This window comes from Athene noctua, chromosome 13 (assembly GCF_965140245.1).
Source record: "Athene noctua chromosome 13, bAthNoc1.hap1.1, whole genome shotgun sequence".
In the NCBI taxonomy this organism is placed as follows: Eukaryota; Metazoa; Chordata; class Aves; order Strigiformes; family Strigidae; genus Athene; species Athene noctua.
Genome location: NC_134049.1, coordinates 7625113 through 7693902, shown reverse-complemented (window position 1 = coordinate 7693902; position 68790 = coordinate 7625113). Strand labels below are relative to the sequence as shown.

At 51.9% G+C, this 68790-nt stretch overlaps 4 protein-coding genes across 7 annotated transcripts; 2 read left to right on the top strand and 2 right to left on the bottom strand.

Annotated features, from left to right (window-relative positions):
* Positions 1–13274: 13274 nt before the first annotated feature.
* Positions 13275–15705, bottom strand: MRPL46 (mitochondrial ribosomal protein L46). The gene is made up of 4 exons (XM_074917430.1): positions 15471–15705; positions 14844–15036; positions 14105–14278; positions 13275–13721 (listed from the first exon to the last, which is right to left on the bottom strand). The coding sequence occupies exons 1-4, from the start codon at positions 15678–15680 to the stop codon at positions 13471–13473; spliced, it is 828 nt and encodes a 275-aa protein (XP_074773531.1). The 5' UTR covers positions 15681–15705; the 3' UTR covers positions 13275–13470.
* MRPS11 (mitochondrial ribosomal protein S11) lies at positions 15694–19656 on the top strand. Its single transcript, XM_074917431.1, has 6 exons — positions 15694–15795; positions 16026–16139; positions 16365–16454; positions 17224–17353; positions 18779–18844; positions 19297–19656. Exons 1-6 carry the CDS (start codon positions 15743–15745, stop codon positions 19402–19404), a joined length of 561 nt encoding a protein of 186 aa, XP_074773532.1. The 5' UTR covers positions 15694–15742; the 3' UTR covers positions 19405–19656.
* An 8882-nt stretch (positions 19657–28538) lies between these two features.
* DET1 (DET1 partner of COP1 E3 ubiquitin ligase) lies at positions 28539–42212 on the bottom strand. 2 transcript variants are annotated; one of them, XM_074917536.1, is made up of 5 exons: positions 42110–42212; positions 40233–41368; positions 37031–37221; positions 35181–35372; positions 28539–31407 (listed from the first exon to the last, which is right to left on the bottom strand). In XM_074917536.1, the coding sequence occupies exons 2-5, from the start codon at positions 41313–41315 to the stop codon at positions 31218–31220; spliced, it is 1656 nt and encodes a 551-aa protein (XP_074773637.1). In that variant the 5' UTR covers positions 41316–41368; positions 42110–42212; the 3' UTR covers positions 28539–31217. The 2 variants fall into 2 exon arrangements, with proteins under 2 accessions (XP_074773637.1, XP_074773638.1); XM_074917537.1 differs by having other exon boundaries at positions 40233–41341; positions 42110–42210.
* A 20833-nt stretch (positions 42213–63045) lies between these two features.
* Positions 63046–65913, top strand: AEN (apoptosis enhancing nuclease). 3 transcript variants are annotated; one of them, XM_074917029.1, is made up of 4 exons: positions 63046–63059; positions 63534–64210; positions 64495–64695; positions 65062–65913. In XM_074917029.1, the coding sequence occupies exons 2-4, from the start codon at positions 63536–63538 to the stop codon at positions 65263–65265; spliced, it is 1080 nt and encodes a 359-aa protein (XP_074773130.1). In that variant the 5' UTR covers positions 63046–63059; positions 63534–63535; the 3' UTR covers positions 65266–65913. The 3 variants fall into 3 exon arrangements, with proteins under 3 accessions (XP_074773130.1, XP_074773128.1, XP_074773129.1); XM_074917027.1 differs by having other exon boundaries at positions 63049–63128; XM_074917028.1 differs by lacking the exon at positions 63046–63059 and adding an exon at positions 63073–63128 and having other exon boundaries at positions 63531–64210.
* The last annotated feature ends 2877 nt before the right edge of the window (positions 65914–68790 follow it).

The window sequence follows — 68790 nt, the reverse complement described above, 5'->3', positions numbered from 1 at the left end:
TCTTACTCTCATTTCTTCAGAAAATGTCCGTTTCTAAGCATCTTCACTAAAAAGAGCCATTAATCATCGCAACTGGGTTCATAGCATCTTAAGTCTGCTTTTACCAGCCTTCTCATCTGCTTTCTTGGCGTAAGGACTGCTTGTGGCTTGTGGAGGGTTTTTTGTACCAGCAGACACAATATTCATGACAAACCCGGGTGGACAGAGGTGCCAGCCCACAAGAATCAGTCCCCCAAAAGCCTGTGCAGAGACAAACAGGGAAGATGCTCTCAGGCTATCAGCAGAGGAAAAGTTGGAGCCTGTCGGAGAGCATGTCAAGAGTTGATGTTTTTCATATCTGTAAATGACAGTAACAGCCCACGCCTGAAGGCCTGTGGAGCTGGGTCTCCCTGCAGCACGTGTCTGGTAAGGCATGGGGACCCAGGCTCAGAGGGAGCTTTACTTTCCATATCACTTGCCCTCTCTCCCTCAAATTCAGGTTGGGTTGTCGTTCTCATTTCCTTCTTCACCCCTGCTATTGCTGACGCAGATTAGAAACCTGATGGACCATCGAAGTACTGACACCACTTGCGTCTGTATGGTTCATGAATCATTCTCCTTGTTTCACAGCTAAAAGGACTGCTGACGCTGATGCCCTCGGAAAGGACACACCAGCAGGAGCATTGATACATTTGAAACCATGTCAGTGCTCCTCAGCAGCAGGTTACGTGCACATTGGTTTGTTACTGTAGGGTCTCTTGCGTGTACTGGGTTCTACGCACCAGGTTTGTGGTTGTAGGGTCATTTTTTACTTCAGGGGAAGGAACAGGAGAGGAAGATTGCTTGACCTGCCTCGTTCATTCATGCAGAACTGCTTTGCAGCATAGGGTCAAGTTTGTCAGAACACTTACATCATAAAAAGAAATTATGGCCAAAAGAAATTTTAAACATCAATAAGAAAAAAATAACAAAAGCCCCACAGATATACACTCCAAAGGAGAGGGAAAAAAAAAAAAAAAAAAAAACCAACAAAAAAACAGACACCATTTTTCAAATACTCCAAGTGATTTTGGAATCCCACACTTAAAAGTGATCTAAGCCCTAAAAGCACGAGGACCCTGACAGGATAAATAAGGAACTGGTCCCAGTTCAAGTCCAAAGTGCCCAGTGTCAGGATGCAAGTAGTGTTGCAGGAAATCAGTAAACAGGAGGGGAGGGAACCTGCAGCAAGAAGGAGTCAAAATCGAAGTGGCTGCCCAAGGGACCAGCACACCAGCAGGTTGCCCGTTCTGCCTGCCGTGGAGGGATGCTCTCTATCCTGGTGTGGCGGTGGGATGCACTAGGTGGATGCATCTAGCCTTTGTGGACCACAGAGGCAGGAAAAGCCAAATTTCCTTGCTGAAATGACCCCCAAAGTAAAACAGAGAGGCAGGAGGCACAAGAGCAGCAGTGCTAAGGGAAGCCCATGGATGGAGCAGGCTGCCCCCAGGGCTGGGATCATTCCTGGGATGCTGTCCTGTACAGTGACTGGAAGGAAAAGGAGCCAAGTCTGAGCAGCACGGGGACCTCCTGCTGTCACGCAGAGCTGCCTGCAGACCCGCATGCTCCGGGGGCTCTCACTCCCTTTGGCTCCGGCAGCAAACAACTCTGGGCAGCTCCAGGAACAAGTTGCCTTAGCTCGATTGTTATTTGATTTCCAGAAACATCAGCGCAGGGATCCGATCCAAACTGGACCCCAGATTGTTTACTAAGCACAGGCTGCCATTTAGTTAGAAACACATGGGCTCTTAATATTACATTTGTCTGGGGAAAAAAAAAATGTTTCAATTAAAGGGGAAAATATTTAGTAAAAATCAAAAACTTGCACTCACACACATAGAGGCTCTGACGTTTCATAACAATTCAATTCCCTGCTTCGCCATCCTGGTTTCCTGCTCAGCACATCTCTATTATACTTACAAAGTCCATCTCTAGGGAAGCCTACAGCCAAGGGCTTCAGTTTGCTTACGTTACCCATGTTGACCATTTGGCCAGCTACACGGGGTCAAAACTTGCAGACTGTGAAGTACAGGCAGGTTCTTGAAGACACCTACATTTGCACTTATTTCTTAACATTTCCAGGTAGCATACACACTTCCAGCACTCCAAAACCTGAGACCTCACAACTTACTGCCCTTGAGGGCACGCAGTACTTGAAGCCAACAGATACAACACCTTTATGAGGATATTTTTGTGCTTTAGCTAAAACCAGAAATGCAGTTTCAGCCACACTGAAAGATTCTTGCATCTACGAGTGACCTGAGCTCCTCCGAGCAGTCCAAGACCTCTCTCCACTGCTGTAACTGAGTGCACAGACACCTGAGGATCCTCATGCATCCACTTTCCTTCTGCTGCTTTAAAACTCCCAGGATAGGGCAGGTGAAACATTTAAAGCATCAATTTGGTCGTTTCAACGGGGCCCCAGAAGGCAGGGCCAATGCTCACAAGTTGTCTGTCCTACTGGTGAAAATCAAGGTGGTTTCACAGACAAACCATGAGAGAATCAGCAGGCCAGTGGGAAAGCCCTGTTTTCCTTAGTACAGCTGCTAAATCTCATAATCAAGAGTGATACACTGATGTCATGCTAGTAATGGTATAACTCTGTATCAGGCTAATGGCACAACAGGTTTACAAAAGGAGCAGTATATACAGAAATACGCATTCATGCTTGCTAATCCCTCATAAGCCTGTAATCCTGATTCTTTCTTTTCTAAATAATAAGTGCAGATCTATTAAGACCCTATCACTAGCTGCATGCTAAATTCCCCTCTTCCTGTCTGGAATCTGCTGCGTACCCTACACATTGTGGGGCAGGGGGCAGACATGCCAGCCTTCAGCCCCCTGTAATGATGACTGTGATGGTGCACACTTAATCCTACCCCAGGGTTTCCCACCTGTACCAGGGGGAGTACGTGAAAGCAGCTGCAGCCTCGCTACCGCTTCTTTTCTGGAGGATCTGAGGATGCCTTCTAGAGAGCATTTCTGCATCAAAATGAAACATGTTTCCTCACAGGCATGCAAGTAAGCAAGCAGATACCCGCCAGTGCTTGAGAGCGCCTCCTCCTGCCAGCCCTGACATAGTTTTTCACCCCCTTCTTCCTGGCTATGTCCCAGTGCTGCCAAATCCCCACCTCCACCAGCACCTCCAGCCACAGACAGCTACTTCCAAGGAGTCTTGGTACCAAACAACATTTCATAACCATTCCCCAGCCACTGCCTACATACAATCTGGAAAAAGCCCTTCCAGGAGTGACAAAGTAATAGTTGCTAATTACACAATTAATTTATTCTTTGGCACTAATAAAAAAAATGAATTTGTGTTACAAAGGAAGAGAAAAAAATTCTAAGGATTTGTTTAATTAAAACTACAATGTATTGAAAAACCAAGCAATTTTAATGATACAGACAATGCTGTGATTGTATAATTAGTAATTAATTACCTACAGAAATGACACTTTATTTTCTTTAAAGCTATTAATTTTTCTTCTTCTTGTTTGTGGTTTTCTTTTTCTTGCATGCCACTGTCTTCAGGGCACACAAATAACAGGAGCAAATTGCTGTGTAGTGCATCAGCAACCAACCCAGCTCTGTGTGTGATTCCTTACCCGCAGGCAGAGGTGCCGCATCCTCACCTCTCGCATCCCCATCCCCACCGAGGAGCAACCACAGACCTCCCTCCCCAGCCTCCCTCTGCCCATAACCACTGCTCTCCCTTCCGAGAGCCCAGCAAAAGTGGGCAGAGCAGCGCAAATTGTGACTCCAGCCACGAAGAACCGCTGGGACAGAGCTGACAGGCAGAACAGCCACAGCCGAGTCAAGGAACAGACTGTTAAACCCAGTACTATATATATATTATGCTTATAAGTCCTGATGTTAACCAGTGTTATATATATATTTTAAGTATTCATGTATTCATAGCTATAAAGGCCTTTTCTCTACTTGAGCTAAATTGTATAACCGTGACCTATTGTCCCAGAAGGCTTTTTATTCATGTTAAATGGGTACTGAGATTATAGCACTCCTTGGTAGTAGGTGCAGAAGCATTCTGGAGGAGACAGGAGAAGATGGATGGTCCTATTGAGGCTCAACAAAGAAACCAAAAACACAAGAACCAAGCAGCTCTGCAGCACAGCTGGCTTCACATCTGAAAAATCAGCTGGGGGATTGGCTTAGTCCTGGGAGAAGGAGGGGATGTCACCTTGTCCCCTCCCCAGGGAGGTGCTAACTGCACAGCACGAGTGGGGACAAGTGCTCAGCACACACCCCTCACACACTCACGTCCCCAGTTATGGTGGCTCCAGCTTCCCATGGTGGTCCCTGACTGCTCACTGGTCCCGTCTCTTCCCTGACCTGTAAGCCAGGGAGAGTGAGCCAGGTTGGCTTCCACAGTGCTGCTGATGGTGGTGCTTCAGGAGTGCTCCATGCTGCATCTCCGAGTGCTCTTCCGCCCTGCTCTGCTCCTTGGGGACAGCGTGCCCACTCGCTGGAAACAGCACAACTTGTTGCTGGCTCCCTGGTACCCACAGGAGCCTCCAGCCCCATCACAGAGCCCAGATGCACCCTGGCAGCTCCCAATTAACGTTCAAGGGGAAACACAACCTCCTTGGAAAAAGCTCTGCATCAGCATCCTGCAAGGAGCTCCTGCACCCTCGTCCCTCCCTGCCCAGCCAGGAAATCCCTGCAAATCACATTACTGAGACTGGCAGGTTCCCTGCTCGGATTTTAACCTTTATCTGAGGCCTGGGGACCCCTCTGGCTGGTGTTTGGAGTCTCATGGTCACACAGGCACAAGCAGTGAGATGTTCCCAGCCCATCTGTTCATTCCCAGTGCACACCAAAAGAGCCCTCTGATCCTCAGAGATGTGTCACCTCCTCGCTCTCTGGGGAAGAAACTGGGACAAGGCTGACCTGGATGCTGGTGCCAGAACACACGGTGGTGGCCAGGGATGCTGGTGTCCCCTCGCCAGCTCGGATACTCCAGTTGCTTCAGTGCAGTCAGGGTGGAAGCGGCAGTGAGCTGGCTGCTGGCTGCTACACTGGTGCCAGATGGTGGATGAGATTAAAAGAATTTGATTTTCAAATAATCCATAAACCTGGCTGAGCTAATGTCGTTTCATATGCATTATCTTGTAATCCCAGGGACGAGAACGTTTCAGAGCAAAGAGCCTTATTCTCCCTCCCTGCAAGGACTCTAACAAGCTATAGATAATCCCCTTTTTGTTGGAAGGTGCTTACAGGGGACCTACAACACCCAGAGCGTGGCACAGGGGCTGCAGCTCTGCGCCAGCGCCTGGGAAGCGGACAGCCAGGCACCTGGCACCACAGGGGCTGTCTGGCCCTGAGCTTCATAGGGGTGGGAGCAGCACACAGCAGGGCCCAGGGACACCTCAGACTCAGACTCCTGGCCGATAAGGGAGGATAAAGGAGCGATGCTGCCACTCTTGCCTCCTAACAGTGCAAGGGAGCCCATGTTGCATCACTGGGGTAGGGGGGGAGACACATCCCCTCTTCTAGGTAAACCCACTTTTATGCCCACTCTGGGGATAAATCCCCAAAACCCAACCCAAGTAAATCAAAGGTATGCTGTGCCACCCTCGGGAGAGGACCAGGCCCTCCCTGGTGACTGAGCCACATAGCCAGGGTCTGGTGACCATACTCCCTCTCGCAAGGTGACGGACAGCATGCAGCTGAAACCTGGACACCACTAGAAACACCTTCACTGCCCTCTCCAAAGCAACCGCTGCACAGCCAGGCCATACAAAATTCATCCTCAGGGATTTCCTGACTTCTCCTTGCCTGTGTCAAACACCTACAATCATTTTTTTGCCCCTATGCCTACCACATACCCCTTCTGCGCCCCATCCCTCCCTAACCCCTGCACAGTGCCCTGGGCTGCCCTCAGCACCCACCCGCCATCCTCAGATCCTGCCTGCCTGCTCCTTGCCTCTTTTCTCTGCCCTAGAGACTCCTCTGAGCCTCCAATTACTTGTCAAGCCTCCACGGAGCAAAGACAACCCTCCAACAGTCGCTGGGATCCTTCAAAATGTAAGGCATAAGCTTGGGCACAGTGGTTAAAAGATGGTGATCCTTACTCCAGGCTCCCACACTGGAGCTTGCAAGAGCTAGAGCAGGAGGCAATTTTAAGGGAAAAGGGAAGGAAAGCTCCATGGATGGGATTTCCCAGTCACTGCCTGCCATCTAGTGCCTAACACCGAGCTGTTTCACAGGCAGCAAGTAACATCCATCTCCATCCTCAAGTGAAGTTAGCTCTTAATTAGTCAGCCACGTTTGCACACCAGGCTCCCAGCGCTGGGGAGTTTCCCACCGTGTTCCTCACTCTGGGTCAGGGCCTGGGAGAGGGTTTTGGAGTCAAATAGTCCAAATCTGGGTGGGGCCTGTCAGAGAAAACAGCCTGGGTGCGAGGGGAGGTGATGCTGCAAGCCCGCCTGGGTTGCGAACATGACGCCCAGCTACAGCAATCTAACTAAACACAACACATCTTGCCTGGCTGCACACTGTTACCTTCAAGGTCGTGTCGTTGTCAGCAGCTCTGATCAAAGTGGTGCACACAGGCATTGTGTGAAGAATGCCACAGACGGGCTAAAAATAGGGAGACAAACGACGCGCGAGGGAAAGGGGTGAAGGGTGAGGCTTGTCAGCTGTGCAGGAGACTGAAAACCTACAGAAAATCAGGAAACAAACAAAAACGATCAGGAAACACTGATGTTGTGACTCAGATATTCTGGTGCTTGGAGACACTACTGGAGTTTCCCACCCAGTTCAATTCGTGGGCAACCACTGCAGGAGGAACACAGTCCCAACAAGTCACTTGTAGCCTTTGGGTTAGCACCAACAGCAGGTGAAGTGTTTTACAGGTCTTCATGAAATTTGGCGGGCTGATGCTCTCCCTCCCCTCCCTTCAGTAGAGGTAAATCTATGCCCACCCTAGGGGCTGGTCATCTGGCAGCTTCTTGTCCCTCAGAAAGGGCTCTGATACCCACCTACCCATCAGGGGAGAGCAGGCAAGACAGCTACAGCTCACCACAGTCCTGCTTCCAGGGTGAGAGAATTACAGGATATGAAATCCAGGAGGGTCTGGGACAGGCAACACCCATCCTGCTCACTGCCTCCAGCCCCTGCTAGATCAGGAGCCTCTAGCATGCTGCTGGATGGGCATCCTCTGCTGTGCCACATCCCCTACTTCTGCGCAGGGGGCAAGACTGGCTGTTGAGCTGTGAGCACTGGTGGAGTAGGAGTGGAAAAGTGTGTCCCATGGGTGCCTCCTCCAGCAGTCACCCATCCTGCACCATGAAATGGGGAACTCCCTGCCCCTCCACACAGGGCACTGGTGGGATCAGACACCCCAAATGCCCTGACTCTCTCCTCCCCAAGCCCCTTATCACTTGGCTGCTCACTCCCCATCACCCTCCGCTGCCTTCCCCAACCTCATCCAACATTTGAAGCCCGTGTCATTTGCTAGTAACATGACTTGGGAAACAATTGCTGTTTTGCAGAGGGGTGCGTTGGGTCTGACACAAATGGGCTGCACTTGTCATTTGGAAAAAGTGAGCAGGGCAGGGCAGGGGCTTACAAACATGCAGAACCAGATTTACTGATTAGCACATAGCTCTGATTTCCTCCATCGCTTCCAGAAAAGCAATAGGCAACATTAACAAAAGGATTACTCAGAATTCAAAAGCAAATGGGATTTGTGACCCATTATATTAACTGGGGACTGGGGAAAGCTCTACAGAGAGAGAACACTGCCGGCAGGTCACCAAACCAATTATTAAGAGCTCACAGATCACGAAGCTATATATGTACACACATCAAGATAAATTTCTATTTGCCTGCAGAAGCAGGATGCTGGCTGAGCCACCCTCCCAACCCAATGTGCTTTTTCTATGTGCCCATTAAACTTGGATTATATCTAGTTACTTTCCCCAATAATTCACTTCCCCCACGGGTTTAATGCTGTGGAATAACATTTGGGAGGGTAAAACCTGAAAGGAGAAATGTAATGGGCATCATTACTTTGATAGATGAGAGAGAGCAGAAAGCAGGCAGGCAGCACGTGGTGGGAGCAGGCCAGCAGCACACACACTCACCCTTGACATTGCTCGCCGTCCTCCCGGCAGCAGCGCTGGCCCGTGCCTCGTGCCCCAGCGTCCCCAGCCTCCCTCTGCCCAGGTGCTTGAGATGAAGAGCAGACCTTGAACACAAGACAATCTGCCTCTGACATCAACTCTCACCTCAATCTCCAGCAGAGAGCTGCTTAACCAGCAAACTGTAGTAAAATCTTTTCCTAAAGTTTTCCTCAGTTAGTTATGAGGTTGGATGTTCACAGTAGTCAGGTAAAGGGCCAGCTCCTTCTAGCACACTGTCCTGCTTCTGCAGTAGGCTGTGATGGCCAGTCCTAAAGCTTTGCACAGGCTGCATAAAGGCTTTACTGCCTTGACTAGGTTTTGAAGAATCTTCATTTTAATGTTGCTGAATAACAGTTCATATTTCAAATGAGAAATGCTCCCGTGTCTCCAAGTATTGCCTATGAAGTGCTGCCAAAGGATTTTATACCTCTCCAAGATCTGTTAGGGAAGAGCAGCCTTGACAGCAAAGCTGTAGGTAGAACTGTCTGAAGGGGCTTCCCGCTGTCAGCATTTTGTACTCACCTCAAATTCCTGGCTTTACTTTCTAGGGCTTGGTGTTAAGGGTTGGGTATTATCAGCAAAGCTTCAGGAGCAATTTTACCCTAGTCCAAGTTTCCTAGTATCCCCCCTTCTTTTATATCTGTTCTTACCTTTGCAGAGATTCACTCAAGTGTTGTCTTCTGCCTGCCCCATTCCGTGTTCTTCCAATGTGCTGGTTAAGTCAAAACACAGTGGTGATTTCACAAGGAAGGAAAAAAGTGTCCTCAAAACAAAAGGACGAGACCTAATCCACTCATACCACTAGTGACCTCAACAGGATTTTCCAAGCCATTTTATCCCAGGTCTCTGGGCTGCTGCGAGCGGAACGCCCCACACTGCATCCCCTTGTGAGCAGCTGAGCACAGCAGGAATAGGCAGAGCTTGCAGAAACCCCAGGTACTGCCAGAAAAATTCCACCCAAAGAGACAGATCCCTTCCAACACAAGCACAGGAGCTTGAACAGAACAAAAACAAAGCGACTGATGCTGCTGGAGATGCCTTACCCTCCAGGACAGGCAGCGAGCCTACAGCCTGCCCCAGCGGGGACAGCCTAACTCCCACCCTCGCTGAGCCAGCCCAGCCCTTGCCTCGGCAGGGAGGGACGCTGCAGGGTGCTCCCTGCGCCCAAGCAGCTCTCCCTGCTCTAATGAGCTCACGGTTGTGTTTGGGAGCAATAGCATCTCTCCTCCTACAGGTTTTCAGAGAGCAGGAAGCGGTGTAGCCCCTGGCTCCAATGGCCTCTCCTGGCTCTGCATGTATTTATCTTTCAAATGTTGAAGCCTTTGGTTGCTTGGAGCCACTCAGGAGGAGCAACATAAAGCAGCTTCCTATTATGCGAGAAAGCGTGCGGTTCTGAACAGTTCACGGTCTATCACAAAACATGTAAGCAGAGCTCGACTTAGAGAGCACCGATCCCCTAAACTCCCACAGACAGGGAGGACTATCAGCTACGGAAGGTATTTTGTTGGGGAAGTAGAGGAAAGCTGTATCCGTGAAGCTGAAAAGTGTTTTTATTAGGGCTTGTTATCTCTCCTTCGCTGGAGGGGAGTGCTAGCATCAATTCGTCACAAAGAAAACCTTCATCTCTCTCTTCTAACACGGTGGCTTAAGCAACAGCTTAGATGCTGGTGTTTTAGGCTTCAGCTGATGCTTCCATTTGTTTCTGCTCCTAGAGGCTGTTAGCAACAGCTGCTGGACTGCATCACACCAGCGAAAGGTCATCTTGATATGCCTCCTTCCACCCTGGAGTGGGGAAAGATCTGTCTTTTGTGTATCACCCTCATGAATGGAAGTGTCCTGTGCTGAAAATGGCTTTGAGGAGCAGTCTCTGCAGTCTGACTGCTCTCCAGCTTCTTCCCCGACATGTGCAGTCAGGGGAAGATAATGCTCAGACGCTGGCCCCAGCAGCCGCAGCACTGATCTTATGTTGGACTTCTTAGTTGAGCCCCACATTGCTGCTCTCAAAGCGAGGAGTCCCAGGTCCTTTCCAAAACACCTCTCCGGTGCACACTTCACAGGAGAGCTCTTCGATTGATCTGACTGCCTTGCACTCAAGAGCCACAGCAAACTCAGTGACTTCCCAGGTACTTGCTGCAGCTTCAGGTTCTAGTAGAGAAATCTTGTGTGAGGAGGCCTTTGCCAAGGTAAGAGAAACCCTCCAGGCTTTGGGTGCAAACAAGCTCCAGAATCCCTCAACACCCAGGCAAAGCTGCATGCAGTTCTCCGACACATTTGCAAGGGGAGTTTTGTGCTTCATAGAATCACAGAATGGTTTGGGTTGGAAAGGACCTTAAAGATCTCCTAGTTCTAGCCCCCTTCCATGGTCAGGGACATCTTCCACTAGCCCAGGTTGCCCAAAGCCCTGTTCAACCTGGCCTTGAACCCTGCCAGGGAGGGGGCAGCCACAGCTTCTCTGGGCAACCTGTGCCAGTGTCTCACCACCCTCGCAGTAAAGAATTTCTTCCTTCTATCTGATCTAAATCTAACCTCTCTCAGTTTAAAACTGTCCTATCCCTACACCCCCTGATAGAGTCCCTCCCCATCTTTCCTGTAGACCCCTTTAAGTACTAGGAGGCCGCTATAAGGTCTCCCTGGAGCCTTCTCTTCTCCAGGCTGAACAACCCCAACTCTCTCAGCCTGTTCTCAACAGGGGAGCTGCTTCACACAAGTGAAATGCTCCCCTTGCTCTTTCTGCTGGACCACAGGATGCACACTGCAGCAGCTCTCTCCCAGCCACAAATCAACAGGTCTCTTCTGTTCTAGGAGAGAAAAAAGCTCCCTCAGAAAAGGTTTTAAGGCTTTGTGCTATCTTTTTAGTAGTTACCGGAAAAATACATCCAATCAGCCTGTCTGATCAGACTTCTGCAATGAGTATGGGTATAGCTTTGCACTGAGTGGAAAGACAGCCTGCAGCCACCAAGTTCTCAAAGAAAAATAACAGCCTCAGTGATCTACAGTGGGACCTCTGGGACTAGAGAGGAAATAAGAAGATACAAACAATGCTCTCCACTAGGAAACCTGCATATCCTTCTGCCTTCCCTCTCACTGAGGCCAGAGAGGAGGGAACAGGCCACACAGAAGAACTAAGCAAAAGCACAAAAGTTGCATGATCTGGGATTGTTTGCAGTAACTGGCTGTTTTAATTAAAATTAACTGCAGGAAAAATCAAAAAAGGCACTGTTCCTATGCAGGCTGCAAGCAGGAATTTGTGGTTTAGGTGACGAGAAAACACTTTCAGCTTCCAGAAAAAAACAAAGCTTCTCACACACCTGCTACCTGTAAGACCAAAGGCCTGAGCCCAAGGACAAAAATTTTTTAAAAAACTACGGTAGCTGCTAGCTGCTGATTCTGACCTTTCCACTGCTGAAGGGAGCTACACCTCTCCTGGCACAGACAACATCCAGACTTGTGGCTTGAGTAGGCCAGAGTAAGAACTCCTGGGTTTGAGGATCAGCAGTCTTTCAGTACAGCTTTTTCTCTTTTTTGTGCTCCTGGTTTTGAGAACAAATAAGCACTGATTAAACACCATTTTACATACACTGAAAGTTTTATTCCACCAACACAAAACTTGCCTTTGGCGTGAGAAACAGGGCAGAGACCTTGGCAAATGGCACACCCTAAGCCTGTGCCCACAAAGCTCTGCTCAGGGGCTGCGTGCTATGGAGCCAGCAACAGCCTGAAACAGTGGCAGAGAAAAGCCTAATCCTGAGCTGACGGCACCCATGGCCCCCCAGGCTGGTGTAGCACAGCTTGAGGGACTCACCTCTCCCATCTGCAGGAGCTTTCAGTCCTGGAGAACACAAGAGTCTCCCTTTCAGCAGTGCTGATGTCAGACAGCAGCCAAAAAATCTGCCATTTTTCAGGCACGTATTCAGCTCTGCATTTATCTCCTCTTTGCAAGTGCTCTCTGCTGCAGACCCAGACTCCTTACCAGGCCTGCCAGAGTGCTTCAAGAGATCAAGTTTTGTTTCGTTGGTAATTTATGGCAAGCCTGCAGCTCCCAAACTGCCCAGCATTAGGAAATAGAAGGCTGTTGTTCTACCCCCCTACCCAGTGGCTTATGGAGTGATTAAGGATAGCTTTAATTTGAGGCCTGCAGCTCAACAGCTCCCAAAGGATTGATAAAATACATATAGCAATCTCCAGTTCCACCTCTGGAGGCCAAACTCTCTCCCAGTGATTAACAACAGCTATTTCCTCCCTCTCTCCCTGCCACTGAAGAAGGCTGATAAACTGCAAGGTCCAGACAGCACTGGGCCCACACTTACTAAACAGCAACATTTACAACCAGAAAAAACCCTCCTAGAACCAGCCCCAGAGAGGTGAGACAGCACCATATAAGCCCAGGATAGATCTAATAAATTGGGTTAATAGGGTCAAGCTACCTGAAGCAGACATGGTTGGGTTAGCAGTGACAGCCTAATGCACCAGGAATGGGAGCTGAGAACTCCCCAGAGCCACCTTTGAAGCCGCTCCCAGGAGGCACCGACACAAGCGCAGCCTTCCCCCGCCAACAAAAATCAGCCTAATAGCTCCGACAGAGAGCAGCTGCTCAAGTGTTATCCTCCTTCACTGTCTCCTTGCTATAGCTTGAGGCTCAAGAGGAGGGCAGTGTGGGTGGGGAAACAGCACTCATCTAAAGAAAGAGCTGTTGCCTGTTCCTCACTCACCCATGTCCTCCATGGCCACCATGTATCACTGACTCTAGGCCAGAGGCAGCTCCAATGCAGATTAAACGTTAATAAACTGTGAACATCCCATATTCCATCTCCCCAGAAACCCACCCTGCCCATCTGTGTGTCCAGGAGGGTCTGCTCCCACCTGGACACAGGGATAACTCTCCCGTGCTGCTCTTATTACAAAGCAGGTACCAGAGACAAGCATTAGCCATTGCATCGAAGAAACCATTTGAACTTGAGACTATGCCAGGAGTCTAGTGAGGAAAGTGAGCCTCTGGGGTACCACAGCCCCAGGGAATCGCACACTTGGGAGAGGGAAAGATCACAACATGCTTCCAAAAGAGGTGGAGGAGGAGAATTCAATGAGAGCAAAGAACTCCCTCAGGAGAGCTTCACTTCCGAGTATAAGTTTTAATATTTATTCAGTACAGGCCTGATGAAGAGAACTGGGAAATAAGGCAAAGGCAAATTATCCTCCAGAGCCCAAGTTAACATCTCATATGCACAGACCATGCAAAGCAGCAGCTGTGCTCCTCCCTGGAGTCGTGTCCCACATTTTCCCCATCTGCTGGAGCACAGCCTATCGCTTACAAGTCCAGAAGGAATCGATTGACTTTCTTCAGGTATTCCGACTTCAAGTAATCTCCCAGCTCATCCTTTGTGACCCACAAATAATCTTCCTTCAGCTCTGCCTGGGACAAATCACTGCTTTGGAGGAAGGCTTTGAAGAAGAATACTTTGGCTCCCACGTTATCCTCAGTCCTGATGGCCCTGGGGAATTTATACTTGTAAATCCCATACGGTGCATTCCCCAGGATTTTGGCTTGAATGCGATCTCCTGCAAGACCCCAGCAATGCAAGAGAAAGAAAACAAGACATAAGAACACAGAGCAACAGTAACTGCTCTCCTGTAGTAACAAAAAGGCAGTATAAGCCACTGCTCGTCAGCGAGAGATGCCAATTCACTGTCTGCCAGCACCATCAGCCCTTCAAGCTGCAGTCGCTCTGCAATGGTAGTTACAGAGCTGATTACCCAGGAACACAGCTCTGGCCAGAAAGCCCACCCCAATGAGCTCCACCCCTCTGGCATGAAATGCCTTTTCCCAGCAGATGGGAGGTGATTTTACTACAGGAGATGGCAAACAGTCCTCTGATAAGACACAGCGAGAAAACCACTGGAACAAAAAGAAGGGAGGGCCAGGCACCAGGCAAACTACACACCCAAAAACGTAGCCATGGCTCGCTCAGCTGTGCTTCGCAGCGTCTCTCCAGGCTGCCATTCCACTTGAGGCAGGAGCCACAGCTCCTGGTTACCAATTTTCTGTTTCACCAGAAGCATCAGGTTACTGTCCAGCCTCCTGTTCAACGACGTTCGATTGTTGTTTTTATCAGCATCTGCCAAAAACCAACACATGCTGGAAACAGTCTCTTGGCAGCACTGCTCTGATCCCCTTGTTTCATCAACCCTCTGTGTCTCACACCCTTCCAGCAATAATACACAAACATGGATACACAGAACAAGACAAAAAACTAGACAGAAATGCTCTCAGTACCTCTGGAAGCCAATGCAGGATTTGGCTGGAACCCACTCCTAGACTATAATGTTTCATTTCCAGAAAGAATTTATAGCAAACAGCCTGGATCTCTATCTTCACAAAAAACAAGAGCACTAGGTAGATCTTGGGAAGCAAATGACCAAACATTTCTCTTGTCTGGAAGCAACATCCATTTTCACTATTTTGCTCTGTTAAGGTTGAACATACACATCTTTGCAGCATGGGAACACGGAGTCCTTTATCAGCCAGTTAATTGCTCATGTGCTAACAGTGCTGACATAGAGTCAAGACTCTCTCTAAAACAAAAAAAGACCCAGCAAATCCCTTCCCTCTACTGAACTGCACTCAGCTGTGTTTGGCAAACAATCTGGGTGTTCTCACCCACCACAAACTTCAGCCCGTACCTGTTATCCGCGGAGCAGCTTCGAATCGCAGTAGCTTCTGTTCCCACTTCTCCTCCAGGTCTCGAGCCATGATGACTGTTTGGCTAGGTGCTCCATCATCATCAAATGTACTTTCCCTCCTCTTCCTGAGCTGCTCCTCCTCCTCCAGCTTGCGGATTTCATGATCCGAATAGTGGCTCTTCTCCAGCTCTATCTTGAAGGGCAATGCAGAGAATTCTTAAGCCATCAGCACTATGGCCCAGACTTGACAAGCAGAATTAAATTATTTCTACCTTAGCAAATGCAAGATTATGCAAATTTCCCTGGGATCAAGCAGGACTTTCCTGCTCACAGCGGGAGCCTCTATCAGGGACACCAACCGGAGCACTACCAAGACCCACGATACCTGGTGCACGCAGCAAATCGCACACAGACACTCGGGATCACCCAAGGTGCCCCCAGACGGGCTACGCAGGGTCATCAGTTCCTCCCCACCCCTTGGTCTGTCACCCCCCGGGGCTAGCAGCGGCGATCAGCCCCCAGTATCGGGAGGGGCTAGCAGCCGCGGCCAGCCCCGCAGGGTGTCTCTCCCCTTCAGGCCTGAGGCCGCCATTTTCCTATCAGCAGACCCCAAGCACCCCCCTCTACCTGCCCCATGAGGGCCGCCATCTCTTCCTCCTCCTTCTCCAGAGGCTGTGTGATGCGGGGCAGCCGCAGCAGACACATCGCCCCGAAGAGCCGCCACGGCCGAGGCGCGGCAGCGGTACAAAGCCACCGACCCCAACCGGCCGCTCGCTGCGTGGGCGCCGCCATTACGCTGCCGCTCAGCCCACAATGCACCGCTGTGCGCGCCGCCATCTTTCCGCCCCGCTCCCGTCGTGCCTCGCGGTGACCGCTCGGGGCGCGCTGCGGGGGCCGCCATGAGCGCGGCACTGGCGGTCGCCTGGCAACGGCTGCTCGGGGCGGCCTGGGGGTGAGCGGCGGCGGCGGGAGCGGGCCGCGGTGGGAAGGGGGAGACCGGGCCGGGCCCCCCTCGCGCTGGGCTGGCCGCTGAGGCCCTCCCGCCCCGCGATGGCGGCCAGCACGGGAGGCCCAGCTGGGTCCGCTCCCACTCCCGGGCCTGCGGCTCGCCCCCACCACCACAGCCAGCGCCGGGGACAGGCCCCGGTATCCTCACCGCCGGCTGCCGTTTCTTTCCCGCAGGGGCCGTACCGCCGCCCTGTGCCGCGGCCTACACACCGGTGCCCAGAGGCTGCAGGACCCTGCGGAGGCGGCGGTCGCGAAGGAGGCGGAGAACCAGAGCGCGACCGATCTGAGGTGAGACGAGCGGGCCGCGCCGGGAGGGCTCTGCCATTTGCCTCTTGCTGGGAGGTTTTATTGCCTTCGGTGGTTTTTCAGCCGAGGAAGGAAAGGAGGTGACCTGACTCAATCACAAACGCAGCTTGTGTCTTTTGGAGACTTGATCCCTTCTTTCCTTCCCAATATGAAATAAAACTTTTCAAACTTTAAAGAGTGCCTGATAACTCTTGTTTTGCTCCTCAGCCCTTTAATCCTGCAGAGAAACTCCATGAGATGGGATGGAAAGACCTATGAAGAGATCCCAATAGCTCACATCAAAGCTACGTACAACAAGTAAGCAAATGAGCTGCACCGTTCCTGCTCTCATGCAAAATGAAAACTTTTAACGTACCCAGGCTTTGGCCAATCATCGTTTTGATCTAAAGGCTCAAAGAAAAAAAGCCGGGGACTGGTGTTCATGACTGGGAAGATAATACTACTGAATTCAAACCTTAGTGCTGTTCTGGAAGCATAACTGTCCTTATAGTGTCTTTAACAGCAATGATTGTTATTACACATTTTGATTGCTTTCTGATATGAATAATTAGATGCTGACAGCTTTAATGGTGGGTTACTTCCAGCTGTATGCTCTAGCACTATTGCTGTACAGCTGTTGAAAAAGTTGTCATATTCTCCATGAGAGACAGAATGTGTTTCATTAGTGATTCCTAGTGTGATATTTGACTGTTTCTTAAAAGTCTTTCCAGTTCTAGAAATGTTTTGTGCATTTCCTTAATAAACAGAAGAGGTAAAATGCTTGGAGTGAGAGGTGGGTCTGAAAGGGCTAAGCAGTATCTGAGGTGAGGTGTACCTGGATAGAGTATACACTATCCAGAAAGGTTTTGCCACCTTGCTTAGTTTCTCTAGGGTGACCAGAAGAAGATCACTGCTGGGAGGTGTCTGCGGCAGGTTCCTGTAAGTGGGATACGTGCTGAGTTAGGGTGGTGTGGAGAAGGGAGACAGGAGTCTTTGGCGAGCCGTGCCAGTGAGATGAGTGAGGAGATACTGGAAAATAAAGCTTTGTTCTAGCTTGTTTCTTTCTTTTGCCCCTCTCTTTCCATAGCACCCACATCCAAGTGGTCAGCTTTGACAACAGGCCGTTTGCCCATACATCCTGTGGTACAGAGGGCTTCCACAATGCCAAGAAGGGAACTGCCATCGCGGCACAGACCGCAGCCATAGCAGCAGCAGTGGTGAGTCTGCAGTGATGATTCTCACCCTCCCAGAGGGCAGCACTGGCTGCCTCCCCCCACCACCTGGGTATATGCCTCACTCCCAGGCAGCAGCCCAGAGGTCTTAAGTTTCTCAGCGCTCAGGCAGCACACTGCTATTTCCTGACAACTTCCCTGTCTTCGTCTGACACCCTCCACATCTTTACAGAGACAAAGCATGTTTGAAACAGCAGTTAGAAATGCCCAGAGGGTGAACTTAGCTGTGCAGGTTGCAATTGGGAAATGTAACTTGGAGTCTATCCTTTTCTAGCTCCAGTTTGCATAGCTCCTTTTTTTCTAAGTGAACATCTCTCAACCATTTTGGAAATACAGCCCCTGAATCAGCAGCAGTTCAATTTTTGCACTGTAGGGGACTGAGAAGTGGCTGTAATTACTGGCTGGATGTTTTTATATTTGCTCTTTGCCACAGGAGAACTGAGCTGTTTCCAGCATTTCCAGTCAGGGAAGGTGATGTCCTTGCACATGTACATTCCAGCTGCATACAGTTTACTGTAATTGTTTCTAAAAAAACCATGTGGGTGTCCAGGTGGCAGGAGAAGATGAGGCTGGCTGTGTCATGGTCCTCATTACAGCAGAATGAGGCAAGGTTAAACTGAAAATCCTCATCCTAAATGAGGTGGAACTCGCTCCAGCCTTTCATGTCAGAGGTGTTTGGTGCTACTGCTGGCCAACAGCTTATTGTGGTTGACTCAAGAGGAATCAAAGAACTTTTTCACTATTAATCTGTGCTTATCAGAGCTTCATAATAGCTGCATAGCTGTGCTTGGCCGGACTTATTCTGTCACTGTTAAAGTTGTTAGTACATTAACTGCACCAGAACACAGAAGGTGGGAGACCAGAGGAACTCCCTCCACATGGTGGCAGCACGGCTGTGCTTTACAGTAGGTGTTTTTCATTTTCAATTTGCAAGCCCCTAGAATTTTTGCACTGAAGGTGTGGACTCCTGCACAGCAAATACAAAGCTTGCCTGCTTTTTTCATTTATCCTCTAGAAGGAATCCACTGATCACAGGAAAGAAGTCGCTGCATTAGAAAAGGGAAAACAGCTTTGAGTTAGTCCTTGTTAATCCCTTGCTAGTTCAGTCATATATCCATGGATATGTCATTTTCTACCCTGGCTTTAGGTCACAGATAGTTTGATCTTAAGGGTTTCTCTATGCAGAGCTGACAGCCTAGCCCAGAAGTTCTCTTAAAACTGCCATGGCTTTACCCAGGCCTCCTCTTCTCCTAGTGTCTTTGTGCAATATTACCCATGTATCCATTACTACCTACCCTATTTTTACTTAAAGAATACTATGATAGTGGGTCAAAAGGGAAGGAAAGGCTCCAGGGGAGCCAGAGCAGCAGTAGTTATATCAAAGAGAACCCTAACCAGTTCTTTCCACAGAAAGCACGTGGGAAGGGTGTACTGCACGTACGAGTCATGGTGAAAGGACTGGGACCAGGACGCAAAGTAAGTGTCAAGAGTTTCTTTTCATATTTTTCTTTCTCAGACATGGTCCAGGTTTTTTAAATTCAGGCCGGTCTCATGACTATACCTATTACTTGGTTTTCTGAAGATTATGTAAAGAATTCATCACTGAAATGCCTAGTAATCAAATTTTAGAATCATTTGAATTTTAGAGTAATACTACTTTAGAGGCAGAATAAAAGCTGTATTTGGGACCTTCCAACTAAAGTAGGAGAATTGATGGGAACACTGATGAAGGGACTGGAGTAGATAAATAGGTTTAAACTGGGTTTTCTGATACAAGTTACTTGTTTTTAAGATAATCACAAAGCTGGACCACTGAAACAAAGTTGACTTTCAGATAGGGGACCAAACTATTTTCCCCTGAGCTTTTCCCCTTCTCTGCTGTTCCATGTGTTGATAACTGCACGTCATCTGCTGTCCTGTTCTTCCAGGCTGCCATCAAGGGTTTGACGATGGGAGGTTTGGAGGTAATCTCCATCAGCGACAACACCCCGGTGCCACACAACGGCTGCCGCCCACGGAAGGCCAGGAGAATGTGAGAGGGGAGTGGAAGAGACACATGGCTTTCCACATCGGTTCACTCGCTGGGACTGGGTTGAATGTTGCTCCTGTGACAGACTCTGGAAAGCCACCTTCCCTGGAAATACTTGTTGAGGGAAGCTTGAAGACACCATCCTGGGCCTTAAAAGCCCAGGTGGTAGAAGCTGGTGGTAAAAGCAGGAATACATGTACTCCCTTAGTGGGAAGCCTCTTGTGTGCAAAGTCTGTTGATTAAAATGTTGGTCTTCTGACAGCTGTTCCTGCTGTGTTCCCAAAAGTATTTTGGATTATTATTGCCTCTTGACTGCTCTCTTCCTCTTACCACCGTATGTGGCTCTTGTCGAGCCCTCTGTGCTATTATTGCCCTTGTTAGGTGAAAGGAGAGCTTGTGGCTTAGATCTCCCTCTAGTCATCTGTAGTAAAAAACGGCATGGGGTCACATCATCTTCCTTCCCTCTTTTTCTCACTGCACACATTTGGAAACAAAGCATGGGGTAACTCTTCCCCTTCCCCTGGCTTGCAGAGCTCAGTGTGCCGTGCGAGAGGCAGCTCTTCCTGTTTGTACAGCACGGAGCACCGGAGTCTGGTTCCGTTGTTGGCAAAGATGTGTTGCAGTGCTTTGTTTTGCCCAATTTTGCTATTGGCAGGTAGAAAACACCAGTCCTTCTAAAGGGGCTGCGATCTTGCTGGTTTTGATGCTTGTGGTCTCTTTGGTCCTGCCTTGTGCACCGCAAACTGGATTTTCTGGGGTCCTGGGGAAAGTGAGCAGTGGGTTAGCAGGCCTGAGGAACAACGAAATGATGTCAAGGAGATTACAATACTTAAGTCCTGAACTGTACCTCTGTATATCTACAGGCAGCGTGAGCTTGTCAAGGGTCTGTGATGTATTGCTGTCCCAGCTCCATCCAGAGAGAGTTTCTGTCAGGGAAATATGTCTGAGGCCTTTGGAGCATTAACTGGAGAAGGTAATGGCAGTAACTGGCTACAGGATTGATTTCCTGGGTGGCAGAGGCACGCTGCCTCGCAAAGGGCACCTCCCTGAAACCCACACTGCCAGGGAAGCCCTGGCTGTACACAGCATAAACTGGGCAAATATTTCCCCTGTAAACAGTGTATTTTGGTGCAGCCAGCAGTTCTATCACAAACCCAGAATCTTCCTTACTATTATTTCTCTTTTGTTCCTCCTTAGTTTCTTAAATTGCATAATTAACTATTCTCTTCCTCTTTAGAGAAAGGGTACCATGGCAACAAGGCAGTGAACCGCCTTCATGGGGCTGAATGGCATACGGCAGGTTTTGAAAGAAATCAGTCTGCTTAGAAGAGCCTGTTGAGTTGCAGTTGACAGAAGAGAACAAGATTCAGATAAATCCCCAACCTTACTCAACTGTCTGAATTTGAATAGAGGGTAGGTTATCTTAAAGGGAAGTTCTCTGAGCCATCACAGATTTGACAGGGAGGAAGAGAGGTTCTTCCATAAATGTTTGACACACTAGAAGAGCTTCCCCCTCAGCTCCAGAACTATGGCTGAGCTGCTAGTGACTTCATATTCCCCTTTTTAAGGGAAAGACACCAGGTCAGCCATAAACTGCAAAGATTAACTGCGTATTGGGGCAGCTAGCTGGGGAGGGCAGGTGTGAGCACTGAGGTGCCTCACAAGGCTGGACAGGTTTCTGGGCTGAGCACTGACCAGCCCTGAGAAGGGAGGAGCACCAGTCCACGCTGGCAGGCTCATCAGTGGCGTCTGAATGCACCGAGAAAACCAAATACTGCTGTTCTCTACCACGAGTTGCTCGTTGCATCAATGCAGAAGTGCCCAGGTCAGATAAAGATGATGGAATAAATTGAAAACTAAGATTGGGAAGGGATCTGTGGTCCTTCTGAAATTCAGGGAAGAGTAGGTGGGTGACTCAAGAGTCAGAAAGCGATGAGAATAAATCTTTGTCTTATCCAGACTTAGAGTGAAGGCTGTGCCCTTTGCAAAGGCCACTCCTTAACGCTCTTGGTTTCTGAGCATTTGTGAACATTTTACGAAGTTTGCCGATGCATTGCCACTGCTTATATAGTGGGCAGTTTTATCTCCCTGTCTAGTTCTGGTACCTACCCCTACTTCTTCCTCCAACTGACATTTATATAGCACTCTGAGCTGGACAGAGGAGGCTGACGCTATTCTCAGTGGCTGGATCTGTACCGTATCATGCAGTATTTGTCTTCTAAACCCCGAGCTCTGTGCACCCTGAGCACTCTGGCATGGTGCTTCAGTTGTGCAGCTTTTTGTTGAAGTCACATTTTTCCACCCACCTTCTCTCCTGCCCTGATGGACACCCCCAAAGCCTTGGAGACCCCCAATGCTCAGTCTGAGATGTTTATTCTGGAGCACATTCCAGGCCTCGGGGGCAGTTGTCAGTGAAGCGGGAGAGCACAGCTGCAGAAAGCAAGCTCTCCCATCTTGTGCAAGGGCACTGTGTGGCTCCTTCCTGCACATGCTGTACAGTAAAAGAAGTTTTAAAACTCTATTGTTTGTCTTACAGGGAATTAATAGACACTGATGGCCCATAATGATTTCCTTAGCCTTCAGATCAAACTATTAACTAAGGGCCTGGTTTTAGTCAGCCACTGGTGTTTACCAGTTCTAATTGCTTTTCTTGGCGCCTGGGTGGAATGCTGCTTTCTAGTGGCTCACATTCCTCCTGAGCAGCAATTACCTGTCAGCATGGCCACAGCATCAACACCCTCATTAGGGTCACACCCTCTCCCTATGGGCTTCCCCATAGCTTTGGGACATTTTTCTCTCCGCTCTCTCCTAACTCTCAATTCCCTGCTCTCCAAGAAGCCTTCTTCCATGAAACAAGCTCAGAAGCTGCTACTGCCCACAAAGCTTCATGTTGGGTCAACCCTGGCCTTTCTGGAGTTTTATCCTCTGTTTTAAAATACCACATGCACCTTTCTCCATCATATAGGTGCTGAAACAAAAAACAGTCTTTTGACTTACAGATAAAATGCTGCCTCGGGTCTGTTTACCCCTTAATGAGTGCCATACCACCTTGGGGAGTTAGAGTAACTCAGTTACCCTTCCCTTGGACAGGGATGGCACCTGGTGGATTGGAAAAATAGCCCCCAGCCTTCTCCTTAATAGTATATTATTGTGCAAAAAAGGAATTATTTCCCTATCCCCAGCAACAAGGACTTTCTACCTAGAGCTGCAGCTTTCTCATCTGCTGAACTGGTGATTTACCATTTCTTATGTGAGCATCTCAGTGACAAGAGTAAGGCAGCCAATTTCGATCCCTTTGTGAGATTCAATTAAACCATTAATTAAATGATGTCGGTGTCCTTTAACAGCTGACTGTATACACAAGCAAGCAAGGAGCAGGGGACAGACCCTGCAGTGCTAATAAACTGTAGCAGCAGGGGTGGTTTACCACAGCCCAGCTGCAGCTGTTAGGGACATCTGCGCAGGTTTTGCTGGCTTTCCCTCCGGTGCAGGAATACCTGGCTCGAGATGTGCACAAAGCAAGTCGGTGAGTAGGTGTTTATAACCCTAAAGCACCCCTTGGGAGCCTTTGAGAAGCGACAGTTCAAGTCAGGTTATGTTTTTGCGCTCAGACTTCAGCAGATAATCACGGTGCTGCTGTCCCCACCCGGCCCCTCTTCCCCCCCCCCCCCCCCCCCCCCGAGCTGCCCCTCCAACCTCAGCCCGTGACTCTCAACCCGAAAAGAGATGAAGGACCCTCAGATTGTTTTTGTGCTTTTCTAATGCTCTCCTCTCCCCTCAAGAGGCATTAATGGGCACTCAGTGGCAGTGGGAACTGCTCAGAGGTTTTACTAATGAACTGCCTAATAGCATCCACGTTCTGTGCTGATGGTGAAATTGGGCTGCAGGGTCCTCTTGGGGAGGTGCAGGGGGGAGCCAAGCCTCGATGCTATTCCCTTTTTTTGAAACCGCTCATGCCTCCTCCGCTGCGCTCTCCAAGCTCCCCCTGCACTAGTGCCACTTGGCAGAGTCCTTTCGTTTCTCTGGAGTTCACAACTCTCCTCCTACGCCCACATCTACTGAGTCGGAGGCTGTGCACCTGGACCCAAACCTTTCAGCGGCTGCAGAGTCCTAACAGCCATTTCTTGGGATAGCTGCTCCTGGCAACAGCTTCACAGCTTGTTTTTCTAAAGAAAGGCAAAAAAGGAGAAAGGGTGGGGTGCAAGGAGCAGAATGCTAAGGGAGGATGTGGACAACAAAAAGATGGGTTGGGAAAGAGAACATGGAGGGAAACATGCAGGAAGGAAAATACAACATTAAAAAAAAAAACCAAAAAACAAACAAACCAAAAAAAAAACCCAAAAAAACCCTTTCCTAAGGCTAAAATCTCCCAGCTGATGGTCCAAGAGTCAGCACAGATTAGGTAAGGGCTCTCCTGAATCAGGTTGGGTGTGCTCCCCTTTGCTGTTCTCCTAGCCAGAGCTCCACATCAGAAGCACTGGGTGGCCTTGCTTGGGAGCCCTCCCTGCCAGCACAACCAGCTCTTTGGGGTTTCATTTCACTGTTTTAAAGAAGGCACGAAAGGCATCCCAAAGCTGTATTTAGAAACTGCCCCAAGGCCTCTCCAAGCAGCAATGACAGTCCTCAAAACCTTCCTTCCCCTTCCGAGCTGGCTCCAAAATCCCTCCTTTGTGCCTTGCCACTTAAGGATTCATTTTGCAAAGCCAAACTCTAAGCTGGAGCGCCTGGGATTGATGCCTGCTGTACCTCCCAGCCACATCACTAAAGCTCCAGCTTTTGGCCCTTTCTCCCTCTGCTTGCTCATGCATACAGGAGCAGGCCAGGCTTCGCACTGCACATGAGACTCCAGGTATCAAATAAAACTTGGGACTCCAGGCAGGAGAAAGACATGTATTTCATCCCACAGCCCCTTTAGCAGGTCCCCAGATCAGGGGGTGAAATAGGACTCTTATCTCTCCTTGCACTTGCACTCCTGATTGCCAGCCATGGCTCTCACAAAGCCCCTTGCCAAAACCTGGATGCTGCTTTTCTCCTGCTGAATCTACAGAAGTAAATTATCAACTTCTTGAGCTGCCAGGGTCAAACTGGCCAAGGAATGCAGATGATTTTGGACAGGCCAGCTCTCTGGACTTCTCTGTAATGCCAACAGCCAGGAAGCAGCCTGCTCTAGTACTGGGAGATGCTCTGAAATGATCTGCCCTTGGACATGGTAGTAAAACCAGCCCTGTTTACTGAAATCCCTGCAAGAGAAGCAGTGCAGCCAGCTAGGGAGATCCCCTTCCTAGTGATCCTTCAGCCAAGAGTGGTAGTGCTGTCACCAAAGGGCCAGTGTAAAACTGGGACAAACCCTGCTGGGTCTCAAGCAGCTGCAGGGCAGAGCTGCTCTCCCCAGCCCTTATCAGAACCAGCGAGTTGGCACCAACATCTTCAAATCTGAACCCTCTCTGGAGAAGAAGCCAGTGTGGGCAGAGCCACTGTCTGGGGGTTTAAGGGGTAGGAGGCAGGATGAAGAGAGATTAACCTGGACTTTGCTGCCCGAAGCCAGACAGGCTGCAATGCAAACTCATACTGTCAACACGACATTTGTCTGCCCTATGTTACAGGAGACCTTGTTTGGCTGCCAGCTGCCCCTTCTCCCTTACAAGGAGGGATTTTACCAGTATTAAGGACTCACCGGTCAGGACTGAACCAGTGACCTACCTACGCTGCTGCAGGTAGCAGCACAGCTAATCTGGACCTTACACTGACCTCAGGACCAGCCCCAAAAAATAGGGCAGCAGCAATGAAAACCATCCTCCAGAGCCAGAGACACAAGAGCACATGCCGGCTCTGCACAGGGGGTGATGCTGGTGTCTCAGGAGGGGTGTCCCTCACCTCTCCAAACTCACCAGCTGAACTATTTCCCCCCGAAGCAATTGCTGGGCGCAGCAAGGCCGTTTCCATGCGGATGGCTGTTTCTCCCTGTTGCCGTGGTGACAGCGCTGGGCGCCAGCAGGCCGGAGGCGGGAGGGCGAGGACCGTATCTCCCCCGTGCTCACCAAGGGCAGCGGGTACATCTAATCCAGCACTGCTCCATTTTACGCCTTTGAGAAGCACCGAGGAGCTATCAAATAACCATCTTGGCAGCAGCGAGCAGGCGCTTGGAGGGATGCGGCGCTGACTGCTGCTCTTATTAACACCCTAAAATCATGTCGAACAGTGGACGGCTGGCTCTGGCAGGGCTTCCCTGCCACCTGCCTGGCGCTCATCCCCTCCTTGCCCGGCCTGTCCCATGCATCCCCTGGCTCCAGCACCCCTAGGGTTGGGCTGTCCTGCGGGGGGGCTCAGGCCTGGGGCTGGATGTCGCACCTCCAGCGCATCCTCACCAGCTTCATCCAAGGTAACCAGAAGCTGCTGCCCAGTTCAGCAGGCACTGGGATGCAGACAGTGTGCTGGGTCACTCAACTCTCCCCTGTACCTCTCTGCCTCCCTACCCGAGGCTGTCACAACACACCTGCATGGAGGGAGGACACGGGCAGATGAGAGGACAAACCTGCGCAAGAGGAGCTTCCAGAGGAGGATGGTGCACTGCCAAGAGCTCGGGGAGTCTTCCAGGCAAAGCCAGGGCTGCTTTGGCCCATACTTGGTGTGCTGCAAAACTACTGGAGAGAAAGGAAGAGGACGACAGCTGTGAAGTAATGCGTTCCTGGCTTTAAAAGGGCTGAATTCAAACTAACTTTGTCACCCACAAGGGCTCCAGTTCATACCTGGACAAAGTAGAATGCAGAAAATGCTGGGGGCTTTGTAGTGTTAGCCACGACTTTCCACTGCCTTCTTGCAGTTTCTACGGGATTTTCTTCCACAGTGGCCAAATGTGCTGCTCCTCCTCTAGCAAAGCTCCCCTGGGAGGCACCTCTCCCTGTGGTCCTCCTCCTTCTGGCCTGCCAAGGGCATCTCCCTGCCACACTCCTCTAAAACTGTCCTCAAATTTTCAGGTGCACTTGGCATCCTCACAAAACTGAGGACAGCAAGAACCCTGCTAGCAAACTGCAACAGCTAAAAGGTGCCCTAGGAAAGGATTTGACTTCTGGGAGGAAAGAAAAAATAGACATGGTAAAATATTACCTCTGCATAAACACAGCAAAGCCTGTGGGTTGATATGATGTCTTCCACTCCTTGTTAACCAAGCAAGGGCCAACATGTTACCCAGATGCTGCAGCACAGCCCTAAGTGGCTGGGACTAGGGGCACTGTGCCCCTTTTCAGTTCTCCTCACATGCAGGATCACAGTACTCACCCATGAATTACTGTTTTCCAGATTGCTAGTCTAAAACTGGTGCAGTATTTTTACGTCAAAACATCAGGAAAAAGAATGTGAAATTCAAGGGTTTTCCCACATCAGTATTTTTCTAAGAACTCATTTCCTTATGTGGCAAGTACAGCTTTTCCCTGAAAGAAACAAAGGCAAATCAGACCTTAACCAGCAAATGGCTCTAGGAGGGGATGCTGCTGCCTGATGAGCAGTCAGCCTGGTGGGCAGGTAGTGCCAGGCTGTTACTACTAAATGACTGACTTTGCACAGCTCAGCCCACATCCCCCACAGCCCTGGAGCAAGGAAAAAAGAAAAAAAAAAAAAAAAGTTCTTTCCCTACTCCCTTCTCCTGAGGAGTATTTGGCCAGAAAAACTTTTACAACCATATAACAAGAGAGGGAAGCACAAGGATTCAGACACATTAATGACCCGGACTCTGAAACTCAGAAAGCAAGGCAAAAGCAAACCCACAAAATCCTGTCCTGCTGCTTGCCCACAGGACTATGCATTTGCTCTGCAGCGTGCAACTATCTGACAAAGGTTCACACATGGACGAAAGCTGTCTGAGGGCCACATGTCCCATTGCCATCCAGCCTCTACCATCTCTCTGCCCACAGCCCTGAGGGATCTTGCAGGAAAACCTGGCAGAAAAGTGACAAAACAGAGGACACAAATAAGACAAAGAGTTTTTTTAAAGAAGAAAAGAATCAGAAATCTGATTCTTCTATCTGGGTCAAAAGGACCAAGAGAAGCATAACAGACACCAGCACCTGAGCAAAAGAAAGGTCCTGTATGTACACCAAGAACACCAGGGAGCTAAAGCAGGGCCAGCTGCTCAGTGCTGGAGTCAATCAAAAGGAATCTTTAGTAGGGACACACCATTAATGGATACATAGGTTTGATAGGCTATCTGTGGCTTGCTGTCTAATGCAGTTTATATAAGAAACATTGCAAGTGTCTTGCTTTTACTATTTTTTTTTTAAAGCAAAGGCAGCACAAGCAGTAACAAAAGATGGGATTCTGCTGCCAGTCAACCACGGTTTCCAACTCAAGCATCTCCTTGTCACTTAGCACCTATCTGAAGAGCCACAGGCTCAAGAGCTTTCTGATATGCTCGAGGTCTACAAAGGAAAGCATCAGAGAACTGCACACAGGAAAATGGAGGAAGGGTTCAAAGCAGCTTTCATGCCCAAGATGTGGATGCTTAGAGGTACTAACACAAACAAGGATGCTGCTAGGTTGTTACAGAGCGGCAGCGGGTTACAAGGGGATCTCAGACTTTGGAAAGGTCCCATCCGCATGTCCTTAGCCACAACGTTCTACAAGAGCTGCATTGTGGCTGGGAGCAGCACGCAGCAGAAACTCTGAGTGCCTTAGCCCAACCTAAAAGCAGTGGACAGGCAACGGCTCTTCTGCCAAGCAAGATGTGTTCAGCTTTCCTCTCCTGATTGTGGACCATCAGCAGAAAATGGCCACAAGGTTAGACAAAGGCTCTAAGTGGAATAAAAGAAGAATCTCTGAATACAAGTTGTGCTAGTAATAATACACAAAGGAGAAAATGTAACTGAAGGCCAAGAATTCCTCCCCCAGCATTAGCTCATGTAGACAAGAATTTGAAAAATCTGCAGTAACTACAGAAATGCCTCAGGTAGGAACATCCTTGAGCACACTTGTACTCTATATGCTGGGAAGAGGCAGCCAACTCACATGCAATTCGCCTGCGCAGTCCAAGGCACACCCCTGTCTTCTCAGCAAAGGGATTCCCAACTGCACCATCAAGATTTTTTTGGAAGACAAAGACAATAAATCAGGCTCTTAAAGCAAATTCTGTTTATTCCATTTTTGAATCATGTCGCTAACAAATCTTCATCCTAACCTAGGAAAAATATCAGGTAGAAAACATCTCCCCTTTCCTCCCAACCCTCCCCACCACACACGCACTTTTTGTTTCTTAAATAAAAGATCAAAATTTCAAGCATGAGAGACTTTTCTTTCAATACATTTCTGTAATAAAATTAACTCTGTTGTAGATATAAAATGCAGCAGCCAAGACCAGAGGATCTGCTATGCTACTTCAAGGCAATTAGTAACCAGAATGATCAGTTTGTCTGCAAACATAATAAGAAAATACTTAGCACTTATCCAGCACTTTTTATCCATGAATCTCAAAGTGTTTTACAAAAGCTGAAAATATGGTTTTGGCCTCATTTAGGGAGAAGAAAACACCAGCTGGAACAGGAAGAGATTTGCCCCCAGTCATATAACAATTTAATGGCAGAGCTAAGAACAGATCTCTGGTCTCTCTGCCCCCAGCCCAACAAATCCGTGCCATGCTCTCTGCTTCACAGAGGATAGCCTGAATTTGGCTGGCAAAAGCCCCGACTGCAGAAATGCTGAAGTGGTTTATATTTTTGCCACCAAAAAAGTCTAAATGGAGATCTGACAGCTATTTTAGTAAGCACTGACCTCCCAAGGCTGTGACACCAAGGAGTAAATCCAGTCTTGGGTGGAGCTGCTGAGAGCTTTGGGAAAAAAAAAAAAAAGTCTCATACTGGAAGTGTGAACAAATGTGAGTGTGGTGCAGGAGGTAAATCCATGATCTACAGTGTGCAAATGATTCTCCACTTGGAGCTTTAATTGAATGTTTGAGGAACAGATCACAGGATAAAAACCTAAAACCTTGACAAATAGTGTTATTAGATGGAGAGGAACCTGGAGCTAAAGCACGCATGGCCTGACACCTCCTCTATTAGCAGTCTTCTGACCTGAAGTCGCTCCTGACAGACCTGAGAAACCAACAGTGCAAACACCAGCAAAAGAGTGGTGAAATACAATGTCTTACCCTGGAAATATGTTTAGCAAGGCCAGGAGAGGAAAGAAGTACCATGAGACAGAGAGTAAAGGCTGAGTCAAGAACCCCAGGGCACCCTCCATTACAAGGTCCACTATTCATGCTATAAGCAGGCTCCAGCAACCCACACAGTTATTTTCCTATGCATTACCATGCAAAATGAATGCATGACTTCAACACTGTTCTTCACAGGCATGTGGCCACAACGCATCACCCACAGCTGATTTTGGTCCAAACAAGACACCCACAGGGTCCTTTGAAGTAGAGGCTCTCCCGTGTGTAAGCATGAATTTTCTAATGCCCCCTCTGTACCTCCTATAGGAGTGGGACAACAGCAGGCTCCAGCTTCCAGTGGAGCATCTCGCAGTGCTGGGATGGCTGCACTGCCTGGCAGCACACAGAAAAACCCAAATGTTGGCCTACAACCAAAAACTCAATTTTTAAGACAGAAGGGCAGGCCAGCATCCTCATCAGCCACAGTGGCAGGCAATATTACACCCAGGAGCTTATTTTATCAGCAGCAAAAACACCGCAGTGGTCCAGTCAGCATCAATGCACCAGCCAGCTGTGCTTTGAAGCCTGGGAACAGAAAATTGGGTTCTCACAGAGAACAGTGTATCAAACAGAGATAGGTAAGCAACCTAAGTCAACAAGCTTGTCTCCTAACTGCAGACCTGCAGCAATGCACGTTAATACAGGTCTCCTTCCTCCTTTCTGGGCAAACCCAAGTGCTATTAATTCTCCATGCTCATACTCCAGCACACAGGAGGGTGCCAGCAGCTGGGTGTCCCTTCCCCTCAGCAGCAAAACCTGCAGATGGTCATGAGGATTCAACCCCATGCTGCAGAAAAGTCCTCTGACATGAGCAAGGAGCTGCTGCTGTTGCTTTTCACACCCTTCCCAGCCACCCATCGTCCTTCTGTGCCCACTTCCTTGTGCATCAGAGACACAACCAGCTGCCCTGGCTCTCTGGTATTAACACACCGCCTCTCACTTAGAAGCTTTTACAGGTACTAAGGCACAAAGATTAAGTGACTTGCATAAGAGTCAGGAACACACCTCATGTCTCTCAACTGCAGTGATTTCTCACACCTTTTTTTCCTGACCTCTTGCATATTAAAATCACACGAGTAGATTGTGTGGATGAGAACAGGATTTCATTTCCCTAATAATACTGAAGATACAAACACAGGTAGCTGTTTTTCTAAGCCCTCCCCATGGCTTACATCCATTCCCACTACAACAGGCTGTTTGTCTCAACAAGGTAGGAGAGCACCAGTGCAGAAGGAAGCACTCCACAAATGTTTTGCAAAGCTCCACCTTTGCCATCCTAAGACCTACAACAGGGGAGAAAATGAACATGCCTCTGGGAAACCAGAAAAGGAACCTCAGCTACACTTTGTTCATCAACAGGAGTCAGGGAACAACAGCAGCACTTAATGCAGCGGGACCTCCGCAGTACAAACAGGGTCAGAAGAAACATTCACACGCCCAACTTGAGCGGATCGGCTTTCCCGAGCCGAGGGCCCTGCGAGATGCCAGCTGGTAGGAGCTCCCAGATCAGGTTTCTTGATATGAGTGACGGTTTGGTTTCCTAGAAGGCGCAAGTGCCTGGCTTTGGTGTGTCTGTGGCAGAGGCCCAGGCCCAAGGAGAGCAGCCGCCCCGGCCACGGGTCACACTACGTGCAGCTGTGCCTCATGTGGAAGTTAACCACGTACTCTGCGTTAGTGCGCTGCACCGAGATGGCAAAGGGCTCGAAGGGGTGGAAGGTGAACGCAACCAGGCGTCGCACTGTGTGATTGATGGGTCGCCCCAGGAGTCCCGCCTGGATCTCAAACTTCAGGAGGCCAGAATCACGAGCATAAAATCTGAAAGGAAGAGAAAGACAGTTATGGCTGTTACTGACTATTAACTCTGCTATCTGGGCTCTTCGCGTACAGAGACAAGTGCCTTGTTCAACCTCTGGTACTCCCTCAGGGGCAGGAAGGTCTCAGCTGGGTCTCTGGCTTGTGACTATACAGGAAAGTCCCTCCCAGGAGGGCTAGTTTTCCACTGTCTGGAAAAGCTTGACTTCATTTTACTATCATCAGCGAGAGAACTCTGCCTGTCATTTCAGTGGACATAGATGACTTCACAAGAGGGACAAAGAGCTGATTTCACAAGTTTGATCCAGACCTCACTTGTGCTGGCTCTCCATCCTCTCTTAATGCGAGCTGCTCCCTTGATCCCGAAGGCATATGTACCGTACAGAACTGAGCTCACTTCCCTTAGAAATGGCCTTCACTCTGAGCATAAGGCCACCCCTTCCCTCTCCTGGTGCTGCCAGGTAGGCTTTATGCTGCTGCTCTTGTGCCTTGCTACATCTCCATTCAGTCGAGGAAGGTGAACAGCTGGATCCAATTCTGCTCAAGGGTGCCAAGTTGTACTTTACAGCTCAAGCAAGGCTTTGCAGTTGCTTCTAGATTTCCATCAAAAAAAGCATTAACAGGCTGGGCAGGAAGTACCTGGTGGATTGCATTCAACAATCACAGCAAGTGCAGAGGTCAAGGAAAACCTTGTGTCCTTCTGCTGTCAGCCACAAACCTGCCTCTGGGTCGAGCTCACTTGTGTCTCCAAACAGGTGAGGCCTGGAACGCAGCTTCAGCACAAAGAGAACACTGCCGAGGGGATGAGGCAAACAGCGCCGAAGAGACAGGTGAGGCCAGAAGCTCTTTGCTTCTTGGACCTTCCCTCCATACTCTGTGTAACGGACACAAGCCCAGGTAACACCAGTGTCCTGTGCTGCTGTGGGAAGGGGGGACTCTGCAATGACCCCACCCTCCCCAAGACTTTGGTGGAGGTTTCTGGATGTGGTACCTTCACAAAGCAGCTGGGCTTTAATTCAAATCCTAACCCTGAAGTTGTCTCAGTTCACTAGACCATTTTGTCTGCTCTTTCAGTTTTGGGTAGAATTGCCATTTTGTCTCCCACCTATTTCCTTTTCCACCATCACTTAGTACGTGTGGGTATTTTGCATTTTCCTCTGGTTTTAACTCAGAGAATGCTTTTAATCTGAGAGCATATTTCCCCCCCGCCAGCAATACAATGCACTCAGCTCTCAGCCTGGAAGAACAGGTGATGATAGATACGGGCAATGCTGTTCCAGGAGCAGACATACTCCACATTTTAACAACACAGTCTATTGAGAACCTCATGTTCTTCCTGGAGGGCCACTCTCCTCTCCCTTCCTCTGAATCAAAGTGCCAGCCAGCCCTGCCTGAAAATTGCACACAAGAACCCAGCAAGAGAGTCACAATCTTGGTATTTGGCTTTTTGAAAAGCCATTTCCCTCCTACGCAAGGCTGGGTATGCAGAGGGTCATTCTTTAAATAAAGCACAGTCCCCCGTCTGCTCCTCTCTCCCCCCAATTCACAATAATTTACTACTCAAGATGAAGCTCCCTGTAATCTCAAAGATGTGCTCAGTTTGGTATTTTTAAATGTATTTTTAAAAGTGCTCTGCAATCAGAGGCCATTTCCATGGGCTCTCACTCTGGGGATAAATTAGGCACTGCAACATAAAATTGTATGTCAACAGAAACAGCAAGACCAGTCTTTTCAAACCGTATGAAAATGGAAGATTTATCTGCAGACCAATTTTTTGGTTAAATGGCTCCTTATTAGCCATCTAGATGGATTTTAGAGGCCCCCTACTATAGGTAAGCCTGTGTTAGAGCCTCTTTCTCGCAAGTGCCATCATTTCACCCAGTGAATACATCTTCAAGACTCCTGAAAAGATATTGGAAGACCGTGGTAATGGGGAACCTAGAGTCCTTCCCACCTGAGAGCAAACAACCACTGGTCTCTCAAGTAGCCAGAGCCAAGAGTTGAACCTTTTGGGATGCAGAAAGGCACTAAGGGTTAAAAGGACACAGTGCACAGAGGTGCTGAAACCGATGTGTAAGAGATATGGTGGCCTTAGGCCTTCCTATCTTGCACATCGTGTCAGGAAACTGCACTCACATTATAACACCCTTAGCTGCTGAAGGGTTTTGCATTCCAGCCAATTATAGGACTTACATTACAAATCCTGTGGCCCCTCATTTCCAGCTCTCTAAACCACAACAGGCAGTGGCATTATTTTATTAATCCCTTTGTTCTGCATGTGAGAAACACAGCAGCACTATTTCAGCTACTGAATGGTTAAGGTTGGTGCCTCATCTTCTGCTTACTTTCCAAAAACCAGGAGCCCCACTGCTCCGAGGTCCTATTCAAGTCCTAATTGACTCTGCACAGCTTTGAGCTTTAAAAGCTCTGGCTCTGAAACGCTGGTTTGCTCAGGGGAGGGAGGGAAGGTGGCACTTCGCTTTGTTTACTACAAAGATGTAACCGCAGCAAATGACTGCGGTTTTGCTCCCTTTTGTCTGCAGGAGCCATACGCAGGTTGGCGCTGGCAGACAACTGCCGCCCTGCAAGTTTTCCCAACGTCAAGCATGACGAGGGGGAAAGGGCAGGCTTTTCTCTGCAGATAACATGGGAGCTGGAGATCAAACCAAATCATATGGGCAGAAAAATCAATTAAATATACATAATTTGGGAATTGAGAGCACAGGAATAATCAGAGGTTCCCTGCCACCTGAGTCAGGGCCAGGGGAGACATGAAACCACTTTTTGAGAATGCATAGATGAAAATAAAGTTGGGAAACCTGCCAGAAAGGTCTCCCTAGGCTGCCTGAGTCCCCAATGTGTGTGCAGTCACTAAACAAAGCACTTAGGCTTTGAAGGCTCTCTTTGTTTTCAGAACATAGGTTTGCTTTTGCAATACTATAAGTGGAAAGCCTATTCTGCCTGGAGAATTCAGCCCCTTTGAGCCTTTCAGGCTGGAGATGTTGGATTTTTAACCACTACTACTTGCAGCCATGGCTGCAGCCAACAAAAAGAAATAAATAGTCCTGGTGTTTCTGCAAGAAGCATTGCAAACCTCCTTATTTCCAGGCTCGGACTTAATCTTTCTGCCAGCATCAAAGACTTAGACAGAAGAGGCACAGAATGGCCCTTACACCTGGCTAAAACTCCTACTAGAGAAACAAATTTCCTACAGGTCAGAGAAAGAAGGGGAATATGAAGAGGAGTACAGCTCCCAGGGTGAGAATTGTAAACAAAGAAAGTCTGAAAATAGCTAAATCAATACCACAAGCATTCTGAGTAACACCTAATCCAGCTGCTATTTTATTCACAGGACAAACCACATCATCCTTGCCAGCTAAACCCACATGCTCAAAAGGGATCCTTCCAGCACAGGAAAGCAGGCATCCAGAGCCATATCACTCTGCAGCCCAAACACAACAGCAGGACTGCAAGAAGAGAAGGAGGAACAAGAGCATTCCTACAGAAAAGGCTTAGGCTTCACTACCCAAAACTTCCCCAGGGCAGCTCAGCGAGAAGGCCTGAAGAAGCCACACATACAAGATAAAACCATTATCACAAGGAGGGAGGCCAGGCTTTGCAGGACTGCTGAAATAAACCCTCTGGTGGAAGGATGTTATATGAGAAAGGCCTCAATCTCCTCCCTTTTCTACACATTTGATGCCACATGGCAGAGGTGATTCAGAGTTACTCTTGCACTGCTCTCCTCACATACAGCTTCTTGGCCTGTTCCATACCTTATAGGGTGATCACCACAGGTCTTGGGCCGCTCCATGACTGACACCCACTTGTCATCATAGCTGAAAAGTGAGAGGTCGAGGTACGGGCTGCCACTGTACGACTGGGCGCTGATCGGGAGCTGGCCCAGCAGCCTCCGCACGGCCTCCGTGTGCCCTCCGTACTTGGCATTCACGATAGTGTCTTTGAACCTGCAGCAAACCAAGAAACAGGTTTTACTCACAAAGGCCACAGGTGAAGAGCACAGCTTCAATAAACTGAGGAGGAAAAATGATAGGGAGAGAAAAACAGCAGTAGTGTAAGAACTAAACGCACATTTCCAAAGATGTTTCACAGTGATTCAAGCATCAACCAGTTCTGGTGACCTTTTTATCCTCCCTCATCATTACTGTTTCTGTTCTGAAAGTCCAAACTGACACAAGGACAAGACTGTGCCTATCCACAAGGTCTGGCCCCAACTGCTCTGCAGTACAGGAAATGAACAGGATCAGAAACAGGGAGAGATGGATTAGCAGCTTATCAGTCAATCCAAGTTTTACCATGAAGCCTGGAAAAAGCGTAAGCAAAAGCCAGAGGGTTTCACAGTAACAGTTGAGCCCTTAATGTTGACTTGAGAATCCCCCTTTCTCTAGCTGCTATGTTTTAAATGCGTAAAAGGAGAAACCTTAGATGAAGAAGAACCTTGACGAGAAGCCTAAAGCTCTTCAGAAACTACAGCAACCTGAAAGTTCTTCCTGGTGGAGAGATTAACACAGGCTGAATTTCTCTTTCCAAGCAAAATAATGAGCTTTTCATGTGCAAGAACAGTCAGATCAGCTGTATGGATGTCATACATCAAGGGGGGTAAAACATCTTCATTTGACCAGAAACACTTGGCCAAAAGCCAGCTAGCTGTGGATTATGCTCTATTACATTTTGCTGTGGAAGTTAAACACCCCTGTTACAGGCCCTTGTAGCCAAGGGGATGAAAAGATTCTCCTCTCTAACACAAGGCAGAAGTTGTTCTTTGGGCGTCTACGGTGAGCTCTCTCATTCTCTCTCCCACTAAGCATTATGGATTTCCTGACAGGCAGCTCTAGAAAGTTACAGACGCAGTCAACTTCCTCTTACTTATGTGATGTCAACCTAAAATCAACAGAAGCTTCATGCCCATAAGAGATTGCCAAGTACCTTGGATGATGTGAAACAAGTCACTGGAAGAACAAAACACCCTGAGTCACATAAAAATATATTCCAAGAGAAATAACAGATTCTGTTTCATTAAAACCACATCTGACTGCCACAGCACATTCTAGAAACCCAGGTTATTTTGATATTTTGCTCAGCTTTCACAATAGGTCTAAGCAGATGAGTTTCCTTTCTTCTAGCATGGTTCGACAAGAATCACAAGCTTGTGACTGATGCTGGAGAAAATGCTACAGAACAGTTTGATGCACACTAAATTCAGAGAATGCCATTTGGCAAAATACATCCAATTAGATGACACTAGCATCCTGACAAATCTCATCTTCAGGATCCTGAGCTACTGGGCAGTAACACTTTAAACAACCTCCAGAAGAGTTACTGCTTGAGGAGAGCAGGAAACATCTTTCCCTCAAAATTCCTCTTCCTTCTTCTAAGCACTGGATTGCCACTGCTTTGTTCCTTCCTGTAACAAGACAGATGCTGTGGAATGTAAAATCAGATGCATGAGGCTGCAAGATGAACCATGTACAAGCCAGACCCTTGCATCACCCAGTGACTAAAGGAACCGTTTTTCTCAGGGTTGCATCGTTATTTGATACTAGCCTTCAGCTGACGGGGGTGAGCGTGTGTCTATACGGTATAAAGCATGCTCCGAATGGCTCACCGGCGCTGGATCTGCCTGGCAAAGTTGTTGCTGGAAGCTGAGCAGGGGAACTGGACCGCCTCACTGTGCAGGGTGGCATTCCTGAAGAGGTCACAGAAGTTCTCAAACAGCTCCAGCAGCTCATCAGATGTATTCTCGAATACAGCAATAACCTCTGTGGTCACCATGTTGTACACGACGAAGAACGAAGGCTGGAGAGAGAGGCAGAGGCAGCAGTTACCCAGGAGAGCAAGCTGTCCCTTCTCCCCACATGACACCACAGACCCTATCCAAATTTCTCTGCAGCACAGGGAAATCCCACATTCTCACACTAATCCATTCTGCTATCCAAATGCCTCAACAGATACCAAATTATCCAACTCTTAACTGTGATTATTTATGAAGAAAACTTAATGGGCTTCCAATTTTTCAACTCAAACTGGATGACAATATTTCTGTTTTCTCTTTCTCTCTGCCCTCCACCAAATCCAAAATGCTTTCTAAAGTGCCAAATTTAATTTTCATTCCTGCTGACAAAATTATTTTAAATCCAGTGCTAGCTGGCCACATTTTTTTTTTTTTCCTTTCTGTAGAGACATTATTTCCTCCCTTTCTTAATATTTCCATCACGCAGAGATGAGCCTTTTTAGTGTACTGTGTACTATACCACTGCCTGGAAAATGTTGTGCCCTTCAGGTACCCTGCTGGCACAGGAATGAAAATCTGAAAGACATTAATGGATTCTTTTTAATGCCGACATTCTTGTGCAAGAAGGCCCAGGTACTGCACTGTGGATTGGCAATGGCAGTGTTTCATGGCAGGAATGAGCAAGAAATCAGGGAAAAAGGGGGCATTGTGTCAGCGCAGCTACATCAAAAGGAGAGGACGGTTCCCATCCCATTGGGAAAAGACAGATTTAATTCTTCACCATCTAAGGTAGTTTTTGTTACAAGACAGAAATGCTAACACTCTGGCACCCCAAATTAAGAACCTGCCCCTACTTCAAAGGTAACTAATTCCTGTGCTACATGCACATATCTGGTTAAATCTTCTGTCAATAAAGGCAATTTCTAAATGCTTCACCTCCCCATCTCAAACAATGCTCAGGGATGACGGCAGGCACTTTGCCTACCCCACCCACCTACAAATATCACAAGGTTTGTTTGTTTTACAGTCCCAAAATAAACTGTGATAATACGATCCAGCCCCCACATGTCAAAACGAAGCACGCTAGATGAGGTTACTCACTAGACTACTGCCTAAGGAAAGGGAAGCCCTTCTGAAATACAGAGTTGGAGCAGAGAGAAAATAAGAGGAGACGGCAGAAGGAAAAAACTAGTTACATCATTGAAGACTGCAGGGAGTATCCTCCAACCTTAAATAAAAAAGTTCCTTTGCCAGGTTAACATGCAGACACATCCACAGGATGCCCCTGACCAGAGAAACTATCCTCACTGCTTTTCAGCAGCACCTGTAACACAGGCAAAACATCATCACAGCATGGGTGGCAGAAGTCGAGCCTCACAGAAATCAAGCAGCAAAGCTGGCAAGTCTGTCAACAGAAGCCTAGAACAACAACAACAAACCACAAGATACATATACACAGCACACGATTAAACATCTTGAGTGATTCAGTGCAGACCCTGACAATATACAAGCAACCCACAAGCATGAACAGTGACTTCCTCAACCTTCTTGGCAGAGAAGCCGGAAAGAAAAGAGGAGCCCAAACCAGCATGTAATCTCATGTTCCACTCTGATAGGCGAAAGAAAAATCTGAGCTTTAGGTATTTAGTGAACCAAGTTTTCTTCAGGAAGCCCTAACGCAAAGCCTACATTCAGCAGGTCTGAGGAGACTGCCCCACACGTGGAATTATCTCCTGAAAGAACTGAGAAATTAGATGCTTTTCCTCCAGCATAAAACACACCGCCTGAGGAGCACTGCAAACAAACCACAACCTGCATCTTAAAGTAACCCCCGGGTGAAGAGAGTCAAGAGCTGCAGCAAACCAGGCACAAAAGCCTTGGTAACCACAGCAGGGAGCAGAGCCAAGCCTACCACAAACATTTACATCAGGGTCAGGAGCACCATTCCAAATACCAGCAGCGAACAGAATGCTGCAGGCCACTTCCACAAAGCTTTAATGTTTTTAAGACAGCCACTCAGTTTTACACAAATGGGTAAAACTGATTAGATTAAGCCTTACCTATATCACTCCCAAAGCAACTCCCCCAAACAAATACCACTTCAGAGAAAAATGAAACAAACCAGAATAATCTTCCAGGAACAATTAGACCAAGGCAACACGCAAAGAACTGCTGTCTATTTCTTCTAGGATCTACGTCCTGCATCTGGCAAAGACAGGAAGAGAAGGGTATGAAAGAAAAACAAACATCTAGGGAACAATCAGACCTACATGCAGCACTGGAGATTTATTACAAATTCTTGCTAAATACTTTCAACAGAATAAAACCCAAACATTCTATTATTCCTTAACATAATGGGTTAAAAAACACATCCTTCTCAGTTTCACAGAGCTCAAAACCTGACCACCTCTCTAACAGTTGTGAAAAGAGATGATCAACCTGGTGGATGGTGAAACATCTAGAGGGACCCAGCACTGACCAAGCTACATTTGCTCTAATTCAGCTTCTTTAGTACTAAACTGAAAGGAGAAGGAATTGCCACATTAGCTAGATCTAAGAGCTGCTACTCTAATTTGGAGAGATCATAAACACTCTCACTGAAGCTTGAAAGAGTATGTAGGCAGAATAAAAAAGGTAATTCCACGGGGAAAAAAAATGAAGACTATTATATTTGAAAAACATGCTTGAAGATACATGAGAAAATGGAGAGACAACCTCTAGAATGTAAGTGTACTATACAAAATATCAGCTGAAAAAAAGAATCAGTTGGGGATGTGGGAGGGGAAGAGGGTTGTACAGCATCTGTGAGCACAGGAAACAATCCCTGGAGAAAGGGAACTCAATAACCACATCACACCTTTTCTCTCTCATTTTCAGTTGCGAAGAAAGCAACGAAGAGAGGGCAAAAGATACAAAAGTTTTTCAGTATCAGAAGCATCAAATGTTCACACAAGAATGAAATACCAGGGATCCTAAACAACATTCACAGGCTCAGCTGAGAAACACAGCTACCAGCATTGTACCTGCGTGAGCACTTGCCCCAAAGCAAGGAGCAGCCTAAGGAGGCAGGCAGTACCTGGGAAGGATCCGTCACCCGCAGCGTGACCACATCTTCACTAGTGTATTTGATAAATAGATGGTTCTCATCCAAAAGCTGCATCTTCCACATGCGGAGCTGCCTCAACTGATCAAAGTACTGGAAGAACCTTCTTTTTGCTATAGCGCTTCCATCCTGCTCGGCCCTTCTCCACAGGTACACCAGCAGCCTGTGTTTCAGAGAGTTTATGAAGGGCTCTTTGTAGGGGTTGGCCATCCCCGTCTGAGTGTCCCGCTGAACCTCGGGATACACCGCAGACAGAGTCAGCAGATCATCCTCGTAGCAGAAGCGGCCGATAGTCCGCACGTCAATGAACGTACCCTCAGGTGTTACTTGAAAGACGTGAATAGTCTGTTGCTGCACAGAGAGAATGGCCAAGATGTTCTTATAGAGGTACAGCCCCTGGTTGTGAGACAGGATGACCTTGTCACATTTGAAAGTTCTTGTGTCACAGAGTCTGCCCGTGTGGAGGTCTATGATATGCAAGGAATAATCCTCAAGAGGCGAACGGGGATTAGGGGTCACTGACTCGCTGTTGCGGTAAACCTCGAAGAAGGGAGGGTGAGGCTCCTCGGGCAGGTACGCGGCAGAGCCAACGATCACGTACCGACAGTCGTCAGTGAACAAGCTGCACTCCCGGTTCAAGTGCTCTCCGTTGGAGGCCACGTTGGTGATATGGAGCAGAACAAAGAAGCGTTCAAAGAGCCGCCCTCGGATGTTGACAGATCTTTGGTCATTGCCGTTGGCCAGGATCTCTCCCTCGTAGCCCTGCAGGAGATCTTCTGCCGCCTGGCAGCCCTGATACTCGTAGATCTCCAGAGAGGTCTGGTCAGAGGAGAAGGCGATGAAGTAGCGGCCGTCAGGGGAGAACTTGCGCAAGAAGCAGGGTGGCTTCTCCACGTTGACCACAGTGAAGTTGGGGAATACGTTCTGGTGGAAGACACGGACTTGGTGCCAGTGGGTGCCGGCTTTGCCCGAGCTGATCCGGCGGCGCTCCAGGCGGTGGATGACATTCTGGTTCTGGATGCGACGGGGCCTGATTGTGGGGGCGTCATGGTCCATGGTCAGAGCTCTACTTCATCTTCACCCTGCCACGGAGAGAGCACATACGTGCCCTGGGACCACGCAGAGATGGGGAGAGAATTCAGGGTACTGAGGGACCTGCTTGCAGGGATGGGGTAGGGAAAAGCCCCACAGAACCCAGAGAGTCAGGGGGAGTCAGCTGAAAAGTGCAGACATGCCTTTGGAAAGGGGGGAGATGACACAGGAAGACAATGGAGAGAGAGATGTGGAGAGACTGGGAGGGAGACCTCTGTGGCAGGTACTGGGGAAGAGAGGGGAACACAGAGGGAACCCCAGCGCACCAGGGGCTGAGGGGATCCGCAGGCCTGTCTGCTGATGAGGGAGACACGGGGAGGCACCGGGAGGGGATGGAGGGAGCCGGGGAGGCAGGGAGGCACAGGGGATAGAGAGAGGCCCCCACGCACCGGGGAAGGAGTGAGGGGAGCCAGTGATAATCCCGCCTGCTGACAGGAAGGCGCAGAAGGGCAGCTCAGAAAGGATGGAGGGAGCTGAGGGGCACACGAGGGGTCTCCGGGAGGCCTACGGGCCCGCCTGCCGAGGGGGGCCGCAGGGAGCCCCGGGCAGCCGGGCTTTGTAGGGGGACACTGAGCTCCAGGGGAAGCCCGCGGAAAGCTGCGAGCCCGCCTGCCGATGAGAGCGGGGCCCCCTGCTGCTCTCCCCGGCCCGGAGGGTGAGTGGGACACGGGGGAACCGGGGGCCGCGGTAGCCTCCTCGCCGGGCAAGGGCCCGGTGGGACCGGGCGCGGGGCGGGAGGAGGCCGAGGCTGCACTCACCGCTGGGGCCCGGGGCTGGGTCCCGCCGCCGCCGGTCACTCTATGGCCGCCGCCATCTTTCCGCCACCGCACGAAGAGGCGCCGCGACGGCGGCGGGTGGGGGGGGTGGTGTCACCCCCCGCTTCCGCTTCCGCCCAGCGAGGCGGGCGGGCCCGGCCCGGGCCAGGCTGTCAGCGGGCCGGGGGAGACCCGCGCCCCCTGGCGGCCAGGGGGAGCTCTGCGGGTCGCGGCCGGGCACCTCCGCACCCCTGAAATCCTGCACCCCCCCCGCTCCCACCCGAAACCCCCTGCACCCCCCTGCAGCCCCCCTGCAGCCCCCCTGCAATCCCTCTGCACCCACCCGAACCCCCCTGCACCTCCCCTTGCACCCACCCTGCAACCCTTCACCCATCCAACCCCTCCTGCAGCCCTGCACCCATCTGGCATCCCCTGAAACCCTGCACCCGTGCTGCACCCATTCTACACCCATCCTGGACACACCCTGCACACCCGACACCCATCCTGCCCCCAGGACACCCCATGCACCCTATCCTAGCACCCTCTGCACCCACCCTTCCCCCTTTCTCTGCACCCTGAACCGTTTCAGCCCCTTCACCCTTCCTGCACCCTATCCCAACACTCCCTGTACCCATCCTGCACCCCGGACACCCCATCCCAGCACCCCCTGAACCCCCATCCAGCCATCCCCAAGCCCCCTGCACCATCACGCACCCCCGTCCCCACACCCCAAACACCCCCTGAACCCCCCCATGCCGTGAGCATCTCAGACCCCTACATCCCCAGGCACCCCCTACACCCCGAGACCCCACACGGGAACACCCCAGGGGACATCCCACCTGCCACTAGCCAGCGTATGGGGATACACCCCAACACCTCAACCCCAACACAGGCACCAGAGATTGGGGTCACCCCCGGGCACCCCTTTGGGCTTTCCAAGGGGCTTGAAAGCTTTTTTGCTCGCCCGGGCTTTTAGCAGCGCTCCCCCTCCCGCCCCGTGCATCAGCGGCCAAGGAGGCGAGGGCAGCTCCGAGCGGCACTTGTCCTTCAAAGGGAAGGAAGGAGGGATGTTGAGGGGCCCTTGAGATCCATTTGCCGGCCTCTCGCCAAGGCTGAGCCACTGTGCTGGTGCTTGGACCCACTCCATCGGCAGGTGTGGGAGCTGGGAGTGGGGGGCATGGGGAAGGATGCTCAAACTGGGGTGCTGGGGCACACCCCATTCCCATGGGGTGGGTGCCACAGGGGCGCAGCAGCGGTACCCAACCGGCATCACACGGGGATGGAGGGGGGATGCTCCTGCTGCACCAACGCTCTTGCCATTGAAATTCCCAGGGATCTTCCACATGTTTTGGGGGACACTTGAGGGTCCCATCAGCAGCAGGGTGGAGTGGAACACCACTGCCCCAGGGGATGGCCCCAGGGTGGCTTCAGCTGCCTTCCTGCGGGGATGGAGGATGCAGCCTGCCTGGCCATCCCATGCATTGGGCAGGGGGCCCTGGGGGAATGGGGGACCCCTCTGCCACCCCACCTGCCCACCCTGTTCCCATCTCCCAGCAGTTTCACGCCCAGCAGCGGTATCCCATGTCCCTTCCCGCTCTCCCCACTGCCTCCTGGTTGCAGAAGGCGCGATGACAAGACTAAAATGAATGGCCCTGGTGTCTCTCTTTGTCTCTCTGCCTCCTGCTTAATTAATTGAGATCCACCTTAATAGGATCAAACTAAATACCAAAGAGCATCCAACCACACAGCAGCTGGCAGAAAAACAACCGCCCAGCACACATACACCAAAAGACAACTCGCCGGACAAAAGAGCCATTAATACAGCAGCAATTAGGGCTTCCGGAGCTAATAACTTCATCACCGCAACCTTCCCACGGCCGCAGCCCCCCAGGCACTGGGGAGGGGGTCAGGGTCCCTCACTGGAGCAGTTTCATTCATAGGCAGGGATTTACATCACATGCAATAAATCTCATGGTGGGCACAAGTCTCTGGGAAAAGTTGGTCCGTGTTTATTTTGGTCTGGGGGGGAGGCAGGAGGTGGGGGGGTTGTAGAGCTGCCCCCCCCCCCCCCCCCCCCCAGGTGGATGCTGACAGCTCAGGGCCCCTGGGATGTTTCACCAGCTGCAGTTTCCCACCTCTCATAGCTTTTTGTGCCACCCCTCGGGGGTGCAGCACTGGGGGACATGTGGCTGTCCCTATTCTCATCTGCTGGGGGACAGTGGGGACGTGGGGTGCCCATCTGGACATTCCCAGGCCAGGGATAGACGACAAGCCCCAGTCCAGAGCCCAAAGTGCTGGGGGATGGTCCAGAGGTTGCTGGACTCCTCCAGCCTCCCAGAGCAGCTGCAGGTCCATGGCTTTGGGTCTCATTGGGCTGGTTCTGGTGGAAGAAGTGGTGTTTGGAAGACATTCCCTGCTCTCTCCAGGCCAGAGCCCACAGCCAGGCAACTGGGGTGGTCAGGGGTGTCCCTCGCCCAACTCATCCCTTGTCCAGCTCTCCACAACCTGCTCTGGCTGCTCCCCTATGCAAATCCCCCTGTCCCACCCCAAACGCCTTGAGCGTGTCCCTTGCTACAAAAATGAGGGATTCCTCCCCAGGTGGGACAGTCCCTTATCTAGGCTTTAGCAGCAGGCCGAGGAGCAGGATGCTCCGTGCCTTCACAGTGAGCCTCAGTGCCAGAGCAGTATCACCAACCCCAGCACCACCCTGCCAGTGCCACATCCACCTCCAGCCTGTTTCTCCAGAGCCAGCAGGTGGGTCAAAAAAAGAAAATAATAAATCGCAGCCCATTTGAGCTGGTTTGGACAATTTCTCCTATTGCTGAAGCAAAGACCTTTCTGCTGTTCTTGCTTTAGCTGTTTACCAAGAGCCTCCCAGCTCTGGATCCCATGGCTGCTTTCCCAGGATTAGAGAGGGTGTGTAAGGAGAACATCACTGAGCAGACTGCAGGGGCTGCTCCCCTCCTGGCTGCCCCACCAGGCAGATACAAACCCCAGCCCAAAATCACTGTAGGGAAAAGCTGGGCTGTCTCCTTGCAGGCATGTTTGCAGAGAAAGAAAACCCTCCAGGTCCTGGGCATTGCCATCCCCCTGCCATGATTGCTGAACTTGGTCACTGTTGAATTCCCTGTAGTGCCGAGGGCAGGGGAAAAAAACAAACAAACAAACAAACACACACCTTTTTTTTTTATATTTAAAAAAAAAAGAAGGTGAAGTTTGCCTGTGGAGCAATGCTTCAGCCCTGAGCGGTGCCTCAGTCCTCCTGAAGCCCCGACATGTGTGGGGCTGAGTGCGGCCACCCTGCAGGAATCAGCTGCCTCCATGGGATTTTTTTAGAGTGAAGGACCCTAGCAATTGTAGCTACAAACTTCAGCCGAGGAAACTTGTCGGTGTGAGAAAAGAGCAAAGGGAACACAGGGACGCCTTAGATGCCTCCCATTTTTCCAAGAAAATAAGGATGTAATTTAGTATTTAGCTCTTCCCCAAGCCTGGAGGGTGAGTTCATTCATGTTTACAGAGTTTTGGACTCCATTTTCATGGGAATCCATGTACACAGCTTTATAAAGAAGATTAAAAGGTTCTGTCCACCATGGCCCGGCCTCAGGGCTCCCCAGCCCCACCGAAACCCTGTGGGACCTGCGGTCCTTCTTCCCATGCTGGGCAGGTTTCACCAGGACTGGGCTCTGTCAAAGCCAAGTTCGCAGGGTGCAACACCCGTGGAGCTTCACAGCACTAAGGAAACCTTTGCCATAAAAGCGTCCCTTACTCAGGTTTTAAGTGGTGCCAGAAGCTCTTTTTGAAGTAGAACCGAGCAAGTTTTGGAGACTGTTAATGGGATCACCACCATCAGGATGTGGTCTGTGGCTGTGGAGTCTGTGGGTGTGGGACTGGGACCCCCTTTTCTTGCTCTCAGGGTTGTCTTGTCTCTGCTTGAAGGCAAGATCTGGTTTAAACACCTTTCGAAAATCTCCTGGCCTTTGCCAAACACCTTATTGAAGGAGCAGAGCACAGGCAGGACCGCAGAAACTGGGGGCTTACTGGGGTGCCTGGTCCTCCCGGGGATGGCTGGGGCTGGGTGCCATCGCTGGTTAATGGGGATGGACAGGGACCAGCACTCTCCTGGGTATGGGGACAGCAGCACCCACCTGCAGCAGGGTGTCTGGGCTGGGGGGGGCACCCGGCTGCTCCACATCCCGTGGTGAAAGCTGGACCTGCGCACCCGCTCAGCCCACAGCCTGCGTGGGGTGACAGCCCCGTCCCCTCCCATGCGCCCACCACAGGATGACAGCCCTGTCCCCCCCATCCCTCCCCCGGGGCGACAGCCCTATACCCCACCGTACACCCAGCGCAGGGTGACAGCCCTGTCCCCCGCATGCCATCCACGGGGGTGACAGCCCTGTGAGCCCCGCGCCACCCGTGGCGTGACAGCCCTGTCCCCCCCGTGTCACCCGTGGGGGGGGCAGCCCGGCAGCCTCCTCCCGGCTGATGCGCAGTGACATTTGCAATCTGTTGCCATGGGCGCTCGGGGACTTTTGCTGTGGAGGGGGATCGCGTTTCTCCCCCCTCCTCCTCCTCCTCCCCTTCCCTCCCTCCCGATGACGTCATGGATGACCACGGTGGTGACAGGGCCACCTGTGGGCTGGTGAGGGGTTTAAAGAGACAGTCTGCAGCTGCAACAGGAGCCCTGGCTATTGTCTCCGCACCTGAGAGCGGGGGGACCTGCAGCCCCCAGACCACCCACCCATCCATCTCACCCACCCCATCCCACTCAATCCCATCCCATCCATCCCATCGCACCCCATCCCTGCACCCCCTGCCTCCACCACTGCAGCTCTCCCGGGACCGGGGCATCCCAACCTGGGTCCCGTACCCCTTCCCCATAGAGGCTCCTCCAAGGTAAGGCTGCGCTCCGTGACCCCCCGTCCCACCGGGAACCTCGGTGGGCTGCAGCCCCCAGTACCGCTGACAGCGTTCAGGGCTGCAGCCCACCGGGGTCCCCCGGGAATCCAAACCCCAGACAGGGCACCCCCAGCTGGGACCGGTCACTTCTGTCCTCCACTGGGACCCTGCCACCTTCCCCACACCTCCGGGCAGGACACGGGGATTATTCCAGAAGACAAGACAACCCCTGGGACCACAAAACCCCTGAGGTGGCCGGTCCCTGCTCGCATAAAGGGACTGGGATGCTTCTGCCCGGGGTAGCACCGAGGTGTGGGGGTCTACATCCCTTGCCAGCCAGCGTTCCCAGATCACCTCAAAAGATGCCCATCACTGAGCATCTGCCTTCCTTCTGTGCCGCCCCCCAGGCAAGAGCCTTAGGCATCTCCTTGTCCTTCTGTGGTTCTCATTTAAGGGGACCCTCAGAGCTGGTACCACACTGGGAACCTGAAACCCACCACGGCCAAGCTCTGAGGGGCCACGGGTGATGCCAGGAGCCACGGGTGATGCCAGGAGCCGCGGTACACACTGTAGAAGCAGGCAGGGGCAGGGGGAGAGGAGCTGCCTTCCTCATCTTTGTAGGGGGGGAAGGACGATCTCTGCCGGTTCTGCAGGGCTTTATCCCACTGTCCTTCCAGTTCCGATGGGGCAAGTGGCAGGTAAGTGCGTCTGTTTGGTGTCACTCAGATGTGCAGGCAGGGAGTGGGGTAGAAAAAGGTCTGGGACTGGGAGAGGCTCGGAGAAGAGCAAGGTGGAGATGTGTGTGTAGGGATTGGCGTGTGCATTCCCAGCAAGAGAGAGGCTGTGCCCCTTCCCACAGGACATACCCCAGTGGTGACCATGCAAGTCACCAAACTCCTCGGTGGCTCCCACCAAGGTCTTCCCGAGCCCGCAGCTGCCTGCAGATCCAGATCCACTGGAGCCTGCATGGACTCCCAGCAGCTACAGAGCCACTGGTCCCGCAGGGGTGGCTGTGATGGGAGCAAGGCAACTGGGGTAAACCCCATGGCTAGTAGCTTGGGCTCTCCCTGCATCCTTCCCAGGGGCAGATGGCATGGGACATGGGGCAGGTGGGGAAGGGGATCATGCTCCAGTGACTCTGGGGTCCATTCTTGGGGATGTGGGCAAACCAAGGCTGCAGCTGCCCCTGGCACCCTGGGAGAGAGGAGTCTGCCGGAGCCAGGCTCCCTGCGTCCCGCTCCTGCAGTGCTGGGAGCTGAAGGAATAAGCAGCAGCATGTTTCTGTCAGCCATCCTTCAAAAGATGCAGAAGGCTTGAGCTGGGCCTGTTTTTTGGGTGGAAGAGGCAAAATGCGAATTGGACAGGTGGAAATCTCCGTCTAGGTGGCCTTGGCGTTTGCTCACCTGGCAGGAGATGAAGCGCGGGGGCACAGCCTGCACCTCCTGGCACACAGCCTGGGAGATTTGGGGGGGGGGTACACCCGCATTCCCCCAAGATGATCTGCCACCTTTGACCCCCTCGCTGCTGTGGGTGCAGCTGGTAAATTGGGGAGCTCTGGCTGTGCTCAGCACCCCAGTGTGGCATGGGGCAGCCCTGCCTGGACCCACCTTGCTTCGAGGGGCTTTGGGGAGGTTGATGCTGCTGCTCTGCTGTTCCTGAGGGGTGCTCATAGTGGGGTGTAGTGTACATGGCAGAGACCTGCTGGGAGGACTCATCTCCCAGGCAGGCAGGCAGGTTCGTCCCCTCCCTGCACTATGTGTGGGGCAGGGGCTGCTTGAGCGGCAGCCACAGAAAGCAGAGGTTAAGTTAATACTAGATGGGCACAAGCAAGGGCTGCCTGTTGTTCCAGTGGTGCTAAAAGGTTGCAGTCGAGCTGAGGAGACCCCGGGTGTGGGGTCTGGCTCTGGTCTGTGCGGATGGACACATGGAGCAGGCAGGGGATATGCAACGCACGGGAGGAGTTGTGGAGTAGTGGCTGGCTGTGCCCGATGGTCCAGGGATGCATTATCTGGCTGATCTTCTTTTACTGCTTCAAAATCCTGTGAGAGCATGTAACCAGAAGAGAATTCACGCCTGTGTGTGAGGGCACCCAAATATACATACATACACACGTGTCGTACCCAAATACGTCGTGGCGCTTGGGAACGCCAGCGCGTGAGCTGGTTACTCTCCCAGCTCCCCCCCCGGCAGGCGCTTCCACCTCCCCCCGTTCCCACGGGGGAAACTCTTCCAGTGCTGGTGACGGATAACGCCGCCGGAGCGCAGGCTCCTCTCTTGACCCTCCTTCTGGCAGCATCCGAATTCCCTTTGCCGGCTTTGTAGGCTTCAGTTCAAGACAGTTCCTGAGCTCAAGGCTAAGCGCCTGCTTGCCACTGTCTTATGCAGGGATGGGTTCTCCAACGGGGATTTCTCCAGGTGGTAAATTTGGTCAGGACCTTGCTCCAGTGGTGAGAAGCCTACCCCTTTGTCCATGAGAGGCAGAGTTAAGGTGAAGTGACCAATTCCACCTTCAGGGCTCCTCCCTGATCTGTATTTTCTCGTTGGGGTCCGAGCCCACCCAAGGTTCAGGCTGTCCCTGTGTGCCAGAGTGATAGCTCCCTCTGGTCAAACACCACGAGGGGATGAAGGTGCCAGCTTTCATGCCACCCTTGGCATGCTTTGGGCTGCACTGTGCGCAAGCCCTGGGAGGGAAGGTGAGGAACCGTTGCCACCGGGCAGTAGCCAGCATCCCTTGCCTCCCAGCCTGGCTCGGCGTGTGCACACAGCAGGCACCACCAGCTCCTCAGCAGCAACACGCAAGCTTTTCAAGCGCAGCCTCTTAACCCTGCTAATTCCCTTGTTTTCTCCTGCCAGGCCGGCTGTGCCCCTGCCAGGGGTTGGCCCGGAGCCTGCTAATTGCACTAGCGAGCTGCACTGTGTCTCCATCGCTGGGGTGTTATTGTCTGTGGTCGTTTTGGGGACTGCTGGCCCTTGCCTGGCAGTGCGGGATGGGATGGTGATCAGCAGCAACCCCTCTCCCCTTCCCCTTCGCCATCACCAGCCAAATTGTCTTGATTCTGGATTTACTGCCCTGCTCCCAGCTCACACCGAGATGGGGTCTCACCAGGGATCAGGGCGATTCTCAGCACAGCACAGCGCAGCACTTCTCCCATTCCTTCTTTGCTGTCAGGAAAGTACCAATGGCACGTTGTGAGGAAGGGCTGCCTGAGCTCACCTAACCCACTCCCAGCCCAAAAGTCCATGTCTCTAAGCCTGATTTGGAGGTGCCAGAGCTCATTCCTGTGCCAGTCCCCTGCCTTACTTCCCTCCTCATTCAGGAGGGTCACAGGGTGCCAGGAGCACCCTGGAGCATCCCTCACCTCCCACCTCCCCATCCCCACCTCCCGTCCCCAGGCCATCTGGCCACACTCATCCATGTTAAACAAATGCTGGAGTCTATTATCAGGCTCTGCCTCCCCCTTCCCCCCGGACAGATGGAGGCTGAGCGAACCGGAGCCCCGGCCACAGCATTCATGTGTGTGAATGAGAAAATTGAATTATTTATGGCCATGCGAATAAGGCTGGCGGCTGCGGAGGCCGAGCGGAAAGGACTCCATTACGTGGCAAGTACCTGTTGCTATGGAGCTGGGGCTTCTTCCCTGCAGCCCCCCGGCCCCCCGTGCATTGCTGCATCCCTGCCTGCCCCTCATCCTGCCCTCGTCCTCGCGGGGCTGGGATGGAGAGTAGGGCCAAACGCTGGGCTGGCTGTGGTGTGCCCAACCACGGGTGTTTTGCTCCCTGCACTGTGCCTGCTGCTCCCCCAGACCGGGTTGGAGGTCACCCTGAATCTCTCCACATTTCAGAGCAGGACCCCCAGTGCAATGTGAGGATGGCGTGATGCTGGTGGCCATGGTTCCTCGGCCACTGTGGTCTGCAGCACACATCGAAACTGCTGGGAAGCGTTGGGGCAGGCAGCTGCAGCATCTCCTGGCTGGGGCTGGGCAAAGCAGGGCCGATCCCAGCACAACGCGGGGTGAGGCGTGACTCTCAGTTCAGACCCCTTAACTCCTCTTAAACATGCTGTCCCCAGAGGCAGCGGGAACTGTGACCCGAGGTCCTCCTCTCCCCCTCATGCCCAGGCAGAAAAGCAGCTTTGCGAGAGCAGGGACCCCTTCCAAAGCCGCTTGCATTGCAGCCACTCCCCAGGGATGTCAAATCCTGCAGCGATGCTGAAAGAGGTGCTGGAGTATCCCTCCCTTGTGCTGTCTCCCCAACTCCTCCTTGGCCAAAAGGTAGGACTTTGTCCCTATCAGGGTGCAGTCCCTCCGGCCTTGATGACTCCCTGAGGTCGGGCCAGGATCATGGGGACTGTGAGGGGATGGGGCCCAGCAGCCCCCAGCCCTGCACGGCAGCAGCACAGGGACTCCCGTTCCCTTCCCTGCAGGGCTAAGAATAGACTCCAGCTCCGCTCCTGGCGCTGAGTGGGCTCTGCTGGGCTCGGAGGAATAAAAAGCAGGCAAACGCTTATTTTAGTTGCTGCATTCAGCAGCTGTGACTCTGATGTACCCAAGGAGTGGCTTCACACCATGTTTACCCACCCGCTGCTGGGAGCAGAAACACCATTGCAGACTGCTCATCCAGACTACGGATGCCCCCTGCCATGGTCCCAGCCCCAGCACTAAACCCCAGCTGGCTCCCAACCCTTCTCTGACACACCCAGCTGCTTCCTTTCCCCACACCTCTGGGGTGAGCCTGGGGGATGCAGATGCTCCCATCCTTCTCCGTGTCTTGGCGGATGCTCCCCAACAGGTCCCCACCCCATCCACTGCTGGAGGCCAGCAGAGCCTTGCTGAGATGCTTAGGGCTTGTGTAGGGTCCCAGGGCACGTCCCTCTACACAGAGAGCTTGTCCCCACCACCTGAGATAAAGGGGGATTGCAGACATCCCTAGGTCTGAGTGAGGCATCTGCCCGGGATGCTGCAGCAGTGAGCTGGTGTATGCCAGCCGCAGCTCTGGGCACAGGGTTGGGGGAAGCACCCACTCTGGGAGAGCAGCTCTGGGTCCCTCTCCCTAGCATCACCCCCGAGGTAAAATCAAGAGAAAGCTAATTGTTACCATAGTTACATGAAGTGGCCTTTCTCAGGGAGCCGCGTCATCACTGCTGTCACAAGGTTAAGGCGGTGGGGAGTGGTGGTGGTGGGGAAGGGGGGGAGAGATGTGTTTTCTTTGGAAAAACCATGGCAACAGCTATTTCTAAGGGAACAGCTGTGCACGGCGAGGCCATGGGGAAGGGGAAGGGGCTGGGGCGTCTCAATGCCAGCCGTGCTCCGAAGGCAGCAGTGCCAGGTCCAGCAGCTCTCCATGGCAGCCTGTATCCCCAGAGTCCCCTTCCCACCAGTGCCAGGGCTTGCTGGGTGTCTCCCATAGTGCTGGCGCAGTGCTGTGGGCTTCAGCACACCCAGCAAAGCAACACGAGGCCCCTCCAGTTTGCTTGCCATATGCAACCCCTCCTGGCATACTCCCTTTGGCCAGAGCAGGAAGGGCTGCCAGATGTATGGGATGGCCAGGACCATCCACCACAGGGAGCAGGGATGTGACTGCTTGTCCAGAACAAATACACCAGGAGAAAGCCCCAACAGAGAGCCCAAGGTTAATCAATGAGTGACATGAAGTTGGAACAACAATAATGCAAATACTGGTGGAGATTATAGGCACGGAGCCAACACCATTGGAGCTGGTATGGTTTGGGCTGATAAAATGTCCTCCTGCACTAATGTGACCACTTCTGATGGGAGCTGCTGCTGGTGGGGCCCAAAGTGTGGACAAAAAGGCAAAGGTGCTTTTAGGGCTGAGGAATGCTAATGGCAGCGCAAGTGTCATGGGGAGGTCCTGCAGGTCTAGGCAGGGATGGTTAAGCCCTGGAGATGCAGAGGTCTGAGGAACCTGCACCCCAGATCTGCTTTGCAATGGCCAAGTGGACCCAGCGAGAAGATGCTAGTCTCAGTCGCAACCTCTACCCTGGCTCCTGTTTCAACACGTAGCTGGAAATTATCTCTCTTTGCAAGACAGACTCTTAATTAAGACCATTTCCCTGAAGAAAGCCAAGATGGAGAGCTTCACTTTTCAGTATTCCAGTGCTTTCTGGCATCTGTTTCCACGCCAATTAGGGTGCAAATTAGTCATTCGGAGTGCAATTCAGTGGCTGTGCTCAAGGGAGGCTCTTCAGCACATGTGCCATCTTCTTCCAGGAAGGCAGGTGGCAGGCACAGGTGGGGTGGCCACAGCAGGGACAGGGAAGGGACAAGCATGGTTCTTGGGGTGCCGAGGTTTGGGGCTGGTGGTAACAGCCTGAGCTGGGACCCTGGGACTGGACATGGAGCAGAGTCAGCAAGAGGGTTTAGGGTGTCTCCATGAGCTGTGCGTACTTCTTATTGGCCTCTGAACCTTGGCATGACTCAGTGGGCCACTGGACTCTAAGCATTGGGAATAAATGATGGAGAATTTGCAAATGGCAGCAAAATGGCAACAGAAAGGGTGGGGGGAAGAGCAAGGAACCAGTTGCTCCCCAAACCTTTCTTCAGGGTCTTCAGCACCCACCTTTGCTCTCCAATAGGAAGGCTGAGACAGGACAGGGGCTTTCTCCAGCCTTGGAGGTAGCTATACCTAATCATCCCAAGCCCACATGTTGAGAAGGAAAGGCGGGAGTTCCCTGATGGCACTGGCAGGGGAAGAAGAGGGAGCTGAGTATGAGATGCTTGGCTCTGCACCCTGCCATGACAGCATCTGACCTGAGGGTGCATTGGAAGGCTGGCACAGAAATGTGGTTTAAGGGTGGTTGACATCTCAATCTTGAGGTTGTTGGGCCTGGACAGTTTCCTGCTCAGGTCTTAAGATGGACACAGGGTAGCACCTCTGCTGTGGTCGTCGTTGTGCATCCGTCTATCTGTGGGCGAACCTGTCTTATTTTACTTTAGCTGAGAGTTTTTTGTAGAAGATAGAGATGTGGGATAAGAGTTCAGGAGGAGGAAGGGGAATAAGCAAAGCGCCATTGCGCAGCAGTACAGCCGTGTGGGCTGCTCTCCCGGTAGAGCTGCACAGGATGCTGCGGTTGTAGAAATTCATTGAACATGACTTAGGGCACCTGCGGGGAGCACTGGCACAGCTGCCCATCGTGTGAGGGAGAGTCTGGATGGCTGATTGATGGGAGAGCCGGCACATGGTGGAGCAGGCAGCTGGAGAGCTGATGGGGAGGCAGCTGGGAGGAAGCATTCAAAGGCCACAGCTGGCTGCTTACGTCTCCCCAGGTGACCTGGGAAGCAGGGTCTCACCACAACACCAGGCACCCTCCCTGCTTTCCTTACTTGCCTTCTTCAGAGAGGTGGGTGACAGCCATAGCCTTGAAAAAACATGGCACAAAGTTCTGTGCCAACCATAAGAGAGTTAGGACAGAAAGGCTTCAGCTAAAACACCCATTTCTCAGTGATCTCAGTTGCCCCATTACTTTTTGAGCCCATTTTGCTGAGCCCTGCAGAGCGCTTGGGGCTGGTGCCTCCTGCTCCATCAGAGGGCTCGTGTCTGTGTCTGCCTCCATGAGACAACCTGAGGGACACATGGAGTGCTGCTTAGTGCTGCTTTCCCTAAAGATTCCTAATTAACATCAAACTTCCCTGTTTCCCATGGTCATGGCCACCATGCAGGGACCAGAAATCTCCCTCGCCTTCTGACCAGCCTGTCCACTGCTTGCTCCAGCTCCTTCAGAACAGCACCAGAGCCCTGCAAGGAACCACCTGCCCCTGGGGCATGCCCTCCACCCATTAGTTAGTGGTTGCCTTAAGCACTCCAACATTTGTAGTCTTATTCTTCTAATCCCGCCTGATGTAACCGTGGCTGTCCTCATTAGCCACATAATTGTCTAGCAAACATAAAACAGACCCTGACACGGTCGAAGGAAATTGGTTTAAAAATATGAAGCCACATTCTCAGATGCTGTCAAAGGGGGCTCTTTTGTTTATTTGCATTCACACGGCGCCCCATGGAATAATAAGAGAGAGACTCTGCTGTGAAAATACCTATTTTTCTTAAAGATCATCTTAGGAGAAGATGGGTTCGAAATGCCACCTGGGGAAATCCAGATCAGCCCCTGCAGTGGTGGAGGATGACTACATCTCCACTTGGTCCAATCTGCTGCACCAAGGGGTTTCCAAACAGAGAAGGTGGCATCTCCCACCCGTGCCCACACTGGTATGGTTGCTCAGGGAGAGGTTTAGCCATCCACATCTCCCAGTAATAATGCCTGTGAATTTCAAGGGGGCTCCATCCACTTCTGACAGCTGAGGACAGGGCTAAGTTAATGGTGGCAGCAGTAAGAAATCTAATTAACCTGCAGTATGTTGTTTAATTTGTACAAAGTTGTTGTGGTTACTCAGCTATAAACTCCATCCCCAGCTCTAATGACAGTGACTTGCATGGCAGCAGTGAGAGCATCCTGGAGGCGGGCAGCCACCTCGTGCTCACCCTTGAAGGTGCCCTCAATTACGCACAGAGCGTTCCAGTGGTTGCCTCCATCTGGTTCTTCCATGGCATTTGAGACACTTTTCTAGCTCCAACCTTTGGAACAGGCACCTGTGCTGCTTCTCCGCCTGCTCTGGCATTCAACCCTGGTGCATGGCTTCCAAAAACCAGCCTTCAGGACCCAGCAGTGTCAATCTGTTGATTGCACTAAAGTCCAGGAGATGGCTTCAGGTCGCTGAGTTCCCACCGCAGCTCTTAGGCTGTAATTATGTTCAAGGCTCTTTGCTTCAGTTATTTCTTTTCGCTAATGCTTGGAGCTGCTGCACTGATCTTTTCTTCAAGGCTGACCTCCATATAGCTTCTCAGGAGGGAGCCAGACCTGTTATTTAAACCAATTCACAAACTGGATCCCAAAGGCCAGTTGTCCATTATACGATTTTTGAACAGCAGGAATCAGCAGGGCTGATGGCGGCTGAGCTCTTTGTGTTGGTTTGGGGAGAAGCATAGGAAAAGGGACAGATGTCGTGCATTAGCCTCTCTTCCCAGGTTAACCTTTCACCAAGATCCTGGACCACCCAATAGCTCCCCCGCAGCACTGAGCAGAGAGGCTCTGGAACCTGTGATGCCCACAGAAGGGTAATGCTGAGCCTCAGCACCTTCATTTCACACCAAAGCTCTACAGTGCTCCCACGACCATTACAAGAGACACAGACACACTCCTACCTTGATACCTTGCAGGGACATCCTTCCCATTGGAGGGAAACGCTTATAACTGGGTCTCAGAAGACTCCGGGTTGCTTGGTGAGGTGAGGTTTTCCAAGAACGGAATCAAGAAGGAAGATGGACCTCTGTGGTCCATCAGAGCCAAGTGGGCTGGGGCCATGCTGCCGTGGGCTTTGAGGGAGCAGGAACCTCCAGCACCTAGCACGCTGAGGTTCCACTCAGTACTGGTGCTCCAAGCGTGTTGGGGATGTGAAATACAAGAGTGCACATGGCAGCAACGTACGGTTACACCAAGCCCTGTTAAATTTCCTGCAGCCCACAGCAGCTCGCACTTGCATTTTGAGGGGACAAAAGCCCCTCTGTCCAGTGGGAACCCTGGCGACCTTGGCTTGCTCCTGCCTGGACACAGGCTGATCCTCCAAGCCAGCCATACTGGCACCCCAGGCAGTGCCTGGGGGTGGTGCCCAGGGGCTGCCTGCCAGCCAGGATGGGATTCCCAGCAAACAGGACTCCCAGCAAGGCAACCTGCACCTGCAAACAGGGTTCCAGGCAGAGTCCCATGTGCAGGGATACAGGAGCACTCTCGGAGAAGGGGCAGCTCAGCCACCACCAGGTTGAAGGGCAGGCCAAGAGCGTGTCTCCATGCAAAGCTCTTGGCATCCTGTCCCCATGCTGCTGAGCTCCACAGCCCTTCAACCTGGGGACAAAACCAGGTCCCTAGGTGGCTGAGGGGAGAGGCAGCAGCCACCAAGAGGAAGAGGATCTCAATTTGGGTCTTTCTTTCTTTCTTTCTTTCTTTCTTTCTTTCTTTCTTTCTTTCTTTCTTTCTTTCTTTCTTTCCTTCCTTCCTTCCTTCCTTCCTTCCTTCCTTCCTTCCTTCCTTCCTTCCTTCCTTCCCTCCTTCCTTCCTTCCTTCCTTCCTTCCTTCCTTCCTTCCTTCCTTCCTTCTTTCCTTCCCTCTTTCCTTCTTTCCTTCCCTCTTTCTTTCTTTCTTTCTTTCTTTCTTTCTTTCTTTCTTTCTTTCTTTCTTTCTTTCTTTCCTTCTTTCCTTCCTTCTTTCTTTCCTTCTTTCCTTCTTTCCTTCCTTCTTTCTTTCCTTCTTTCTTTCTTTCTTTCTTTCTTTCTTTCTTTCTTTCTTTCTTTCTTTCTTTCTTTCTTTCAAAAAAAAAGAATTAAAAAGTGGCAGCACTAGCAAAGGGTAATTATCCCTCTGTTCCAGCTGAAATACAATTAAGGCAGCTCTCAACGAGCCCCCGGGATATTGTGGTTTACTAATTAACAAGCGGATATGCTGTGGCCCCTGTCATGGCAATTACAGCATGAGACAGGCTTCAGGAGCTCTAATTACACGTCAGCCCGCGACACACTCTGCAATACAAATTAATGAGGGCCCAGGCTGGTGATGGAGGGAGTTTACCCAGGGAGAGACAGAGCCAGGTAGCAGGGATAGGGATGGGGGGGCGGTGGGGGAGCAGGGATATGGGGACCTGATGTGGCTCCAAGCCTGGGGATAGCAGTGCATGCTGCAGGATCGGGAGGATGCAGGGAGCAAATTGGGGTAAAATACCCCATGGTTGCCAAAAAATGATGCATCAAAGGAAGGAGAGGGGCTTCTGCTTTGCGGAGCCATGGCTTGATGAGATGAGTGGCATTTGGGATGACTGCAATGAATAGCAAGTATCTCTTCTTCCACCGTTTATTCACAGACCAGTAAAGCCGCTGTTAAGAAAAAAGTCAGATGGGAAATACCCAACAGGGTTTTGACTGCTGACAAATAACTAACAGGTCTCCCAGAGCAAGAGGAATTTTTCTGACAAATTGTTTATGGGGAAAAGTTATGCAGTTTCAGGTTGAGTTAAACTAATAGCTTTGGCCAGGTATGGAAAAAAGAAAAGCAGTCAGGATTTTTGTAAACACAGTTTTGACATGTTGCATTTAAAAAAGCTGTTTCCTTTCAAAACGTATTAAAAAGATATAATTAAACCAAAATACAGACCGCACACCTAATGAGGACATTTTGTTTCTGACAAAATGAAATTATATTTATCAGCTTTTTGCTGGTCCCAGCCCAGCAGCAACAGCAGGTTTACTGTGACATTTGTGTGCCTTTTGAATTTATTGCTCCTGCCATCTCCTCTCCAGCACCCACCTGCTGCAGGTGCCCAAGGAGGGACATTTGGGAGGTGACATGGTGGATGCCCTGGGCTTTGGCCATCAGCATCACCTGGAAATGCCACTACAAACAGGGTGGTTCTCGGGTAGACAGGAGGATCTGGGGAGGCTGAAGCAAAGCCCCTGGATTTTGGGGCTCCAGCATCACACAGGGTTGGGATCAGTGGGGCTCAGGGGTAGCCCTTGCATGGGATGGAGTCTCACACTGTGGGGGTGCACAGCAGGTCCCTTGTTTGCTCCCAGCTGTGACAAAGGGCTGAGATGAGAGAGGTGAGGGGGTCTCAGACTAACCCCCCTCCCAGCATGCTGCCCCCATGCATCCCAGGGAGGAGATCCTGCACAGTCCCCGCTGCCAGCACCCAAAGCACAAAGCCACCAGAGGCAGAGTGGTGGCAGGGAGAGGGCATGCACCTCCTCACACATCACTCCCAAAATAGATCTCATTAACCATCGCAATTAACACAAGCCAGGCCCTCTCTCCTCCTTGTCGTCCCAGCCAGAGCCATACATAAAAATAACTGTTTATTACACAGCGGGCAGAGCCCAGCTTATCACTGCAGACAGGAAATTGCTGCGCAGAAACCGCACGTTTCACTTTTAATAAGTTTGGCAATAAAACGTCTCGTCAAACAGGGCCACGACAGGGCGATAATGAAGCTTCTGCGTGGCCCATAATTGCTTACTGCTCTCCTGGGGGCGAGCCAGAAAATGGGGAGTGAGGGGGGAGCCGTATGGCAGCATCATCTGCCCTCCCTCCTGCTTTGGGAGCATCCCTCCTAATTCCCAGGAGCATCCCCAGAGCACCAGGACCTGCCAGGACATGGTTGAGGAGGAGGTCTGTCCATGTTGGAGGGATACAGGCAATTCCCACGGAGCAGTGGAGGAGGTATGAGAGGAAAAAGGGAGACTGTTGGTACTCCAAGTGAAAGAAAAAGGTTTTCTGCTTTCCAAGCAGGACTTTTCAGCACTGAGTAATCTTCAAGGCTGGGCAGGTGCAGTCGTACCCAGTCCGTCCCCATCCTTAGCCAGGAGGGGTACAGTCTCCTGGAGGTTTTGCACCAGTGTGGTCAGGCTGGGGAACTCAAAGACCAGCTACAGCTGAGGTATCAAGGGTGTAAAGCAGGAATGAGGAAAGCACTCATTGATTGAGACGACTCCAGAAACCCTTGACTTCTGTGGCCGATGTTAACATCCACACACTTCTTGCCTTCCTGCCCTTCAGGTTTAAGGCAGTTGAGCTCAAGTCTGAAACACGTGCCCAGACCCAGCCCAGCTCCTGAGCAGAGAAGCCAAGGAGTGGCCAAACGCTGGAGGAGGAACTGCTTTCCTCTCTTCAGAGGGGACTGAGGAATGGCAAAGGAGAGGTCGCAGGGGGATCCCTGTGCTGGACCTCTGCTGTGGAGCAAGAGGGCTGCAGTGCTCCGAGACCCATCATGGCAAAAGCCAGGGAGTGACACAGTGCCTGTCTGTTCTGATAACCTCACACTGGTCACCTCAGACCAGCAGCTGCAACCAGTTCCTTGCACCAAAGGATGGCAGTAGTGTTTCCAGGTGCTCCCTTCATGGTGAGACTTCCTTTGTCTAAAGGAAACCAGGTCCAGCAAGGGACTGGCCACAGCCCTGCCCTACTTCTGTAGCTTCTCAGCTTCTGTTTGATCTTACAGATGCCAATGGGCACAAACCAGCCCTGCTGCAAGCCAATTTGGAGTGATGGGAGCAGCTTGAGGGAGCCCTCGTGGGGTGCCCCAACCCATGAGTGGGTGATGGGGAGGTGCCATGCAGTCATCAAAGCCCAGGAAGGTGAAGTGGTCCCTCATCACCTGTGGAGGCAAAGCTGGGTCCTTGCTGCCTTCTCCAAGTTACCTTATCCCTGAGGTCCTCATTCCCCCCACAGCAGAGAGGGGGCAGAGAGATCCAGGGTGGGAATGGGTGCAACCAACCCTGTAAAGACGGGCGTGAGCTCCAGCGTTGTGCTAATATGAGCAAAATGAGCTGTGTCCAGACTGGGACTGGGAAATGAAGCAGTTTAGAGTCACAGCAGGAATGTGCTGGCACTGGTAGGGACTGTTGGCCACCAGTGGGCTCCTGGGTGGGCAGGAGGCTTTGTTTGCTCGCAGCAGTGCTCTCAGGGAGTGTACCTGGAATTACTGATCCACATTCATAAACATGATCATGTTAATTGGCTGCCGCGGCCACAGCCGCCACCTCCTCCCAGCGCTGAGACTTCATCTCCCTTCCCATCCCAAATGTCAAGATGTCTGTTCCTCCATCCACTTGGCACCAGAGCTGAGGACAGAGAATTGGCTGGAGAAGGCAAAGAGGCAGAGGACAGGTGAGTCAATGAGCTCGGAGCCAGTGACAGACACACTGCCAGCACCTCCGCTCTGCAAAGCAGCACCTTGAAAATAAACTGCAGGAAAAGGGGACTATGAGCTCTGCAGGAAGCCCTGCAGCCCTGGGCAGTGGTGACCTGGGGACAGGCACCTTGGCTGGAGACTGGCTTTTATTGCAGGAGCCATGACCAGGTGGCAGGAGCGGGACCAGCTCCCAGCTGAGGACAGAGCTACCCAGGCTGCACTGCCTGAGATCAGGCTGGTGCTCGTCTCACTTGGAGCGGGTCCAATCTCTTCTAGTAAATTATTCATCCGACAAATTTAGCCTGTTATTCTAGTCGTGCTCTACCCAGAGTTTTACAGATTTCGTTATTATTTCAAATTGTGCAAACACCACAGAAACCTCTCCCGGGCTCTGGCGCGCTCTGCCTTCATCTCAGCTCTCGGCTCATCTGCCACATCCGAAATGGGATTTCTACCGTCTGCTGCCAAACCCTCTGTCCCCTGGCCACAGGACCTTGTGGAGATGAGTGGCATCCCTGCTGGGCACAAGGCTTCTCCCAAGGGGGTGGTGCAAGCCATACCCTTGGCATGGCTGGGGTCCTCCCTTGGTGCTTGTAACTGCGTGCAGGCTCCAGCGCAGATCCCAGCAGGAACGCCGCTGCCTGTGTTTGCCCTCCACACTTGCTGGACTTTTTTTGCATCTTTTCCCAGGGGGAAACACTTCACTGCTGTTTTTTCCCTGCAGAAACTGAAGCTGGAGGTGGTGTGAAAACCACATTCTGGTGACCCAGAGGATCAAAGGAGGCTTATGGTACACAGATGAATCCATCTAAAAGCTATTTTGACTTTTTTCCACCTTCATCCTTGCATCTGGGATAAGGGACAAAAATTGCACCACTGTTCCCTTGCAGCCTGGGCTATAGTGGCCTTGAGAAACCAGAAAAAGCTTTTCCCTTCCTCCCCATGTGACCAGAATTTCACCTGTTGAGGTTTTCCTATAATCACGACAGTACAGCTAAACTTTCACACTGCCAAGTGGAGTTGTGTGCTCCTTGCTCAACCCTGCTCCCACTTGTGCTGTGATGGTCAACTCACATGCTCACTTAGTGGAGAAAAATGAGGCAAAGTAGCCCAGAAACCCCAAATGAACCTTCCCTGAGAGCTGTGCTGCACAGTTTCACCAAAAATACCAGAAACAAGTAGAAATTTCTACATCAAGGCCTGCCAGGGCTCTCTAGCAAGTTATTGTGGGACACTTGAACAACTCTCATTAGGGGAATTAATTAGCTGAACAGCAGGGACTGAAGCAATAAATGCAAAACACAGAGCAACAGATTTAAGGAAGAGGTTTACTAGCCAGAAGAAAAACATAAAAGGAATAGGGAAAAATAAATTGCAGGGTGATCTAAATCTTTTCTTTTTGACTAGGCAGAAAAAGCTCACAGGTGGCAAAAAGGGGGAATGACAGAGCATGAAAACTCTTGTCCTGTGTCCCCGCCATCCCCCTTGGTGGCGGGGAGAGGGGATGATCAGCATGGGGTCCAGCGGGACGAGGATGGATGCTGTGCCTGGCTCCCTCTGGAAGACTAGTGATTTTGTTGTTGTATGGCTCATCCCACCACAACAAGTCACAGTCTGCCCTAGGGCGCACGGCCTCTCCGGCGATGCCAAAGGCACGGGGACAAGCTGGTGGCTGGGGCTGCCCATGGCTATTCCCTGCTTCTGACCACCTCAGCCGTTGCTTTCGTGAGCCTTGAGTGAAGCAACGAGAGGCTGGTCTGAAACTCCATCTGCACCTATGCCCCGGCCAGAGCTGCCCCCCACAACCCTGGGGAGCACCACGGGAGAGCCTGGAGGATGCCAATGTATTGCTGTGCCGCCCCAGCCAGCAGCCCAAAGGCCCCTGGCAGGAGAAGGGATGCCCGCAGGGACACCGCTGCACCCCAGCGAGTGCACAGCAAGACTGCAGCGTCTCGGTGCTGGGCTGAGCTCCAGGGTGTGGGGCAGGCTGAGAGCCCTGAGCAGCGCCCAGCTTTGGGGTGTGGGTGCCGGCGGCGGCGGCACTGCCGCACTCAGCTTTGGGGGTGCAAGTGGTGATGAGGATGGTGGTGATGAGGATGGTGATGGTGTCGCACCCAGCTTTGGGATGCGGGTGCCCGCAGCGCTACCGCCGCGCTATAGCCGAGGCGCCCTATAGCGAGGAGGAGGCGGCGGCGGCGACGGCCCCGCCCCACCCCGCCGCGGCCGTGGGTCCCGCCCCCCGCATGCAAATACCCCCCGCGCAGCCAATGGGGGGTTAGGGGGCGTGGCCACGGCGGGACTTGCCCGGGCATGTGAGCGCGGCGGCTTCCGGGGGGAGCGGCGGGGACACGTGGAGCCGCGGCGGGTCCGGGCGAGCAGCGGTGGGTCCTGGGCCACCGGGGCGGGGGCGAGCAGGGGTCTGGGGGTGGGCAGCGGGGCGGGGGGGGGTGCGGGTCCGGCAGTGGCGTGGATCAGGGGGTTGCGGCTGGGAGTGAGGCAGGCAGGGCCCTAGGGGGCATGTAGTGGGGTGGGCGGGGGGGGCAGTGGGGTGGGCGGGGGTCTGCGGATCGGGGACGGGGTGGGAAGGGCTCTGGGACCGCAAATGGGGCAGGCGGGGCCGGGGAGTGAGGGGGCAAGGGTGTGGGGACAGGGTGTGACAGTGTGACCTGTTTCCCCTGCCCACACCGCGGGAGGCGGGGGTATGTCGGGGGGGGTATACGGGCCTTTTTTGACAGGGGGCATGGGGTCTGCGTGGCACTCATGCCCCCCTGTGCCCACTCCAGCAGGGATGCCTCCGGGCAAAGGGCAGATGAGCCCGCTGCTGCCCACCCCGCAGGTCTGCACACCCACCCCGCAGGGCACCCATGGCCCCGCCGCGGGGGGCTGCGCTCAGCCCCCGGAGGGTCCCGGCTCAACGCAGGGTCGCAGCAAAAAGAGGAGCCGTAAGCACCAGCGGTTCATGGAGCGCCGGGCGCTGCTGGAGCGGAGGGGGCTGCTGAGCCCCCGCAGGCGCCTGGGCAGCCAGACCCCCGCGGCCGGCCCGGAGGCTCGCAGCACGCTCGCCAAGACGGGTGGCACCGTGGCACCGCGCTGCGGGAAGGTCCCCAAGCCCAAACAGGTCGTCTCCTCATCCCTGTCCTCATCCACCTCTCCGGACAGCATCGCCAGGCACCACTCCGTGCTGCTGTCCCGGGGCAGCGGCAGCTCCAAGGGCGTGCGGATGTCCTCCACGCTCCTGCGCCCGGGCAAGTACGTGGCCATCGACTGTGAGATGGTGGGCACAGGTCCTCAGGGCAGGCTGAGCGAGCTGGCGCGGTGCTCCGTGGTGAACTACGAGGGAGACGTCATCTACGACAAATACGTCCAGCCTGAGCTCCCCATTGTGGACTACCGGACGCGCTGGAGCGGTATCACCAAGCAGCACATGAAGAGTGCGATTCCTTTCAAGGCAGCCCAGGCAGAGGTGAGGAAAAAGAGAAATTAAAAACACAAAAAAGGCTGTGTGTAACCTGCCAGATGTGAATTGGGATATTTGGTGGCCTGTGCTGAGCTACTCTGAAGCAGACACAAGCAGAGGATGAGGGAGCCTGTGAAGCTGTGCAGTGGGTTGGTTTGCTGGACTGCTCTATTTTGGGAACATAAAAACTAGAACTGAAGGAACTGAATTTAATGCAAAATGGTTTATTTTATGCTTAATTGGTGTCTTTTTTGCTGTACTGCCTGTCTAACTCTTTCTGACACTTCCAGATCCTGAAGATCTTGAAAGACAAGATTGTGGTAGGACACGCCATCCACAATGACTTCCAAGCCCTGAAGTACTTCCACCCGAAAGACAGGACCCGAGACACCAGCCGGATCCCCATACTGAACCAGAGGGCAGGGCTGCCCAGCAGGGCCAATGTCTCACTCAAGAGCTTGGCCAGGCACCTGCTCCAGAAAAAGATCCAGGTAAGCACCAGGAACCTTGGGGAGCAGTTCCTGGATTTGCTGTGAGCCTTTGTGGTCAGCCTGGTCCCTCCGTCTGCATGGGTGCTCTCTGTGAGATGGAGATAAACCTTGTTCGTCCCGTGCTCCTGGCTGTGATCAAGCTGGGGGAGCCCAGGACCTCTCAAACTATTAAGCATCTCAGTAAAGCAAGGACAGGACCTGTGCCCTCCAGAGCGTGTTCAAGAGATGCCTGTTCCCTCAGCTGCATCAAACCTTTGCCACCTCCAAAACCCCCTGTGCTTGTGTCCTTCTAAGCAAGCAGACAAGATGACGTGTGGGATTTTTGCTGCTCCCTTTATCTAACGAGGCTTTCCCCCCTTTGCTCAGGTCGGCTGCAAAGGGCACTCATCGGTGGAGGATGCTCAGACGGCCATGGAGCTGTACAGACTGGTGGAGGTGCAGTGGGAGACAGAGCTGGCCCATAGCCTGCCCCCCCGGCCCCCCAGCCCCATCACAGACCCCACTGCAGACAGCAACCAGTACATGGATGACCGGTACTGGCCCACAGACCTGATGACAAGCAGCCTGTGATGGGGGACAGCATCTCCTCCACGTGTTTCGGGCCATCCTGGTGCCTTCAGCTATTAAAGGTGGAGGTGGCTGCTGCCCTCCTTCCCCGGGGCTTGTGCCTCATGGGCTCTGCCTGGCACCTAACTCCACTGCGGGCAGCAACGTAGGGGAGTTGGATATCCCCAGCCCTGCTCGGGGATGGAGACATGTCGACACCTGGACACCAGCAATCTCCCAAAAATGCTGTCTGCAGCCTCTTGCTGTTGCACAGAAATAAGCACCGTGGCTGTGCCATGGTCATCTGTCACTCGGTGCTCAGGGATGAGCAGGGTCCTGGTGTCAGCGTGGAGGAGCCCCTGTGGGCATGTGATGGCTGCAGCAGTGAGCTGGGGCTGCCAGGGCACCTCCCATGCCCTCTGGGAAGGGGATACCCCCCATGGGAGCCAGTGGCAAGTCTTCCTGTTGGAGGACTGAGGTGCCCAAGGGCTGCAAACCACCCGGGGCCAGTTAAACAACTAGTTTCTGCCTCTTTTTTTTTTTTTGCACAGTTAAGCCTGAAAAGAAAGTCTGAGTCTAATCAATGTCCAGCCTGGACAAGAGTGTAGGATGCACTTAATTTTAAATAGACTATTCACATAATTGTCCAATTCTGAATTAAAACTTGTTCTTGCTAAACCCTTGTGTATGTGCTGTATGATCTGGTCTGGCAGCTCTCCAGGAGGGAGAGAGCAGAGATGAGATTGGCAAAGAGCTACCATGCCATGCCCCAGGGCTTAAAACCCACCTGCAGCCAAAAAAGGTGCTTTGAGTGGCCTGATGGTGGCTGGAGTAAGCAGTTTCTTGGGGTACCGGCTGGTCCCCTCTGCTTTGGGGAGATCCCCGTGGAGGCAAGGCAGGAGCATCAGGGGATGGGCTCAGCTAGAGCCCTGTGGTCCAGCACTGCTAACTCCTTGGAGAAAGCATCCTGCTGTGCCCCTCTCCAGCAGCTGTCCTAGCTTGGGGAGCTCCCCATGTGAAGGAGATCCCACTGTTGGGATTTGCCCCCCCCCCCCCCAAGTCAGGGGTGCACACAGGGTCTGGGAGCACGAGCTGTGCCTGCCCTGTGGGGTGGGAATGATGCTGGGCTGCTGTGACAGTGTGGGGATGGGGTGATGCCCCATGGGTGACCTGTGGCTGCACAGATGTACCCCAGCTGGGAGTGGCGTTTGGGTCTGGACATGGGGAGTCGCACACTTTCCCGGGGAACTGAACAGCCATGGTTATTATAGAAAATGGATATATTTTTGCAGGGTGCCTCAAGGCTGAGGCCACCCCTTTAGCGCTGGGGTCCCCAGTCCCACTGCCCAGGCTGTGAGGTAGGAGGGGGTTGGAGGGCTGACAGCACCTCGGGGGCCCTCGGGAGCCCGGGTACAGCACAGCATGGGTACGGCAGCCAGCACCGACATGGAGACCGTGTCCCCTGTGGAGACCATGTTCCCTGCGGCCAGGCTAGACGGGTCCCAGGCTTTTCCCAGCGGCCAGGGGGAGGAAAGGGGAAGTCAGGCCCAGCCTTGGGAAGCAGCCAAGGGAGCCGGTGACGCAGGCACACCTGACGCACGCATCAGTGCCATTACAAGACGCATCCTGCGCTTCCATCTTAACTCCTCCCTGCCCGGCAGAGGAAGCCACGTACAGCTCAGAAATGCATTGAAACATGTTAGACGTGTCTGAAAAGCTCTGCCCTCCCCATGGCCCAAGCACAACTGTCCTTCAACAGAAATAACAACACGGGCTGCCCTGTGAACTCATGGGCTAGGCACTCTCCACCAGACCTGGCAGGAAACGTGGCCCCACAGTAGGTCTTTAAATCCAGCTCGTGCCAGTTTGTCCCAGGCGTGTTCCTGATGCAGCAAGTTGTAAAACACAGCTGGCACCACCCTCTGTGCAAGCCTCGGGGTGCAGCTCAGCTGAGCGCCAGCATGATGCTGTGCAACGTCAGCAGGACCTGGCGGGATATGGGAGAGACCTGAACCCGGTGGCTGCACCCAGGGGGGTGCAGGAGGAGCACAGCTGGCACAGATTTTTCTGTTTCCTCCTCTCCGCTGGTTCCACCTCTCCTGGGGTGGCAGGAGGGAAGTAAAGCAGGAGAAAAGGTGAAAGCTCAGCAGATCAGCAGATGGTGGCATCCCAAAGCTGACACAGCAGCGCTGTCTCCTGCTCCTGGGAAAGCAGACCCAGAGGAAAGGCACAGCAGAGAGATGCTTTGCCCATGGCCATAGAAGCTAGCCCATATAACTGCATCCCATCAGGGGCTACATGGGTTTGTGGGGAACTCACATGGGGCACCCCACAGCTCCTGACTTGTTTGTCCACTTGGCCCCCCCTCTTGCTGTCCCCTGAGCCCCCTCGTCTCACCACCCCATAGCACTGACTTACCCCAAACCACGTGATGGCTCGATATGAGACACGGGTGTATTGGGGTGAGACTGAAGAAAGCTGCAAAAGGAGGTGGAAGGCCACGAGGCTTTATCAGCCTGTGACTCAGCCTGCCTTGCCGTCAGCCAGCAGCAAGGGGAAGGCGTAATTAAGGAAAAAATACCCAATGTTTCTGAAGTCTTGACCATCCAAACACCTTCGTGAGACCCACTTTCAAAAGTAAGCCTGGGCTGGGCTCCAAGCAAGGGGCAGATTTCTCTAAGCACTCATCCCCTTTGATCCAGGGCAGCTTTTTCCCTGCCTGCCCCCCGCAGAGCTCCCCCAGGCTACCTGCACAGCCCCCTGCCTGCCCTCCTGACAGCCCAGGCTTGCACGGTGGCATGAGGAGTTAGGAAAGTCTCAGGCTGCCTCTGAGAGCTTGTCCCCATTGCCACCACACTCACTTAACACTCCCGCTTTCGGGGTAAATTTGAAGGCAGTAAGGCAGCCAAAGGCTGGCTGCTCTTTGGTGCTCTCATGCCCTGCAAACTTTGCTTCTATGCCATATCTCCAACACTTGGGGCAGCTGAGAACATATCTGGGGGGTCAATCACCATTTACCTCGTTTTGAAGGGCTGGAAAACCCCCGACATTGTGCACTCCCCAGACCCCCGAGGCAGGGTTGCTGGTGAGCAAACCCCACATGGAAGAGGAGGGGTGGTAGTAACCCACTCCTTACCAACAAAGCAATGTTTGCTCTGAATAATCTGAATGGCAACGTTCGCCCTGTTTGCACCCAGTGAACCCTTCAAGAGCTAATCAGGATTTTCACAGGTGTTTGTGAATATTCACCTGCATGCCAGGGAGTTGCTGTGGCTGAAAGCAGCCAACCTTCGCCCTGGTTCATCACTCGAGCAGCCTGCTGGTGCTCATGCTTGGAGGCTGAGCATTTTTAGGCAGGCTGAGCATCTTTAGACGGGTGAAGAAGAGCTGTTCTGGGTCACCATTTACACTAAATTTTGTGATAATTGAAGAATCTGCAGAAAATTCAGCTGTTATCTCAACGACCCTGAGTAATGATTAACCCAAACCCATGAATCCAGCAATGGGCTTTTTTATCAGAGGGAAAACATTGTCAAATGAGTTTTTTCC

Coding starts and splice junctions, on each gene's coding strand:
- MRPL46 (XM_074917430.1), bottom strand. CDS start 15,680: ATGGCGGCGCGCACAGCGGTGCATTGTGGGCTGAGCGGCAGCGTAATG. Junction 15,037..15,470: donor TGGCGGCCCTCATGGGGCAG/GTAGAGGGGGGT, acceptor TTGCCCTTCAAG/ATAGAGCTGGAGAAGAGCCA. Junction 14,279..14,843: donor AGCTGCTCCGCGGATAACAG/GTACGGGCTGAA, acceptor GGTTTTTGGCAG/ATGCTGATAAAAACAACAAT.
- MRPS11 (XM_074917431.1), top strand. CDS start 15,743: ATGAGCGCGGCACTGGCGGTCGCCTGGCAACGGCTGCTCGGGGCGGCC. Junction 16,455..17,223: donor ATCAAAGCTACGTACAACAA/GTAAGCAAATGA, acceptor CTCTTTCCATAG/CACCCACATCCAAGTGGTCA. Junction 17,354..18,778: donor CAGCCATAGCAGCAGCAGTG/GTGAGTCTGCAG, acceptor TTCTTTCCACAG/AAAGCACGTGGGAAGGGTGT.
- DET1 (XM_074917536.1), bottom strand. CDS start 41,315: ATGGACCATGACGCCCCCACAATCAGGCCCCGTCGCATCCAGAACCAG. Junction 35,373..37,030: donor GCCAGGCAGATCCAGCGCCG/GTGAGCCATTCG, acceptor GGTTTGCTGCAG/GTTCAAAGACACTATCGTGA. Junction 31,408..35,180: donor TGTGGTGATCACCCTATAAG/GTATGGAACAGG, acceptor TCTTCCTTTCAG/ATTTTATGCTCGTGATTCTG.
- AEN (XM_074917029.1), top strand. CDS start 63,536: ATGCCTCCGGGCAAAGGGCAGATGAGCCCGCTGCTGCCCACCCCGCAG. Junction 64,211..64,494: donor TCAAGGCAGCCCAGGCAGAG/GTGAGGAAAAAG, acceptor TGACACTTCCAG/ATCCTGAAGATCTTGAAAGA. Junction 64,696..65,061: donor TGCTCCAGAAAAAGATCCAG/GTAAGCACCAGG, acceptor CCCTTTGCTCAG/GTCGGCTGCAAAGGGCACTC.